Here is a 72,089-nt window from a genome sequence, read left to right on the forward strand (position 1 = left end):
TAGTCATGAGAACAAGTCCAACACGCAGCAATCATGGGGACCTCCCAACACGTAGCAGTCATGGGGACCTCTTAACACACAGCAGTCATGGGGACCTCCCAACACACAGCAGTCATGGGGACCTCTTAATACGCAGCAGTCATGGGAACCTCCCAACACGCAGCAGTCATGGGGACCTCCTAATACGCAGCTCCCAACACGCAACAGTCATGGGGACCTCCTAAACCCATAGCAGTTATGGGGACCTCCTGAACCTGTAGCAGTCATGGGGACTTTCCCACTTTCTCAAACCGTGTAGTAGTGCTGAGGACTTACCTAAACGTCTAAGATCACTTATGTTGAATCTACTCAATCAAGTTTTTTTCTCACCAAACATAATAGTCACTCATTCATTTAGTTTATATATTTGTAGACTTCACTTTCACCCTTAAAATTCTAAATACTCTTAAGAGATTTTATGTCATTCTTCTAATTAATCACAAAATATCAAATATATCCTTTCTTACTTTCTTGTTCCTCTTTCTTAAAAAATATTTTTATATATTTGTATATAACTAACATCATACAAAATAATAAATATTGTATCTACTTAAGGAGTAACAAATGTATATAATCCGCCTATATATAATAACTGTTTATATATCTTTTAGGCAGCGGCAGATCTTGACCAATATTTTTTGGAAGTCAAAATAATATACTCAAAATTTATATATTTAATTATTATCACTAATACAATAAAAAGGAATACATAATTTAGTATAATAATTATAAAAGAAATCACACATATTTAAGTGAGTGTCTTTTCTTCCTTGAGATTTTTAAACTCATCAATAATCAGAACTTCAATTTTTTGCTATTTCTTTCTCAATATAAAATAACCATATGTCAAATTGAATAACCAATCATTGGTATCATGATTCAAAATATGTGAATAAGTTGAATCTATTTCGTTTTCATTTTCATAACTAGCTTATATTTTATCATTTGGAATAAATGGTTGTATTTTCTTAACTAAATGTCAAAATCTAATAACTCTTATGGGATTTCAAAATCTAGTAAGTACTTAAACTAAATTTCAAAATTAAGTAGATGGTGAGAGAAGTGTGGATGAATTAAATATAAAGAAAGAGAATATTTATTATTTACCTTAGTCAAAAAATCAAAGATCACTTAGGAGATTTAAAAAAAAAAAAGTTGGCGTGCAGAAGAAAAGTTAGAGGTCCAGAAAGAAACTCCATTTCCCAAAACAGGTGAATTTGTGTCCAATATGATAACAACTTGCATTGGAAATAGCAGTTTGGTGGCCATGATGAATATTTTTGCCTCCAGCACCTCATAATTACTAAATGCTTCTCATAACAATAGAAGAAAACTAAAATATTTTCATTCACTCTGTCACATTCACGAGAGAGGGAGAACGATGTAGAAAAAGAAGAGAGAAAGAATATAATAAAAATTTCGTTTGAAAAGATATTTTCAAGACGTATTTCATGTGTTTTGAATTTTTTTTAATTAAAAAAATTCATTCTAAAATATTTATTATGAAAAATATTATATATGTTTAGAAAAGTTTGTTCTGGAAGTTTTACTCCAAAAAAAATTATTCTGAAATGCATTTCATGTTTTCTAGTAATCATATTTTAAAAATCTTATTCCGAAAATTCTATTTCAAAAATTATATTTCAGAAATTACATTCCAAAAATTACTTATTCTGAAAATTTTCCATAACAGACAATCCAAAAGTCACTTTTACTATAAGCAAAATGGTCACTTTAAAAACTGGGGGTGTGTGACGAAATTATGAAAGTGCAGGAAGTAAAAGCGATACAGAATTGGACAAAAAGTGATGTTCTTCGTAAACAGGGAAATTTCTTCTTACATCTCTAAGATTTTTTCTTTCTGTACCTCCAAAAATTTTTTAAAATCCAAAAATACATTTTGACCATTTCAGAAAAGTAACGCGTATCACAACCCCAAATTTACCTCATGATGTCGACTTCTAGAAAGAATGCTTCCGGACCAGCGAAAAATTTAAACTTTTGGATATTAACAAAAATAGGGTTAACATGTTTTTTTTCTCAAGTTTGAGTAAAATTTATAATTAATCATTCCTCAAATTTTTTGACCAATTTAATCATTCATCTATTAAAATACTTAAATTTAATATTTGAATTATTTACATTGTTTGATACATTTTCGCTTTAATATAAACTCAAATATTATCATAAAATGTGTTTAAAATATCAAATAAATTTAACAAAATCTAGTAAGAAGGACTAAATCCACGCATTTCTAAAGATGAATGACAAAATTAATATAAAGTTTCGAAGAGAGACTAATTCCAAAATTCACCGAAACATGAGGAACCAAAAACATATTTAACCCAAAAAAATATATACTGGAAATATATATATTCGTTTTTATTTTTTTAAATTTAAAGTTTAATTTTTTTAATTATATTTATTTTTTACTTTTATTAATTATTTCCCAAATTATGTTAAAATAAATTTAAATTTAAAAATAAAAAATATATATAATAAAGAAAATAAAGAAAAATTATAAAAATTCTAAATTTAAATTCTAAATAAAATTAAAAAAAATTCAAATAAAATAGAAAATAATATACATATTATTATATAAATAAAATAATTATAAATAAATTTATAAATAAATAAAATTATAAAATTCAAATAATAAAAATTCAAATTAATTATATATATATATAATATTTTAAATAAAAAAACGAAATATTTATACACATATTAATTATTTATTTCAAAAATATATAATGAAAAATTGAATAAAATAGAAAATAATAAACTAAAAAGATAATTAAAATTCAGAAAAAAAAACTTTAAATTGAAATAAATAGAATCAGAACTAATTTTTCATTTTTATTTTTTATTTTTATTTTATATATATATATATATATATATATATATATATATATATATATATATATATATATATATATATTATTTTTTTTGGGAAATTGACTTTCGATATATATTTTTGACATTCGGAAATTTAGATTCTTTATCGGATATTGACATTCGGAAGAAGTCTACATCCAAAATTAAATTTAGAGATGCAATTTCTGTAACTTTTCTCAAATCGTCAAAGAATATTTTTAGGTTTTAGAAATTTCTCGGAAGTGCAGAGAATTTGTGGAGATGCAGGAAGAAATTGAGAGAATTTGTTACTATATATTTCAATAATTTGTGATGACAAGAGCAAAGATAATAACACTAACATAATACAAGCAGAAAGAATGCAGCATAGGTTAGGTAGGAATGACCGCGATCAAATTTTGTTTAACATCTAATCTTTCAAGACTGCACCATTGTCAATTTTAATATTAAATATAATTCAGTGGTAAAATAAAAATAATAAACTCAGATAAAATTATATTTTATGATGGACTTATTTGTACGTTTATTTTTTCATATGTTGTAATTTGTAATTGTACAGTTTAAGTTTCTTTAAGTTTTAATTGCAAATTATCTCTTCCATCGCAAGTGTACTATGTTTGACTTTTATCCATCTTTTATTAAATATTTAATAGAGTTTACCAACTTCATATTAAAAAATGACACTAATATATTTGTTGACATGTTTATGATGACGAAACTTAATTACATTTGTAGTTACTCATGTATCACAATCATACGAAATTATAAGTATTATTAAATCATGTTAATATATATGTAAACCATTACTCCAACTGTTATTATCCAATGTCACCTTAATAAATATGTTACAAATATAATAAAATATTAAAAGAGGAATAAAGTGCATAATTTGAATACTTGAAGCATCTAAATTATATAATTAATTAGAAAAAATTCTCATAATTATAATATTTACGAAACCAAAAATGCAGTTAAGTATTTGTAATATATATTTAAAATAAATAATATCACAATAAAAAATATATAGAAAATGTACACTCATCTCTTCTTAAATAAAATTAAATGACAATATTATGGAAAATCATCTATTTTTAATAAATAAAATAATATATTTTCTAATCTTTTCAAATGATAGACATTGTTATAAATTTGAATGCCGACATTTCAAAGTTCATCGATTATTTATATTGTTACATCAAACATCATTAAAATAAAAAAGAAAAGAAAAATAAAGGAACATAAAACATGGAGATCACATTGATATAAAAAATTACACTACATGAAACATAGGCAAATTATATCTATTTTGAAAAAAATTTAAATCAAGACATGCAGGTAAACATTAAACCACTTATTTGTCATCACAATGGTTTATCTCGTGAAAAACTCTAAACTTACGAAAGTGTAAATACTGATGTCATCTCTCTCAAAGACTCCAAGAAGTCATTCACTGATCTAAGGAACCATGACAAACTAAAGTAGAATTACTCTGAAAGTCCTCCCTCAAAGTGTACTCCAATGCATAAATGATCCCATAAATTTAGCACAAATAAAAGGTTGTACTCCTAAAAAAGTTAAACAATTATCGGTATATTCATCATGACTTTCTTTAAAAATACGAACACATGTGACTAAGTCAGGATAACTCTTACTTGTACCATTAGTATTCATCTCAATCCAATTAGTAAATGGAACTTGCCATATAACGTCACTAAATGAAGCCACCCTACCTTCCTACTTTGAATATTGAAAAAATTTTCCACAAAAAAATCAAGGTCAGTATTATTCATATGCACCAGTTCCTTTATTTTGAAAAACAGTAAAATAAAAGTAATTGAAACTTGAAATCTAATATAATTTCTAAATAAAAAGTTACTTTAATCAATTTAAACAAAATGCAACAAATGAGACCTCATAAATTGAACAATAAAATTCGAAGAGGAAAACTACAACTTTTGAAAAATCCCCTTCAATTATTCTCATAACTGCATATTATTAAAACAACAAAAGAACAAATGATAAAAAGATTTAACATTATTTTCACACGAATGACACATAGAGCATAAAACCTCTACACGTTTTTTTATGAACCTCCAAAACAGGCAAACGACCATACAATAACTTCTAAAGAATTGAAGTTTCTAAAGAATTAAAGTTTTAGTTGATGACACACCATCCAACCCAATTAACTTCTCATAATTCATACATTCTATATTAAAAGAATAAAATTCTTTTATAATTTTTTTAAAAAATACACTAATATCATCTAAAATCTAATTAAACACGTCCTTGTCCTCATTTGCCACAAAGAAAATAAAAAACAGCAAAATTCACAAAAAAATCATAAAAATTCTAATAAATATTTAATTGAGCTAACAACATTGTGTGTTTTGCGTCTTCACTAGAACTTCTATCACTTTATTTTATGTTCAAGGCAATGTATTAACTAAAGCTTACAAAAAAAAAAATTAAAAGTTTAAAATATTCAATTTTAAACAAATTGAATAATATAAGTGTAGAAAAGTGGCATTCGTGTTTCTTAAGATCTTGTTAAATGTCATCTTTATTAAAGTTTTTTTCTTTCTTAAATAACGTTCATATATTATGAGATGATTCATGTAACAAAAACTGGGTTCATTCCAAAATAAAAAAATATCAATTAGTGACAATCATAATATCATAAACGAAGTTTGTAATATGCCTAACAAATGAGAGAAAATGATAATAAAAGAATAAAATATGGATATAATAAAATAGCATCTTCTTTTTTAAAAGCGTTATAAGGAAGAGAAACGTGAAAAAAAAAAAAAAGAAGGTTGCGCCTACTTTTTTTTCCAGCCATATTCTCACCAAAATCCTCATTCCTCGATCTTCATCTCTCAATTTTTCCTTCCATGTTTATCCATTTAAGAAATTGATAGAACTACTAAGTAATTAAAGGGTTAATGATTATTTTAAACCGATTGAATTTTGAAATAAAGTAAGTTAAATTTTTATCATGAAGGAATATTTTTTTTTTCATGTAGCCTTATTTCAGTTACATTATGTTTTCTATGTATTTGCAATTTTAGAATCACGCCTTAATATGTTTGGATCCTGTTGCATGTGTAGATAGAGAGAAATTCAAAAAGAAAAAAGCTATATAGAGAGTGACCTGTTTTAAAAACTCACATTGACATGAGTCGAAAAGAACTCGTATGTTACGCTGTTATGAGTTTTGTGTTTATTTATGAACCATTGTGATATAAATGTGAGGTTGAAATTGTTGAAAGGAGTAAATTTGAGAGTATGATATTTTGGTAGAAATTATTTTTTGTTTGTTTAAATTGTTTATGTTTCGTTTAGCTTAGAATGATAAGTTTGATGCTCAGTGGCTATTTTGAAGGAAAATACTACTATTTAATATGTCAAAGTATATTAAAAGAGGATTTCGAGAGTGAGACTATCTTGACTCATTTAGTATCTCATTCACATAGAGTGTGATATCTAGGTGGTGTGAGTCGAAGGATGCTCCACAACTGAAAAACGGTATGATATGAAAAATGATCGTACTTAGGGAGCTAGTGGAGTTTATGAAAAATAGCTTGGTTTGGGAACATTGGTCCTAAGTGATGTAACATTAGTTGGAGCATTTGGTAGCAAGCATGACAAATACAGGGTTTCACGAGTCCATTCAATGCACTAGTCTTCCGGAAGTAGAGTCTAGAATTATTCTTGTTATTTGAGTAGCATTGGACTAATAGGTGTTTAATTCATGGCTAATTTTTTGTTAACTGAGATGTTTGGATAGAGTAGTGTGGTTTGACGTTTGATAGTACATGTTGAATGATTGTGAATCTTTATATTAGACAATAAAGAGAATGTCCACTGAAAGAGTAATTGAGAAGTAGATATAAGAAAAAATGAGGAAGAATTGTTGATTTCATGAATGATGGACCTATACATTTTATATCCATTTTTTATTTATAAATTATCTTTTCATTACTTTTCTTTAAATGTATTAGCTTACCCTAGTATTTTTTTTGTTGGTGTGTTGTTTGTTTACTTTTCTATGCGATGATCGTATGATTATACATCAACAAAAGTAGGTGCAGACATGACTAGTAACTCTTGAGTTGAAACAAGACTTTGAAGACTAAGTAGTCCTAATTAAATAGAAAGCACAATGTATTTAAGGAAGACTTCATCTTTTATCAAACTTTAAACTACTATTATTTTATTTTTATAAAGATCCTAATTGATAAAGTTGGATATTATATATATATATATATATATATATATATATATATGTATGCTAAGTATTCGAATATATTTAAGGATGTTACAAAGTTAATATTTAACGCGATAGATTTATAACAAACTCATTATATTATCAAAAAATAAATATCATACACTAATCTTCAAATAAGTATTTATTAATCACTTATTTTAATGTTTTAGTAAATTAATAATTGTATTATTAGTTGAGATTTTTATTTATACTATTAAAGTCACATATAAATAAATATTAATAAGTTAATAAATTTAATAATACATTCTGATTTTAATTTTTATATTAAAAATGATATTTTCTTAAAAATATAACTTTTATAATTTTTGTGAGATAATTTGTAGTTTGGGGACTATATAACTATAATATTGTAAACGAATAATAGTCAAGTTATTCAATTTTTTTCTAGATTTTTAAAATTTATGTATTGAATAACATTTTTTTATGAATTTATTTAATTTTGGTTGTGATATATGATCTTTTTAAGTAATATAATATAAGTGAAGTTGTGCCTATTAAAAAGTAACTAGCAGGCGTTGTCGCGCCTGTATATTTGCATTTTTTAATTTTTAAAAAATTTAAGTTAAGATCAATAATAAATATATAATTTTTAAAATAGTTGTTAAATATAAAATTAAAAAAAAGATGTAAAAAGAAAATTTAAATAATGATTTAAGACAAAAGAGATTTGTAGAAAAATGATTAAAAGTAAATTATTTATAATTAATTTTTAAATAACTAAGGGTAAAACAGATATTATGAAATGTAGACACAAAAAGAGGAATCCCCTTTATTATTGTTATAGATTATAAGTTAGTGCTGTTTATTTAAAATATAAAAGAATAACAAAATTAAATATCTATTTTAAAATTAAAGTAAAAAATGATTGGTAAAGTCCCATTATTTCTTTATATGCAAAATTATTAAAATACATTGTATTAGTTGGGAAAAAGTCTACAAACCAAAAGGTGCTTGATGAAAAACAAATTAGTTGTTTAATAACAAAGGATGACTGTAGAATGAGAATAAGAAGTTGTGGGGTCAAAGTTTTAATATAAAGGTATGAAGGTTGGAAAAACTTGACAGGAGTTGAAAGGAATAGTCCACTTATATTCTATTTGGTGGAGAAAACTTGAAAAAGGGGTAATCTCATAGTATATTATATTAGTATGTTACTAATTGTTGTATGGTTATAATACTTTAATCTAAAATTTTAGAGTTGATACTACATTATCGACGTCTCTTACTATTATTTGTTCCTTTAAAAAGAATAATATTTGTTTATGCCTTCTTTTTTGGTCATGCACCATTCTTCTATAAGCTTATCACTTAATCTCTCGTTTTGTTATACAGAGCATTATAAAAATTTGCTGTTGTTGAACCTTATTAAATATCCTAATTGGATTATGAGGACATTTTGTTAAAAAAATGTTCTAAAATTATTTTGGACTAAAAAGGTTGTTATGCTTACATGTATCAACATGTTATGTAAGATCATTGATATATAAGTATGTTCGGATTGGTAGGTTTTCTTAAACTAAGTGTATATTGTTTAAACTAGCTAATGTTAGCTTTAATATTAGATAAAGTTATCCTCTCACTTGTTTAATGAGACTCCTAACTAAACGTCAAATCATAAAAGATTGTAATGACGTTAATACGCAAACTTAGTTCGATGTAAATTATATTTAGTCAATTTTAGTGACTGTGGTGTTATTTTTATTTTCTATTATAATAATAATATTTTTTTTTGTTAAAATGTTAAAATGGATAATTTGGTCTGATTCGGCTCGACCTATTACGGGTTGGTTACTCAGTAAGCCAACCCAACTCGACTCACTTATTAGTGAGCCAAAAAAAATCAAATTCGGTCTGGCCCACCATAGATTGGTGGGTTAAACGGATTGACTCATTGACTCACTTAATTAAAACAAATACATTTTTTTTCAGTCAAAACTAAATTATAATTTTGATTAAATCTAAATAAACTTCAATACAATCCAAAAATACATTTCAAAAGATGTTAAACTCCAAATACAAATCAAAATCACAAAATTACAAAGTATCAATGTGTTAGCTAAAAATAAAAACCTAACCTGACCCAACTGCAAAACCCAACTTAATAAAAAAATACCAGTATGAACTTTTATTTACGGATTGGTGAGCCAACCCGGCTCATCACGAGTTCAATCCGGGTGAACCGGGTTCTAAGTGGGTCAGGTCAAAAATCAACCTGTATTAAAATTTGTAAAAAGTTTTCAATCCAATCCAGCTTGAACCCGTGATGGACCGGGTTGATTCGTGAGTTTCAACCCATTTTAACAACTCTAACTTTAATATAAAATATTTAATAATGATCAAAAAGAAAATTTCTTGAATTTCATATGCGTGTTAGAAGTGCTTTTAAGAAATTTTCTAATTAAAAAAAATAAGGAAGCCAAAAAATAAAATAAAAATCTCAAAATTCTTCGTACTTTTTTGTGATTACAAACTCATAGTACAATTAAAGAAATACTTTGTATAAATAACAATTCAAATTTCTTTTAATATATATTTATTAAGTACTCAATAATTATAAATTTTTTGTGGTATTAATAACTAAAAATGAACTTATTTACTTCAAAACACATTCAAAATGAACTTAAAAGTACTTCAAAACATAAGTTATGAACTTAATACATTTTATTTTTGTTAAACGGATTATCTAAGATACTCTTACACTAATCCTTCAGCTTCTCATCCCAGCTCTTGTGCTACTGTCATCCTCACCTCCTAACACTACTCTCGAATATAAAAATATATAATCATCGCATTAGAAAGAAAACAAAAGACACACAAATACAAGGGTAAACTAATGCATAAAAAAAGAGAGCAATAATATAGAAAAAATAGCAATATATCAAACTAATTATGAATAATATTGAAGTATATTTGAATAAAAATAAGCTTTTGAATCATCTTATATTGTTTCTCCATATATTACTACACCCTCACTCAGTGATTATTTTTTTAAGAGACCAACATAAAAACTCACATAATGCATTTAAAAGAATATGCTTAATATTAAAATAGTAATAACTTATAATAAATATTATCAAAACAAATCTTTGCTAGAAATCAATCCTTAACTTAGTCTTTCTTTATTTTCCCATTTATACAACTTCATTACTTAATTCCAATAACTTATTCAATAATGAATTTCATTACATGAATAAAAAAAAATGCAATTAGTTCACATTCATCAATTCAAATATCAGGTATCAGTCCATATGAACAAACATCATTCCAAAGCGAATCAATAACAAAATAAATATAGACTCTGTTTTCATAAGACTAGTGTATTGAATGGACTCATGAGACTTTGCACCTGTCATACTTATCACATCTCATTCTTTTCTACAACTTGTTATCAAATGGAACTCACGTATCCCATCCAGTCATGACAGGGTTAACCTCACTAGCTCCATCAGTATGATCATCTTTCATATCATATTGCCTATCAAGTGAACCCTCCTTCACCTCTCACCACCTAGTTATCTTCCTCTATGTGGTAGAGTCAGGTTAGTCTCATAACAAATCTCCTTCAATACACTTAGACTAACCCTAGATTAGTCCCCAATTGGAAATAACTAATTTAAACTACTATATCACAACCAAAATACCAAAATTTCTCAAACAAAGACAACTCAATCCAATCATCATTACAAATAGAGGTATGAAAGGATCATTATAGGTTACATAAAATCTTAAAATTCTAGAAATTTTTTGAAAAGCCCGCGCTTGTAATTAATTACACTCAACATGTAATCGATTACCAGAGAAGATAACATATGTATCCATGTTCCTAATTAACTCATCAATCAAACAAAATTTAAAAATCACGGATTCTAACCATGTAACCCAAATCAAACAATGCCAAAATAAATTTATAAATTTCTCAATAATAATAGATACCTCAATAAACTTCATATTCCGTAATAATTCATATCTTTATATTCAGATTTTTCTATGTTTCTACTCTCTTTAAGCTTTACCTTTCATATAACAATAGAATCATAAGTGTAATTACCTCACTGCATAAGAGGCACTCCAATAACCAAACCTAAAAGAATCACTTAGTCATGCAATTACAAAAATCACATTCAATTAATAAAGTTTCTACTCATCTAACTCTTCCATGAGTACTTTCATACCAATTTCACAATGGGTAGTTTCACCCCACTTAGAAACTTCATAGTACAAACCCAAAAATTCCTTCCTCTCGCAAATTCTTAACTTGCAAATCACCACTACAGATATTATGCATTAAACTTATACTTCTCTTTAAGAAATTCTCATTTCTTTGCAACAACTTTCAATCAAAACAATCATTCCATCAATTAATTTCTTTCCAAATATAAAACAATAGATTATAAAAGAATGAAACTAGCTTCCCTTACCTGTTAAAGTTGACCTAAGTCTGGCCTCTTCACCTAAATAGCGTCACACGTGAAAATCATTAACTACAAAATCAAAGGCCTGATCAAGGATCAAGGCAAATTTATAAAGATCATAAACATAAAGGATTTATTAAAAACGAAAGAGGTGACGACGTGAAATTGAATATGGACTTGCATGCAAGGGAAAAACGGATTGCTCTTAAAGAATGGGTAGAATTTTCCAACTCACCATGAAAAGAAATCGACAGAGGAAGATTGACTAAAGGTTTTAATAGGGCCGCATAGATTACTCCAATAATGTTGATTCCTCAAAAATTATGGAAGTTGATTCAAAATTTTGGGAGAGAAAGGGGAATTTTTGGGGAAATCTAAGTTTATAGAGAAGAAAAGAGTTTTCTAAAAAAAAATAATAATTCTCACTTTGACATATAAAATGAAGTTATATATCTATGTAAATGGAAAATGTCATTTTATTTTGTTTATCTTTAATGTTATATTCTTAATATATATTTGAAAATTTTTTATCTAATTTTGTTTAAAATGAGTTAAAAATGAAAAATAGCTTTTTTTATAAATTAAAATTAATTTATATATAAGTTAATTTGTCAATTTTTTCTATCTGAAATTTATTTTAATTAATTAATTAACTAATTTTAAGTAAGTTAATTTTGTTATCATTCTAAAAAATTTGCATGCCTTTGTATGTTGTATTTTCTCTTTTCCTCCAACTTCATTGAAACACTTTTCCATTCAATTTGGAGTAAGTGTAATTTTAGTCTCTCTCAAATCTGTGATCTTTTAGTTTATTTTATGAATGTTTGACCGTTGTGTTGGTTTTGTTAGCAAACAAAAATATTCTCTGAACTACTTTGTTCATTGCTTGAAGTTTTAATTTATATGACAATGTTTCACTAAGTATATAGGATTATATATGGTGCTACTTCAGCCTTCTATTCATCATTTGATAAGGAATCATGATTCATGAAGCATAAAAAAAGTGTGAAAATGATTATTGTTGATTACAGGATGGTTTTGCAGTATTAAGATATTTCAAGGATACCCTTTTTTTTTTTTTAATTACCGCAAAGAGAGTATGGATCTTTTGTTAAGCATGAGTATGGTCTAAAATCAAAGTTGAATTTCAATTCTATCTAATTATCAATTATTATGATTAAATTAATGGGATTCGCATATATTTAATTCGAAAAAGGAAACAAAATTTAGAAAAACATATGCAGGATTTGCGCTCTCTCTCGCTCTCAATTAGCCTCACTTAAACATGACTGTCAATTGAAAAAGTAGGAAGAAAATTGAATGGTCGGGACCTACTTTGTCATCTGTTTTTATGTATTGCTTTTAACTTTTATTATATGAAAATAATACAAGTTAAAAAAAAGTATAAATTTATAGACTTAAATACCGATTTGCTTTTCTAATGTTCAATTTATTTTTAATATTTTTTTTATTCAATTTGGTTCTAAGATTTGTCAATTTATTGTTACATTTTCGTCATTTTTTTAACACCGTTAAAATAGTTAATGGATGATAAATATTGACTGTCACGTGCGTGGTTTTTTTTTTTTTTAATTTTATTTTACTTTAAAAAAATGTTTACGTGTCAAACTAATATCATGTCACGTATTAAGGTCAATTTTTTATATTCAATTTGGTCATGATATTTGTTATTTTTGTTCAATTTAGTCATTTTTTTTAAATTGAGCAATTATGTCTCTATCCAGATTGATACTAAATTTAATATTTTTGTATAATTACTGATTTAGTTCTCTATTTTTTTTTTGTTCATTTTGGTCCCCTCATTATTTGCTGGTTCAATTTAGTCCCCAATTATTTAAAAAGGTCAATTTGATAATCTTCGTTAAGTTGAAGTTAATACCGTGTTCATACATGTCACGTGTCAATTTGTGAAATTTTTAATTGTTTTTTAATCTTTTTAAAATATATAAACCGTCACGTGTCGAATCACAATTGTGCCACGTGACAGTAATAGTAATTACTTTCAATTTAGTCATCTATTTAAATTTTTTGATCAATTTAGTCCCCATATTTTTTAAACAATCCAATTTTGTGTTCTCCAATTTAAAACTATATTAGTAAATAAACTTAATTACAACTTATATATACATGCTAAAATATTTTTTTTTTGAATTTATACATTAAATCACTACACCTAAATATTCAAATTATTTTATTGATGTATAAATTTTACAAAATTATTTTAACATATATAGATAAGTTGTGATTAAGCTTAATTACTAAATTGTTCTTAAATAAGAAATGACCAAATTTGAGCGTTTTAAAGAACAAAGAGACTAAATTGAATCAAAAATTCAAATAATATTAAATTGAAACCAACTATTACCATTATCATGTGGCACGACTGTAATCTGTCTGTCACATGACTAGGGATGACAAAAATACCCGTGCCCGCGGATATTCGCGGATAAAATCCGCGATGGATAGTTACTACCCGTAGGTATTTATTACCCACGGGTAGCGGGTATTTTAATACCCGCTTATAAACGGGTTGGGTACGGGTATCATACTATCCGTACCCGCGGATACCCGTTATCCGCAAAAAATTAAAATTAAAATTTAATTTATATTTTATTAAGTTAAATTTAATTAAAATTAGAAGTAACAATATATTTTATTATGTAAAATTTAATTATAATTATAATTATAATTTAATTTAATTTATATTTTATTTTTATAATTTTATATTAAAAATTTTATAAAATACATATTTTTTTTAAATGTTTACAGGTATCGGGTATCCACGGGTACCCGCGGATTTTAAAAATATCCGCGAGTATTTTTTAAGCGGATACCCGACGGGTAAACGGACGAGTAACAGGCGGATTTTTTTTTGCGGGTCGGGTTGCGGGTAGGCACTATCCGTGTCCGACCCGACCCGTTGCCATCCCTACACGTGACAGTGACACGATTATAACCTGCCACGTGACATGACTATAATTTGACATGTGACCGTTTATATATTTTTAGAAAAAATAAATAAAAAAATTTGAAATTTTCATGACTTGACACGTGTCACGTATGGACACTGTGTTAACTTCAACCTAGCGGAGAGAATCAAATTAAAATAATTAGAAGACTAAATTGAACCAATAAATAATAAGGGGCCAAAATAAATTAAACTAAAAAATTAGAGAACTAAATCAATAATTATACCTTAATTTTTATATAAATGTTATACTAATATTCTTATTAAAATTCACAATTTTTTATTAAACATTTTGAATTTAAAGTTAGAATTAGTTTAAAATTAAAATGAAATTTTTGTAAGTAGGAAGTACATTGATTTAAAATTTTAAGCCGTTTAAAACTATAAATAATATAATGATTAGTATAATGTTTATGTGATTTTTGTACTTATACTGGAATTATTTTTTTAATAGTTAGTCCGGATAAATAAATTTTGTTATGGTTAATAAATCAAGAATATCTCATCTTAAATAAAACTTACTCATTTAAATGTTCAAAAAAGAACTTCCAATTAAAATTAATTTAAACTGAAAGAATATAATGATAACTTTTTTACACAAAATTGATAATTTAGTTTTAAAATTATATTATAAAACAAAATAAATAATAATTATATACGGTAAGTTAATACATATATTATTATTATTTATAATAATATAATATATTTACATACATCTATATTTAGAAATAGAATAAATTAAAAAATTAAGTTAGACACATCTCGCACAATAAAACAACATAAAAATAATAAGTGGAAAGAAATATGGGATTAGGGACATCCCACACAGCATAGTAGTATATAAAAAAGAAATACACAATTTATTATTTTTTTTTCTCCTTTTTTTCTTCTTCAAGAATTTTGACAGCTTCCTGAGAGTAACTTCAAAAGTGACTCACTATTCATTTTGGTTTGTGATGTTCACAAGTGCAGAATACTAGTATTTATAGGAGTGGATGTTGTAGTATGTGATAAGCTGTAACTAATTCTCTTGTTTATTTTCACTGCTGCAGATCAGTTTCTTAGTCAAGTCATTCTCTTATACTTCAGCTTTTATCTTATAAGATAAGATTAACTTCCACAGTTATATTCTATAACCCCTTTACATATCTGCACGTCAAAAGAAATTTCCCCCTCCCTTTTTAACTTTCTCTTTCCTATCCCACAGGTATTACATGTTCAAATCTATAAATGAGAGCGTTTTTACAAAAATATGTATTCTAACTAAGAAAAAAAAGGATTTTATATTAATAATGAAAGAAACAAAAGTTTCAATTATTTTGTGAATAAAACAAGACAACGCGATTCCTTCTATAAGATTACTTACTTTTAACATCAATAAAATACTCGCTTTGAATCATATATTCAACTAGCTTCATGGGGATGTAGTAACAGGGTAAAATAAACTAAAGCATCTAAGAAAGAATTACCTTTTACATTAGAAATAATTATAAACAGTCAACTAGACAAAAAAATAAAGATAAATGAAAAAAACAATCAACTTTAATTTAATATCAAGGAAGAAAAAAAAACAATTTATTAAATAAAAGTGTATTAACAAGCTGAACATATTTGAAAAATAAAAATAGTAATAAATTGTATATAATATTTACAATATTTAATTATTTGGTTCTAATAAATTTTAAAAAATATATTAGTTTTTATTATTTTTTTTCACAAATAGCATGATTATATCATTCATACTTTTGATGTTAAAATGAGTTGATGGATCACTTTTTGATGTGTAATATCTGCTAGGAGGTGAACAAATATAGATACTTTTTATACAAATATAAAATACAAATGAGCAAGATAAAACTTAGATAGATGATCTTTCAATTAGACTTGAGAGTATTTCTCTTTAATGATATACTTATAAATAATTTTATAAAATGTCATCTAATTGAAACTTATTCAAATGTGTTTCTAATGAAATGATTTAGTACGCATAATTCAAAGTTTTTTAATACAGTAAAAGTGGGAAAAAAGATAACGATTCTGAGAGTGAAGTTACAGTTAACTATTTTGTTGACTAATTTGTTGTTGATAATTAATAATACAATAGAAACCAATTTGCCAAACAAAAACAGAACACACTGAAGCCAGAATAAGGATCCGCCGTACAGTGTGTCAGGTGGGTCAGCCAAGCACCACCGAACCACACACTAACCCTAACCCTTATTTCCCACATTACCCTTGTTCTATTTCAACGGCGACATCTCATTGGGTGACTCGGTGGACCTCACCATAACTAGCCTGAGCTGAATCTCATTCTATATAAACTAAGTTCATATTTTAAAGCACTTCAATTCAATTTCATGTTTATTTGAGTTATTTCTTCACCCTCAGCATCTCATGCCTAGCAGCGCCTCCCTCTATGAACCTCACAGCATTAAAGAGAGACACAAATTAAGCTACAACCTTAGTTTGTCGGTTTTCCCTTCTCCAGGAAAAGGAAAAAATAAGAAGCGAAAAGTTTCTTTCTGTTTTCTGTGATATCCTATCTTTGTTCCTTGTGGGAATCTAATTCCTCAAAGTGGTGTTAGAAACAAATATATTTTGAGGAGGACCTCGGGTACTCAATTGGCCTGTTGATGAAATGTGCAAGAGGGGTGTGAGGAAAATAGCTAGCTGTGTGATGAATTGAATCGAGATTGAGTTTGGAGTTGAATTGAATTTTGAATTGAGTTTGGTATTGGAGCATGTGATTTGGAATTTGGAGTGGGAAAGAGCAAAGGGATGGCTGGGGATGGGAGTGTCGTCCCTGCAGACCCAGGGGCAATGACAGTTGTAAAGAAGAAGACACAGTCTTCGAGGAGTTGGATTCTGATTGATGCTACTGGACATGGTTCATTGCTCGACGTTGACAAATATGCAATCATGAATCGGGTTCAGATTCATGCGCGTGATCTCAGAATCCTTGATCCTTTGCTCTCTTATCCCTCCACCATTCTCGGTCGTGAGAAGGCTATTGTTCTTAACTTGGAGGTCCACCACATATTTGGTTTTGTTTTTTTGTTTTTCTTGTATTACAATTTCCTCTCTGTTTATTCATTTTTTTTTTTGTTTTTTTGTTCTGATCTTGCCTTCCAGCATATCAAAGCAATTATCACCGCTGAAGAGGTTAGTGAGCTTTTAATTCTCATGTGTCTGCTTTCATCTCTCGAGGGTCTAGATTAGAGAATAAATAAGAACATTATGCAGATTAATTTAGGGAACCAGTTTTGACTTTTTATTCTAGGGTACTGATAATTGAAAACCTTAACTAATTGAGACATGAGGATTTGGGGATGGTAGATGGGCTTCTCTTAGCATTTTATCCTACTCTTGCATTTAATGACCAGACTAATCTAGAATGGATCAAATTTTGGCGACCAACTTTTGTTTTTGTTGTCAAGTTCATTGAATAAAATGGATAGGAATGGGAAGAGATGTCTTCTTTTGCCTTGCTTAACTAGTTACAGGATATTGACCCTCTTGTACAAGAATATACCATATATCACTTTTGTACAAGAATATACCTACAAGAATATCTCTCAGTAAAGAAAATTTTATATTTATGAATTCGTGTATCAAACATTTGGTCCTTTGTCCAATACATAACTGTTTCTTGCAATTGAGATGACATTGGTTCCACATCCTGAATTCCCAATTGTATCTAAATTATGGTATAGGTATTGCTGAGAGATCCAACAGATGAAAATGTGATCCCGGTTGTCGAGGAACTGCAGAGGCGGTTGCCTCGATTAAGTGCCGGTCTTCAACAGCAAGGAGATGGTAAAGAGTATCTTGGAGGCCAAAATGACGCTGAAGCAGCGGAAGAAGATGGTATGTTATATCAATGATGAACCATAAGTAATGAATAAACTTAATGATTGCATCTCTTATTCTTATAAATATCTTTATTTATTTGCATCATCTATTGTCCTCGATATCTGAGTGATCTAAATTATGCAACGTAGAGTCACCCTTTGAATTTCGGGCACTGGAGGTTGCTTTAGAAGCCATTTGTAGTTTTCTTGCTGCACGTACAACAGAATTGGAGATGGCAGCTTATCCTGCATTAGATGAACTTACCTCCAAGGTACATATATTATTGAATTCTTTATCTTCATGTTATGGTTTTGATCTGGGATCCTTGGTCCATACCCTTTCTATACGTATAAAATTTTCTTCCTCTCAATATATCATAATTTCCTTTTGTTATATTTGTCATCTCCAAGGTGTTCATTCTAATTATGCCTGCTTTATTAAAGAAGTATTTTGTTGTCTGGCTTGAAGCGTGGATGGCTATAGTTCCCTTTCTTTCCTTTATTTCATAACTTTTTTTATTTAATGAACTTTAGATTAATGTAATCTGTAGATTAGCAGTCGTAATTTGGACAGAGTTCGTAAACTGAAGAGTGCAATGACAAGGCTGACTGCTAGAGTTCAAAAGGTAAGCCAAGTTTTCATATGAAAAAGGCCTGTTTTCTTTTATGAAAATATATTCTGTAGCCTCTTCCCCTCATTGCTGCTGATATTTTGCATTCTTTTAAGTAAATATTGTATTTTTCTTAAATATAATTAGTTTAATGTGACTGTAAACTGGCTTTATCAGTTTTAAGTAGAAAACAGCACATCCCTTTTCTTCTTCCATCCCCAGTTTTTGTTATTTGGTACAGGTCAGAGACGAGCTTGAACAATTGCTGGATGATGATGATGATATGGCTGACCTATACCTGTCAAGAAAAGGTGGTTCATCATCACCAGTCAGTGGTTCAGGTGCTGCAAATTGGTTTGCTGCCTCCCCCACCATAGGATCAAAGATATCTAGAGCCAGTAGAGCAAGTCTAGCAACAGTTCGTTTAGATGAAAATGATGTGGAAGAGCTGGAAATGTTACTAGAGGTTATGTTACTTGTTTCAAAAATAGTTGGAAGAAGTTCCATTATGTTAATGAGGAAAAATTGCTATTGATGGTGTTTATTCAATTTTCAGGCTTATTTTAGTGAAATTGATCACACATTGAACAAGTTAACCACGGTAAGTGTCACCATTGTGTATGTGTAAACATGTGCAATAGGAGCAGTAAATCTTAATTTTTTTATATGACAGCGGATATAAAGTAATTTTGGAAGATTGTTTCTTTGTACATACGGAGAAAAGTTTGTTTCTCATTGATCTATTTAGTATTCCGATCATTAGATCGTGAACCCAAGGCCTGACCTATTGGGTAGAGATTTTTGGTTCTGACTACTAAGCATGTTAGAGTTTGACCAAATTGATACTCTTACACTAGGAAATTAAGGTTTAACAAAGGGGTTTTACATTTTTCTCTCTCTTCCTTTTTCTATCTGCTTCCCTGTTTTAAAGTAGAATTTTGTTGTTTATATTCAAAAATCTTGTTTCGGAAGAACTTTGTACAATTTTTTTAAAAACTCTTCACGGTAGCTTTGTGAGATGATATACTATTTGTTCGATCTTCTTGCTGAGAATGAGTGATTGATTTATGATGTTTTTTCTTTTGGACCAAATAGATCATACTTGGATCTTTGCTGTGCCACATTTGCCTCTGTCATTAAATATTATGATGCCTGTGATTCTATCTCTAATTTATGTTGTCTAGTTTGCTGAAAATTTATTTGTTGTGCAACGTGTTAAGAGATTGAAAACAAGTTTACTGTTTTTATTTTTGTTTGGTTTCTGTAAAGTCTGTGCTATTTACTTGTATAGGTTTACTTCAACTCTGAATCTGCTGTTCAATATAGCTTTACTTTAACCTAATTATTTACCTTTTTCTTTTCATTTAAAGCTGCGAGAGTACATTGACGATACTGAAGATTATATTAATATTCAAGTAAGTAGCTAGCAAGTTATTGAAAATATGGTATCTGTTTAATGACATGAAGTTTATGTTAAGTTTTTCCATTTTGCAGCTTGACAATCATCGTAATCAGCTTATTCAGGTGCCTTTCATTTATCAGTATTCTCTTATGTCGTTTTTCTTTTTCATGAGTTTGCTAACTGGTCTTCAATTCTTGTGCAGCTAGAGCTCTTTCTTAGCTCTGGAACTGTGTGTCTATCTTTCTACGCTTTGGTAACTGCTATATTTGGGATGAATATCCCATATACTTGGAACCAAAACCATGGTTACATGTTCAAATGGGTATGCAAATTATTACTGTTTATGAGTGTATGTATATAATATATATGGCATTTGCTAATGTATGCAACTATTTGTTTTTTAGAAGCAAGTTTTAATCAAGATGAAATCAAATGTTTAACTTGCTAATACATTTTTTCTTAAAATACAAGCAGGTATACTTTGATAAATACTTGTGTGGAGTTTATTATAGGATATCAACTTATTTTTAAAAAGTGTATAGATATATATGCAAAATTTTGGACTTTGATGATAATGTGGTATTTCTTCTTGCAGGTAGTTATCACCGCAGGATTATTTTCTGCTTTGACGCTTGTCACGATTACTGCTTATGCTCGCAAAAAGGGATTAATTGGATCTTGAAAATAATTGATAGAAAAGGAGTGCCGAATGAACTTTGACTTATGCATATAATAGTCTAATGAATTATGTTGTACAACATTTTATTAGATATAGTTCAACTTGTGGTTCAGTATCAACAACCCGTTAAAGGATCTGGTCCTAAGTTGATGTGAAAATTGAGGGGTTTTGGATCAACTACAGTCCCTAGTTCTCTGGATTCCGTCATTGTTATAATAGACTGTAAATACATTCTGCAGATTCAAAGTTGATTCTTCCTTTTCAATAATTTTTAGGTGTTCATAATTAAGTTGAATATATACATTATCTTATGTGGGTCTGTCTACTACTATAGTGTGAACAAGATATGTCATCAAATGTTTTGTGAATTCCAATGTCTAGGTTCAACACAGAAAGCAGGTCAAAAGAATAAATTGTAATGCTAATACTTTCTCGTGCTTTTTCTATAATGTCAATTAATTAGAAAATATCTTAAACGTAGTTATTAAGATAATTATTATACAAAGTAGCATAATTTTATTCATAGCTTTACATATAATGGTTTATGATTATATAAGTATGTAATTTAATTTTTTTAAATGACTGTTATCTCATAAACTTAACATGATTGCTGGTATTAGCATAATTTAGTTATTTTATTTCATAAATGTAAATGATAATATACCTAGACCTACTTGAAAAAAAAAAAAAAAGTAGACGTGAAAGACAATCTATTTTAAAAAACCTATTTAATTCGTTAATGTTTAAGGAATACATCTTTTGGAATTAAATGATTCATTCTACCAAACTTAAAATTATTAGTTTTTCATAATTTTGTAGCCTTCACCAAACGAGTTTATTTAATGTAAGTTTTTATTAAGTTGTTTAACTCATACAAAAATATTTATATTTTACTTAGTACTCTGAACTTCAGATTACTTAAAACGCGTAACACTTTTTTATGGTATATACAATCTTATTGTAAAAAACAATATATATATATATAGAGTGTATATTATTGAATATATATAAAATGTTAAAGATGTGTTATATATATATATATATATATATATATATATATATATATATATATATATATATAAAACTAATTTTAGAAGTCACAAAATAAATGAGTCTAAAACATGGATCTATGCTAACATATATATATATATATATACAATAATATATATATATTATTGTATATATATATATATATATATATATATATATATATATATATATATATATATATATATATATATACACAAAACTAACTTTAGAAGTCACAAAATAAATGAGTCTAAAACATGGATCTATGCTAACATTTCTTCAAACTCGTAATGCTACGGCTAAAGACATTGAAAGTTTGTCAAATAAAAAAATGAAAACGTAAAACGAAGTGTGGCTTGGTAAATATATTTGCAATCTGTAGAGCTAAAGGAACAAACGGTAAATATATAGTGTCAAGTTGAAGATAATGACAAATAAAATGATAATATATTTTAATATGCTTGGTTCGCTCACTAAAAATAGAGTTGAAAGCAATATGAATAACAACAAAATATTTCAAATGACATATGATATTTCAGATAGACACTCATATCTATAAGTAACCAACGCAGCAAAATAATTTCACAGGTAATCAAAGTCATGATGCAATACTCAACTTTTGTAGAAGATCAAGGTATAACATTTTGTTTCTTACTCTTCCATGATATAAGTGAATCACCAAGAAAGATGCACCACCCACATCCAGTAGTAGGTTTTTTATCATTAGGATCATCATTCCAATCTACATCACAATAGGTACGCAAGTCTAAAGACGATGTAGAAGAAAACAAGAGACTGAAATTGAGTGTACCGAAGATACCTGAGAATATAAAGAACAGCCCAATGAACTATTGTGGGAATTGAAACAAATTGACTAAAAACATGAACAACATGTGCAATGTTTGGATGAGTCACGGTAAGATAAACCAGACTCCCAATAGTAGTTCGATATAAAGTAGAATTAGTCAAAAGAACACCATACGATGAGGAATATTGTACACTTGCTTCAAGAGGAGTATCAACAATCTTGTTGTCAGTAAGCCAAGCACACTCAAATAGGTCAACAACATACTTGGACTGAGACAGAAAATAACCTTTGGAAGAAGAAGCAAATTAATACCCAAAAAGTAACGCAATACACTCAAGTCTTTAAAAACAATGGGATAATGCAATTTTTAAAGATGTAATTCCACCAAAACCATCACCAGTAATAATCATATCATCAACATATAAGGATAACAAAATACGTCCTGCATTGGTTTTTCTGACAAATAATGTAGAATCACGATGACTAGCAACAAAACCAAGACAGATAATTACTGTAGAAAACTTCTGAAACCAACCACGAGGTGTTTGTTTAAGACCATATAGGGCTTTTTAAAGTTTGCGAACTTCACCAGATTTGTGAGAGACACCTAGTAGTAGAATCATGTAGACTTCCTCATGTAGATCTCCATTCAAAAAGACATTCTTCACATCCATTTGAAAAATGTTCCATTGAAAAATAGAAGCGACAACTATAAAGGTACGAACAGTAGTCATCTTTGTCACAAGAGCAAATATTTCGTCATAATTCATGTTATACTCTTGGGTATATCCTTTAGCAACAAGTCTAGTTTTATACCTTTCAACTAAGCCATCTGATTTTGTATAGCCAACAAGATCCAATAGGATGTTTTCCTGGTGGTAATGGAACTAGATCCCATGTATGAATATGATGTAGGACAGTAAGTTCCTTAACCATTGCTTTCTGCCAAAGTGGATCACAAAAACCTCTCTATAGGATGAAGGTTCATGAAGACAATGAATAGAGGCAACAAAAGCAACAAATGAACCAGAATAAGAGGAATAAACAAAAATTGATAATTGAGTAGACTTACGATTACGACTAGGTCAAACATGTGACAGAGGAACCACAACCTCAAGAGATGATTGAGCAGACATAGTAAGGAAATCAAAAGGTACAACCTCTGGTACGATGTCTATAATTGGTGCTAAGATAGGTTCTGGAGTTGGTATGGAAGTAGGTGTAGTGTCATCAATATCAAAAGGATCAATTTTAATGACTCAGGTGTAGTCAAATAATGTGAGCTAGGTGGAACAGAAAAGAATAAAATATGTTCTAAAAACACAACATGACTTGAGACATACAATTTTTTAGTAATTGGATCAAAACAACAATATCTCTTTTGACTAAGATCGTATCCCAAAAAGTCACACAAAGTAAACTTAGTTAATAATTTAATACGTTCAACATGTGGTTTTAAAACAAAATAGATACATCCAAAAACATAACAAATAGAGTCATCAGGTACATGACCATACAATTTTTCAAATGGAGACTAATTAGAATTATGTGAAGTTGGGATCCGATTCACAACATGAGTTGTTGTAAGAATAGTTTCTCCCAAAAGACACTTGGAACATTAGTAGATAAAAAGAATGATCTTGCAGTCTCAATAAGATGACAATGTTTTCTTTCAACAACCCTATTTTGTTGATGAGTGTCAATGTAGGAGGTTTGATGTATAGATCTATTAGAGGCAAGTAAAGTGGTAAAATTATTAGAAGTGTACTCACCCCCAAGTCACAATTAAATATTTTTATGGTAACAGAGTGTTGGGTATTTACAACGACATTAACATTTCTAAAAATCGTGAGATAATTATATTGATGTTTCATTAGATAGATCTAAGTAAAACAAGTAAAATTATCAATAAAAGAGACATAATATCTAAAATCATCAATAAAAGAGACATTATAAATATCATTTAATTTATAAAATTGATGAGAGATATCGAATAAAATACTTTCACTATAAATAATAAAAGATTTGAAAAATCGATAGGAATGTTAGTGATCAGTTTTCAACCCTAAGTTAAAATACAATATTAATATAGTAATGACGTTTGTAATTTACATACAGAGATTAAAATAAAGAAAAATATTTTATTTCTATTAATATATTATAAATGATATTAGATTAAATTATGTTTTTTATCTCCATTTTCATAAGAAAATATTAATTTGGACTCTTTTTTTATTTGTCTCAATTTGGTCTTTATTTTGAAATTTTTGATGCAATCAGATTTTTTCCATTAGTATTGTACTGACACGTTAAAGAAGTGTCACATGACAGTTTCGTAGTTTTTTTAAATTTTTTTATTTAAAAAATAAATAAATAAATTGACATGTGTAAAGTTGATGTTGTGCCACATGGTAATGACAGTGACAGTGCCACGTGTCACTGTCACCCCATGTGTCATTTTCTCATCTTAATTTGGTTCCTATATTTTAGTTTTGTCTAAATTTAGCTCTAATTTTTTTTAAATTGAACAATTTTGTTCTTTTCCAAATTAAGACAAATATATATATATATATATATATATATATATATATTATATTATACTCATATTTTTATTATAATTGAATTTTTTATTCAAATTGATATTTTTATTATATATTTTTAACAAAATTGAGTTTATTTAAATTTATATTTTACATTCGAATTTTTTTAATTGTTTTAGAAATTTAAATTTATTTTTTAAAATTATTTAAAATTAATTTAATATTTTACATTTGAATTGATATCTTGTTATTTTTAAACCAACTCAAACATTTGTATAAAAATTATTGCATTTTACACATTTTTAAAATATACAATTATATAAAATATAAATTCAAATAAAAAATAATATTAAAGTATGATGTAATAAAATATCATAACAAATAAAGTTCAATGTAAAATATAAGTTTTAAAAGACTTCAAAAAGTTGATAAATTATTTGAGATGCAATTAATAAACAAGTTTAACATATTTGTTAGTTGGAATTAATTTTTTTTTTAATTAACATTACTTACTATAAGTAACTTTAAAACAATTTTAAATAAAGTTCAATGTAAAATATAAATTTAAATAAACTTAATTTTGTTAAAATTATTTAATAAAAATATCAAATTTAATTAAAAAATATACCATTTATATAAAAATTAAATTTAGTTTCAATTTGGAGAGAGACAAACTTGCTCATATTTATTAAAAAATGAGATTAAATTGAAACAAAATAAAAATATAAGAAACAAATTGAGACCGAGGAGATGACACCTAGGGTGACAATGACATGTGGCACTGCCACCGCAACATCACACTGTCACTACCACGTGACATAATGTTAACTTGACACGTGACAAATTTTTAACTTTTTTAAAAAATTAAAAATTCAATAAAATCACAAACTGACACATGACACTTCTCTAACGTTGTTCGTACAATACTAACGGAAAAGACAACTTGATTACATTAAATTTTTCAAAATAGGGACCAAATTAATATTTTTCTATGAAAATAGAGATCAGAGGAATAATTTAACCATAATATTATATATATATATATATATATATTATGAAATAAACATTAAATACAAAAAAAATTGTTAAATATATAATAGTGTCATTATTAAATACATAATAGTGTCATTATTAAATATTAATACATATAATTAATGTAGAAGAATATAATAATAAAAGAACTTCTACAGTCAAATAATAGAAAATTAGAAAAAACTTATAAAATACAGTGGTTTAGTTTTTGTTACATCAAGTCAAAATATTATATCAAAATAATATTTATACAAATAATAAATTTGATCTCAATTTAGATATTGATAATATTGTTCAATTCTAAAACAAAATTCAGATTAAATTTAATAAAAAGTAAATTTAAGAATTGAATCAAGTGAACAAAAAAACTCAAATAAAAACAAAAATACTACAAACTGATACACATTACATATTTATACAAATCTAAGAAAAATGACCTAATTTAAAAATTGAGACTTAATTAAAGAAAAAAAAAAGGACCACGTTGAATAAGATAAAAAAAAATAGAAACCAAAAGAGTATTTTAATCTTTATTTTAAACATTAATAAAATATCATGTATTTTAAATGAATTATATTATGACATTATAAAATATTAATTTACATTAATATATATAATTAATTTGTTTGTTTTTATAATAAATTTTTGGAATATTGTATTTAAATGTATATGACATGAGAATTTAAATAAGCAGTTGAATCATTTATTAAATGCATAGTAAAAATATTATATGAAAATTTTCTAGTAAGGACGGATGGAGAAGAATACGAAGACAAAGATGATAAGTATTGAGAGAAGAAACATATGATTAGTAATAGTAATAGGAATAATACCCTAAAGATTTAATTAGTCTAATTAATGTAAAGATGAAATTTAAGTTTAAGAAGTTGAACATTAAATACTATAAATATAAACAGTCTGTAGTTATAGTTTCAATCAATTTTTATCTGTCATCAGAATATGTTATAATACATTTGTTAATTAACTGTAGTTAAGATATTATGAGAAAAACTAATAATGATCAATTTAATGAGTTTTGGTTTTGGTGACATTTAATAAAGCTTCATGCATGTGATGTATAGTAACATAGAATTGAAAGAAAAAAAGTAGTCACAGTTATCATTATTTCATTATGAATGTTATGGTAAAAAAATAAAAGGGAGATTGAAAGTCATTTAATTAATAATTAACACTATAGATTATTTAAATTTGAGTGAAAAATAACATCATTTCAATCAGAAATATAGAATCTATCCGGTAAAATAGTTAATAACTCATTTCATTAATTTATAAATTTAATTAAACAAAAATATTTATAATTACTTTAGAGGTAATTTGTTTTAGAAAATTTCAATTTATAAATTACAAATTATAATTAGATTTTAGCTTATGAATATTTTTTGTCTTATATTTTAATATGTGCATGTATTATTATCTATTTACATATAAATACTTATGATAATGTTACATAAAAGTTAACATGGGACTATTTTATTATAGGTTGAATAAATTTTTAATCTTTTATACATTTACATATATAAAATTAATATTATAAATTAAAGTAATAAATGTAATTTAAATTTTAAAAAAACACATAATAACTAAATTTGGTTGATAATCATTATTAGATCAACTTATTTAAATAAAATAACTATATAAATAAAAAAATATACAACTTTTAAAAAATAAATAATAACTTTAATAAATTTACTTATTAAAAAATCTGGAATTATAATTATATAGAAATATTTTTATTTTAAAAATACAACTTTTCTTTAAGTAAAATTTATATAATTATACTTTCATATTTATTAACTAATTTATTATCTCATTTAGTAAACACTCATTATTAAATAAGTTACTTATTTATTGTCTTAGAAATACCTGGAAATTAGTTAATACTTTTTGAAGTATAAAATTCAAGCTGTGAGTGACCAAACAGATGAAGAAAAGGACGTCTAAGGGAGTCTTTGTCGTAATATTTCAATTAAAAAATAACTTTAATCAAAAATACCACGTGGAGTTATAGTTGAATTTTACACGTGGAGTTATGATCTTATAATATGAGTTTTACACGTAGAGTTATGGTCTTATAATATGAATTTTACACGTGAAGTTATAGTCTTATAATATGAACTTTGCACGTGCAGTTACAGTCTTATAATATAATTTTTACGCGTGTAACTGCTCTATTTATCTTATTATCGAGCTATATTTAGAAAGAAGAATCAACCTTGAAATTCGAGGAATTGATGCTAAATAATCATAAATTATAAATTACTGCATGTAAAGTTTGAAGTTTCTTGACCGAATAATTATCCATTATTCTTCTTTGTAATGGGTGTGAACAATTTACGGGTGATTCGATCCACGTTTTAAAATAAAAGTTCACACATCATAAATGGTTTAAAAAAAAATTGACAAGAAAATAACATGCATAAAACTAAAAAAAAAGTACAAAAGTAATAATATTTTCTTTGCGTATATTATATTATTTTATATTCATATCTAGAATATATTATCTTTATATTTATATTCAGAATATATTATCTTTAAATTTATCTTCTTTGTGTTTTTTATAATTCATTTCTTTGAATTTATAATCTTACATTTTTTATATCTTTTTTTATAATATATATATATATTATATAAAGTAGGTGAGAGTCTAATAATGCTTAGTGATTAGTGGTTTATTTAAGGCATATTTACACATTCAAACTATTATGTTCACTTCATAAAATAAATTTTTCAATCTAATTGAATTTTGAATTTTGGATCATAGGCATTCTCTCATTCTCAGTTCTGTTGATAATCTTGCAAGGTGTGTTGGTTTGAATAAAACAAAGGTTTGTGATGTGTCCTTCTTCTGTAATTAGTTTTATGCCTAAAAGTACATTTAGGAATTCATTTTTTGGTTCTCTCTAATTGAATCTTTTACTGTGCATTACATTTTTTCTCTCTGTTTCAATTATTGGGCTATGATCAATATATAACTAAAATCTTTGCAAACATGTTGTCTAATTTATAATAAGTTTGTGATATGCCACACAGTCATTATTACTAGAAAAATAACAATTAGATGCTTAAAAAGAACACACCTAATTGATAACTTTTTATAATAATAAAATAATATATATTAAAATTATAAATTAATATATATATATATATATATAATTAAATATTATTATTTTGATTGTAATATAGATTTTTTTTAAGTCATCTAAACATATCAGTACTCCATTTTAATACCTAAAGAAAGAGGTATTAGGAACTTTGCTTCTTGTACAACATTTTTCTGCAATTGATTTTTTCACTCACATTTTCTCCTTTTCTTTATTTTGTTATTTTGAAAAATGGTGGTTATAGGAGTAATTAGAGTCCGTGTATAGTTAATTTTTATTCATAAATGGTGTTTACACTTTGTCTGGTAGTTAAGAGGGAAGGAAAAGGGAATGTCAGGATAAACATTAAGGATTCATATTATTTTTGTTTTTCACACAAAATATCTTTATCATCATTTTTTTTTTACAAAGTATTCTCTCTTTATCAATTATTGTAAAATTTACCTCTTCCAGTATTTTTCACAAAATAATTTATGTAGTGTGCATCATATTCTCTCTAGTGTTCTTTTCTTTTATAATAAATGCATAACAGTTAGTCCAATAGGCAGTCAAAATAGTTGATTTAATATATATTTATAATAGAGTAGTAAAAAGCTTAAAATGTATTAATAATAATTAAGATTAATGAGGCACATTAATATATAGGGATTAATTATAGTTTGAAAGGAGTTTAGGTTAATATAAATAAGTAGCTTAATTATATTAATTCTTATTCAAAATAAAAATCTTAAATGTGTTATAGATTAGATAGGAATATAATCAAAAATATAAGAGTTGCCCTATAGAAGCATGTGTAAGAGGGAGATGATTGGTCTCTGATCCTATTTATACTGTATCATATGTGCCTCAAAACAGATCCCTCAATAACACAACCCTTCTGTCACACTAACATCATTCTCTCTATTCTCTTTCTCGAGCACACACATTCCCTCTCTCTCTCTCTCTCTTTCTCTCATACACATCAAACCATATATCACCACCGATTAGAAATCTTCAGCCATCAAGAAATAAATCCAACCACCATCACCATTGAACAAATCGAGCAAGACAACCTACGATACTCCAAGGATCTCACTTTTTTGTTTTCCTCCACGTATGTCAATCATCTCATAGTCGTCCCTTCTTCTTCGGATCATGCACAATTCTTGAAACCCTTTATTTATTTTTTCTCTAGAACTGGAATCTATTTTCCTTAATTTTGTCGCCGGTTTCTCGTTGAGAATGATGTAAAACTGGCGTGTTTTCATTTTTTGCTTCTTTCAGTGACATGCACCATGCTGGTTACGTGATAACGGAGGTGTTCGTCGTGTTTTCTTTGTTGTGTATGTTTGTTTACGAGTGTGTCATTCTCAGAGGCGATAGATATAAAGACAATAGCAATGGCGAAGGAACTCATGAAGGTCAACTTGAAGAAGCTCTCAGAAGCGGTGACATGTTATTTGTGCAAGAGATGGCTGAGAAACGCAGCCACTATAACAGAATGCTGTCATAGCTGTAAGTGTTTCCTTTTCTCTTCTACCTGTTTCTCTGTGCTCTTATGCTTTTTCAATTTATTTTTTTTTATGCTGGTGAACTAATTTCTTGTGTTTTTGTTTGTATTTTTTTTCCCTTTTATGTTTTTGGGAGATCTAATGTCTCATCTCTCTGATTTATGGTCAGCTTTTATAAAGTGACTTTATTGAAAAGGACAGAAAAACTCAAAATTCGTATAAACACTGAGTGTAAATTTTTTAGTCGTATCTAAATCAAAAATTTTGATTTTCGGCTAGGTTTTTATGTGATGTTTATCTATTGTGTCTTTAAAATAGATCGATGGTCGGTCATGGATCTTGAAATTTTAAAATATATTAAAAAGATTTTTAAAGTATTAAAAGATTTTATTTTTAATTTTATAATAGAGAACACTTCCAAAAAAACTCCATAGATAATCTGACCGGTGTCAACGCATGCATCAAGGATAGAGTTCTGGCAAAATGGCATACTGTATATTTTACATCATATTCTTATGCAGATGATTCAAAAAAATATATTTTTATAAAAATTACTGAGTTAAAATGTATAGACTTAACTATTTCTAAGTTTACATGTAAAGGAACAAGGTATGACTAATTTTTAGCGGTGAAATTAGCAAATATATATCTCTCTAAATAGTCAGCAAATTCACATTGTATCTGGTAATCTGAAAAATGATTCTTCTTTGAGAAATTTAGAAGGGTCCGCTAGAAACTATGCTCTAATATCTATCATAAAAACCTCCACTCATTGTTTTTTCTTTTCCATAAACATTTCTGTTTCCAAATCTGTATGCAAGTTGCAAGTCTAATTCTTGAGTTTTTCAACAGTTTGCAGGGAATGTATAGAAAAGAAGTTAATAGATGAGAAATTAAATCATTGTCCGGTTTGCAATACAGACTTGGGTTGTTCTCCACTCGACAAATTAAGGTAGTCACAATGAACATGGTACTTCCATATAGTGCTGGCAGATTGTTCTAATATTCTCTCTGTTTCAGTTGCTGGTGTCACATCATTCAATCATGGGTTGTAATTTGAATCATCACTATATGATTGTATTGTTAAAACAAATTTATTTTCCATGAAATTACTTGATCTTCAGTGTGGAACCAACCATACAGGGATCTACCAAAAAGTAAGGTTGTTTGTAACTAGTGAATGAGATATCTGATTGTTTGAATCAATGCATGCACTGAGAAAGAAAATTGATGTGATCAATTTTGCTTCTTCTTTTTCCCTGCTCTTATTTCTATTTGATGGTTGAAAATCTTGTTGTTTTCTTTTTCTCCTAGTCCTCGGAGTTTTCCTGCATTTTGCCTGACTTCTATGCTGTTTTGGGATGAACAGGTCAGATACTCGTAAGCAAGATTTGAGGGACAAAATTTTCCCACCTCAAGATTATAATGATGAGGAACCTGCCGATAAATTGGTAGAAAAAATAAAGAAGAATTTAGTTTTGTCATCACAACCCAATAGAGAAATATCCAAATCTGGTTTTAGAAAAGAAGCAGATCTTTCATCTCCCAAACCTGATAAAGTGGAAGATGCAAAGGAAGATGAAAAGCAGGGTGAGGCTGAATTTGGGGAAGAAGGTGCTACAATTGGATCCGCTAGAAGAGCGAAAGCTGCGGCAAGAATAAAATTTATCTGCCCTGCACAACCTTCAGGAAAAGAAAAGACAGAGGGTGATCAGCCTCGAGTTGAAACTTCCAGCGGAACTCTCAAAATCAGAATTCCGGTAAAGGTTACACATTTTTTCTTATCATGTAATCTTTATCAGGTTCTTCTTTCTTAATCCTCAGTGTGTCTCTCCTTTTAGGGAAGCTAATGTTATTTTGACCTTTTGTCTCTTAACTTCACATTTATGTTTTAGCACATGACTATTTCCTGTGATATGCAGAATCCTTCAAAACCAAACACTGAGTTAAGGAAAGAAAAGGCTGAAATGTTTGAGCCAGTAAAAAGCAAGGTGGGAGCTGGAAGAAAACGCAAGTCCCGTAATAATTCCACCATGCAAGAAAATGGTGCGACTTCAGTACCTGTGCACTCTAATGACGATGACCCTCAGGTTGGTATGGTCGAAATCGACAACCGTAGTCACAAAACTGATGGTAAGAAAAACGAGTCAATTCCTTCGAGCTCTGAATCAATGAAACCTATTGCGAGCATCCAAGAAAGAAGGCCAAAACTCTCGGAGGACTTGAACTTTCCAGCAGCAGCTGAAACTGATTCCGACAGTGAAAGCAGCAGAGAGTTTGGTCCAATCTGGTTCTGCTTACTTGCTTCGGAAGAGAAGTGAGATTACGTTTCATGGCCTATTTAACATTCATAATCATATTAATTCTTGAATATCTAACCTTTGAATTTTCTTATACAGTAACGGACTTGAACCACTGCCACAACTATCTTCGTGTTACCTACGGGTCCAGTGAGTTCTATATTCCTATTTTCTGTTGAGTTTTTTTGTTGGCTGGTTTTTTAGTGCTTGAATGAGCTTGCCATGCCATGCTTGGAATAATGGCTTATCTGGCTGCTGTTGAATTGGTAAAAAGCTGTTTCTGTATATTCACTTTTATATGCTATAAACTATATTTTCACTGTCCTCCTCTGGCATCCCTTTATCCATATAAGTTCTTGTGTGATTCTGTATATGTGCCATATGATATCACTCTCATTCCTTATCCATCTACATTGTCAATTTTGGTTTCTCAGACATTTTTGTGATTATATTTATCTTTCTTATCAAGCACAAACTGGTATGGTATAACTGGTAACTTCCACAAATAAATCTTTAAATCATTACAGGGATGGCAATGTGACCGTTTCCTATATAAAGAAGTATCTGGTGAAGAAGCTCGGTCTTGCAAGTGAAAATGAGGTAAATTTGTTGTCTCTTTTTGTTGAAGCTTACACCTTAGTGAAACAATGTATAGCTATTTTTCAGAAGCTAATTGGTTTTTCTGGTTTACACTTTCAGGTGGAGATCTCATTATATGGGCAACCTGTTTTATCTTCATGGAAACTGAACAGCTTAGTAGACATGTGGTTGCGAGCAATGCCAAAGAATGAGATTGTGACAACTTTTGGAAGTTCAGCCAAGGATTTTATTATGGCTCTTTCGTATGGTCGAAAGGCTTAACACCTCAAACTACCCTCCTTGGTCTTAGAGAATGTTTATTATTTTTATGTCTATTAGAAGCACCTAGCTTTTTTTATTGAACATTTGCGGTATATACATTATACCCTTGAGTTTACTATAGATTTTGTTGTTTATTGGAATTAGATTTTCTTTTTATGCTATGATCCTTTTTATATGTTTCACTTATTTTTCATTTCTCCTGTGTTTGTTATTGCTTCTTTGGCTATCCACAAGAAAATATGAACCTTTTCAAAGTATATCCTATTCTTTTAGCGTGTTGATAGAAGTAAAGAGAGATGGATAAAAAGATAATGGAAGGAAAAAAATGAGTACATGTGATAAGAAGAAAAAGTAGAGAAAAAGTTAAGGGGAAAATAAATGCACGACAATAATAATAATATATAATAATAATAATAATAATAATAATAAACAATAATTTTTAGAAAATATGCATTACGGATCTCGCAGGCATTCAATGATGGTGCGAATGTGATTGTGCTTTTAGCAGTAGATTTACAAAATATATCGCAAGTTATGTTATAGAAAAAAAAATACAAGTATAAATAATGATATGATGGGAAAAATAATAAATGTTTATCAAATGTTGTGTTTATATCATTAAATGTTGTATTTATATTATTAAATGTTGTATTTATTTTATTACCACTTACCGATATTGTTAGTTTGGCAACCAATAATTTTTTCATGAAAAATGATTTATTCAAACTCCTCGGGATACATACAAATCCCCTCAGAGGGAAAGACACAGGAAAAAAAAAAAAAGGGAAAGTGATGGATAGTTAGATTAATTGATCATGAGAGATGGATATAAAAGAATAATATAGAAGTCAGGGTGTGCAAGAAAAACAGATTATTTAGGGGGTGAAAAGATTAAACAATGGTTCAGAGTTAACAAGAGGAGTAAAATCGTAGTAGTGTGTAGATTTAAGAGTGAAGTTTAAAATGAAAAAAATTATGTCTTCCATTATCATAACAGTTCAACCAACTCAAACGTGAAAGATATCAACTAATTTAATACCTGTTGGCGAGTAAAAACATATGTTAAATAACTGACTACTCAAAAAAGTATTTTAAGTTCAATTTAGTTTGTATTATTATATTCTTAGCAGTAACCATTTAAATTTCTGAAACAAATTCACGTTCATCTTTATTTCTCAGATCTAACTTACAACCTTTTCCAGGACACACTAGAATTCCAAAAGAGGAATATCAATAACATTTAGGAGTAAGAAAGCAGAGAACTTAAAAGGGAATCAATATTGAGACAAAATTGCTTTTATAACTTTCTATTCTTCATTCTCGCAAGTGAAGAACAGATATTAGGCACGTGACACTGGCGTCTTGTTACTTTTGGATAATAATTGTAAACAATAGTTGCATTCATTTATTCTGTTGCTTAAAAGGGAGATATAAAAGAATGTTTGCAACAATACACTTTTGGAGTACTTTTCATACCCAAAAAATATGACATAGGCTAGATGCAAGGTCTATACTGATGCTACTATTCCAAATAGAGATATGCTGATGCTACTATTCCAAATAGAGATATGCTGCATGCAAAAAATCAGAGAATTCAAGCGTTTGAGAAATTTTAATTAATTAAATTCCAAACTTACCGAATAAAAACAAAATGGAAGACATACAATTTTTGTTCTCTCCTGAAAAAGAGCAGAACCTAAAATTCATCAAAGAGAATTTGAATGTTCATCCTCTTTGAAATTTTTATTTACTTTGCAGGCTACTCGATAAAAGTAGAAATTTCGTGAACTTGTCCCATGACAAAAGTTCGTCCGAGAATTGCAAGTAAAAACAGAGGAATACTTCTGTAGAATAAGAAAATTTGCAGAACTGTACAAAAGAAAGTTAAGTAGCAAGTGCACAACAAAAAGTTTACACCAAAGATCTAGCGCATGATATATCTAGTTTGCAGAATTGATTTTGCAAGCAATTAATTCACAGGACAACTCTTCTGAGAACATCATCATACTATGGTTGATAAAGAAACAAGTTCACAATAAGGGTGCAATAAACTATAGCAAATGCTGTCAACAAATGCTATACACAAGCTTGGTGAAATATATCCCACACTCAACAGTAATACCAGTTTATAGGACATTTGGATTCCCATTTATACATTCATGGAGATTACAAATTGTGGCGAAATACAGTTCCATTGTTGATAGCTAGTTCTAACACAATGAAGGAGACTTTTATAATGCAAAAGAAAATCCATACAAACCCTAGGTTCCACCCAAAAAACCTGCAAATCATTCAGGCACAATTATGCAAGTGAAATTGAAGATTACCAACACTTCGATGCAGAAGTTAGGTATTGCTGTACTGTGTTTCAATAAAAATTGGCGGGTTTTAAAAGAAAAACTAGACTAGTAGCAGAAACAGTTACAAGAACTACACTTAAATTGTCCTCAGATGATGCATTATTTGTGCTTGCTTTCAGTTCAACCTAGCACATGACAGGGCAAAGTCGTATAGAAACCCTATGATAACGAGGATAAATCCCCAGCAGCACACCAATTACGGGGATCTTTCATCCAATGACAAGGCAAATTTGATACAATGAATGTAGCATACATGAATAATGGGTGATTGTTAGTGAATTGTACATCAGAATTGAGAAATGGAAAAGGAGAAATCAAACAGGTACATAGGCACCAGAGGCGGGAGTGTCACCAAGCATATGGCCGTAGGGGGAATCTTGATCGTCCCCGATAAGGCCGTCCGTGCTCCGGAGCACCCCGTGCAGGAAAACCACCAGGGCCTCAATTAGGACGGCAAGAAGAAGGTTGAGCCAGGCGGCGGTAGCGAGGAGTGCGACAACGGTGAGAAACGCGAGTGGGAGGATTGCGAGGGGGAAGTCATCGCGGGAGAAGTAGATGAAGTACCAGGCGGCGGAGAGGAGGAGGAAGAGGAGGAGAGGGAGTGGGTTGGGGAAGAGGGTGAGGAGGAAGATGAGGAAGAGGAGGACGGCGTAGTTGAAGAGGAAGTAGGTCACGTTGTGGGCGAGGCGTGTGGTGGCTTCGGAGACGGAGGACGGGAGGGTGAGGGCGAAGAGGTCAAGAAATACGCGCCATGGGCGGCGCGTGGAGGCAACGTTTTGAGTTGCTTCCTTTATGTTGGCGAGTGTTTCCGCAGAGAGCAACATTGTTGTGTGCAGCAGATTGATGGAATTTGGAAGGAAGAAGAAAAGTTGCGGTGTGTTTGGGGGATTTGGATTTTGAATTAGAATCAAGAGAGACCAGTGAGTAGTGAATGAGTCGTCGATGGAACCAACCAAGACGAAGTTTCTTTACCAAGACAAAGTTTCTTTCTCACTCCCTTCTCTTACAATTGGGCCCTCTTGGCCCAACTAACTATCACAACCACCTCCAGAAGTAATTGCTTCTTCCACCTCATTTTTCTCCTTGCACCTTTTCCGTTATAGTTTAATAATATTTTCTTTTAAGAAATACTAACACTGTCCAGAAATATTTTCATAAATATATTAAAAATGATGAAAATAAATAAATAAATAAAATGCATTTGAAAGTATTTGGTTGGATCCCTGAAGGGATAGCAAAAGTACATGGAGAGAAGCGCAGAAGAAAATGACGCCCTGGCACAAGTTATCAGAAATCTGCTCTGGAGCAGGAGGCGGTTAAAAAGGACATGCTCCACCGCTTCACGTGTTCATGCCCATCTCAGACACAAAACTACCCAATAAATAATTAACAACCCATATTTGGAAAATTTTCAAAATTTATGGTTTCAAGACTAGTATTCCAAAATATATAATTATTTTGAAAACATTATTTTATAATAATCAAATTTAATAAATATTTCAAAAGAAATAACAATTAATTTTAATTCTGAAAATAAATTTTTATTTTAAAATTTATGCTTCAAAATTTTTTAAATATTTTTTATATCTTTTTGACATACCCACTTTATTATATTCGCATTTTATTTTATTTTTTAAAGACTTAGATAATATGTCATAAGTTTTAATAATTATTTAGGGGTGTATTATCAAATCCAAGAAAATTTGTTAACGTACATTTGCATTTTGCAATCACGAAACTTAATTAGTTATGTAATCTCATTAACAAATAAGAAAAGTGAAGCACTCCACGGCTCTTTATTTTTCAAACAAAAGCATTAGAGATATAAGGCCATTTTATTAGTAATTATTTCTTGAAAAAGTTTTTTTTTTTATTAAAATAAATAGGTCTTCATTTTGACATGTTTAACTAGTTTGTTATTTCAAGTTTTTTTGAAAGGGAAATTTTATTGACTTGGATGATTTTTTTTCTTAAAAACGTCCTTACGTTGCAGATATTGAGGAATGCTATTAGCATATCATTAGCTACATAAAAATGTGATTAAATTCTTTAGTTGCATTCCGTGAACAAATTCTAGAGATTGCAATCTGTAAAAGGTGTCTACATCAATTTTGTCATGTAAAGTTGGACAAAGACCCACACATTAATTAAAAATGTTTTCCAATGTCTTCTCTGTATAAAGTTGAAATGTTGACTTATACGCTTTCAATAATTAACTCATCAAGATTTACCATCTATACAAGCCTTTTTATTAATCAGATTTTTATTATAAATAAATATAAACACTTAACTGTCATGATGACACGTGTCTCATCCTTATATCACTCTTGCATGGTTAGAGGGTTAGACCAGTTAAAATGAATTATAATTGTCAACTTTATATAAATATTTGGAATAAATACAACTTTGTATAAATGTACAAAATACAAATTTTAAAAAAATATATATCAAAGTCACATTTATTAACTTAATGTCATTTTTATTTGACTTTTAGTATTTTCTGTTAATGTAGTTTTTGTGAATATATGAATCTTTAATATGTCTTAACTTTATTTATATAAATAAAGTTATAATTTAGTTTTTTTTAGGATTGAAAAAAAAATTGTAATTTTTTAATTAAGTGAGTCACCTTGTTTAACCCACTAATTTGTGTTGGATTGAACCGGGTTCGATTTTTTTAAATTTATTAACAAGTGAGTTAGGTTAAATTGATTCACTAAATAACCAATTTGTGCTATTTCGGGTTAGGTGACTTGTTTTGACAAGTGTACGTGTGGTGGCAAAGTGAATGAAACTTAATGATAAACAAGTAAATTTTTAAATAATTCATAATTTTTTTATTGAAGTAAGTCATAATTTTACTTTTTATATTCTCTCTTATATTAGTAAATTGAGACTTAATGGTACAAAAAAACTTAAATTAGTCACAAATAATTTAATGTCTAATTGAAAGATTACATCACTCTGTACCTCACAAACCACCTTTTATCTTATCTCTACCACCATTACTGAAATAAACTCACATAATTTGGTCTAACTCTTGTATCTTTATCATTTAAGTAGACTTTAAATCTATTTTAACTTCACAAAACTAACTTGTAATATAAGATTTGTACTCACTTATATATTATGAAATTGTTTTATCTCTAATCGATATAACATTTTCAACATTTTTTCTTACACTAAAGTATATACATTTTATACATGAAATTATATACTAATAAATTGTCTGATAACAGTTTGAATAACAGGTGAAACAATCAATCCAATTTTTACTATAATAAACTCTAAACCATAACTTTAATATTAAATTAAAAATGAATTTTAAATTTAAATCAATCTCAAAAAACCAACTAATATAATAAAATTTACAATCACGAATTATATGTATAATACATGAGATTGTCTTATCCATCTGATGCGGACTTTCAATATCCATCTTACCATACTCAGAATCTAATTTCCCCAAAATATGTTACTCTTCGACGACTCCATACATTCATGCTCCAAAATCAAAACAAATAGCTGTCAAGCACAAAAAATAGTCTTCCATTTTTGATTTTTTTTTTTGTCTTCATGTTAGACAAAAGAAAACTTGAATTGTATTTTACCTGTACAATGCCCCAAAATTGAATAATGGGAAAACAGGAGAGACAAAAAGTAATAGATACCAGGACTTTGAATTTATAGCAGTGTTTCTTGAAAATATATAGTATAAAAACAAAGATATATAACTATAAATCATTAAAGCATGTATTTAGGCTTTTTTGTATTTCTGGGTTTTTTTATCATCAATATGTAAAATAGGGTTGTTGAATTTTTTTTTCTAAAAATGGGTTAAGTCGTCCTGCAACATTAAAGGTGAAGTCGTCCTCACTCCAATCAATTTCATTTTTTTTTAAAGTGATGTCGTTAGGACAGAAGCCAATTTTTGCATACTTAAAAATAAAGTCGTTATTCTATATAACGACTTCAGCTTTATTTATTTTTTTCTTTTAACATAACAGTTTTATTAAAGTATGGATTTTTATGTTATTTAACCAACCGTACAATTGGACCAAACCACTCATTCATCAATTACTTTCAGGTTTTATTATAGAAACTTGAACCCAACACAAGTAACTAAAATCGGTTTGCATAATGTTATAAAAAAAAACATAAAGACGATTTCACTGTGCACATGTTTAAAAACCAAACTGATAATTCATGATGACATCTCTTTTCTCAAAAAAAAAAAAACAACGGTTAGGGAGAGGACGACTTCACCTTTAATGTCGTCCTCCCATGAAGATTTGATTCTATTTTGCAAAAAAAAAATTGAAGGACCTTTTTTATAAATTTAAATTAAAATGAATCCCGAATTAAAAAAAAAAAACCATGTATTTACAAGTATTTGAATTTCATCCCACTGTAGCTTATATCTAAAATGTATACAAAACTAAAGTAAACATGTTACACGTAAACTTAAATGCATAATAATTTTGTTTATAAACTTATTTAGATATAAACCTATGCATCTTGATCTAACTAAGGATCAAATTTAGTATTTGTGTATTAAAAATTAAATCATCCTATATCTCATACAACAGTTTCGGTGTGGTGATGTGAACTTATTACCAGAGGCATCCAAATCCCAATATCATCATAGGAAAGAAGTTGTGGAGATGTCTGAGTCTGCGATTGCATCAACTCAGTTGCCACCTTTGACAGTGACACGCGTTATTTACTAACAGATCTGTGTGCTCAACTTTCTGAAACTCATCCAAAAGTGAAGAAAAGTCAAACATGAAAAACCTATATAAGTAGGTACCAATCCCTCTCCCTAATATTCACATAACTAAAACGTTTCCCTTTTATCTCTATCTTCACGTCTCTTCTATACATCCTTGCTTGCCTTGTTCCGATGGCAGCCTCTGCTAAACTCTTATTTTTGTCCTTTCTTACGTTGTTCATCTCCTCCTCCATAGCTCGAACCTCTTACAGACCAAAAGCACTTGTTCTTCCTGTCACCAAAGATGATTCGGCCTCTGTTCCTCAGTATGTCACCCGAATCGAACAAAGAACCCCACTTGTGCCGGTGAAGCTAACCGTTGATCTTGGTGGTGGTTACTTTTGGGTCAACTGTGAAAAGGGCTATGTCTCATCCACATCTAAACCTGTCCGCTGTGGCTCCGCTCAGTGCTCACTGTTCGGGTCGCACAGTTGCAGTGGGGAGAAAATTTGCGGTCGCTCTCCTAGCAACACCGTAACTGGGGTCTCCACATCCGGTGACATTCATGCTGATGTTGTTGCTACCAATTCCACTGATGGAAACAACCCTGTGAGGGTGGTTTCTGTGCCCAAGTTTCTCTTTATATGTGGATCAAATGTTGTCCAAAGAGGCCTTGCTAATGGTGTTACAGGCATGGCTGGTCTCGGCAGGACTAAAGTTTCCTTTCCTTCTCAATTTGCCTCAGTTTTCAGCTTCCCCAGAAAATTTGCCATTTGCTTGAGTTCCTCCACCATGACAGATGGTGTTATGTTTTTCGGTGATGGCCCTTATAATTTTGGTTATTTGAACGAGGATCTCTCCAAGGTTCTCACTTTCACCCCTCTGATCACAAACCCTGTTAGCACTGCTCCTAGCTCTTTCATGGGGGAACCGTCGGCTGAATACTTCATTGGGGTGAAATCTATAAGAATTTCTGAGAAAGATGTCCCCTTGAACAAGACCCTTTTGTCTATAGATAGAAATGGCGTTGGTGGGACTAAGATTAGCACCGTTAATCCATACACTGTGATGGAGACCTCAATTTACAAAGCTGTGTCTGAGGCCTTTGTGAAAGCAGTTGGAGTCGCTACTGTTGCACCGGTGGCTCCATTTGGGACTTGCTTTGCGAGCCAAGACATTGGGTCAACGAGAATGGGCCCGGCTGTGCCTACCATAAATCTGGTGTTGCAGAACGAGAAAGTGGTGTGGAGCATCATCGGTGCAAACTCAATGGTGCGGGTAGATGATGTAATTTGCTTGGGCTTTGTGGATGCTGGATCAGGCCCAAGTACAGCCCAAGTTGGATTTGTGGTGGGTGGTTCTCACCCAATGACTTCAATAACCATTGGAGCACATCAGTTGGAGAACAACTTCCTACAATTTGATTTAGCAACCTCAAGGCTTGGCTTCAGCTCGCTCTTCTTGGAACATACCAACTGTGCCAACTTTAACTTTACCTCTTCTACTTAGAAATTTGTATTGTAGTAGGTTAAGATCAATGTGTGTTTAGACGAGGTGATGAATAATAAGTGAGGTTATCTTGCCTCCAAACTTAATTGCCTTAAAGAGCACGTTGTTTCATCATTTTCATCTCTACTACATCATTACCGTTGTTATAAAATGTAAGGTTTCACAATCAGTGATCATTACTTAGCTTATATGGGTGATTGTTTCAATCAAATAGCTAACTGTTGGATACAAGTTACATGGTGTCGGTTTGTGATTTGAAGTGAGAAAAATCTCACATTGGAACAACTAGAGAAAAAAAATTGTTGTTTAATAACCTTAACTGTGCAATAAACATGAACTAGCTTTTGGATTAAGTCGAGTCCAATCCCAGTTATATATAACACGCTTCATTCATGTCAACACTCCTCCAATCTAAAATCTCATAACTAGCATTCACAAGATTTTCAGCATCAAGTGTTTTTTATTGAAAGGCACGAGATCATTTTTCTTGCTCTAGATTTGTGTTATCACAAGGAAACTACTGAACCATTAAAAAAGGGAAATATATCAATAGTGTGTCAACTGACAAAACTTTTAATTGCGCATGATTGAATTAAATTCTAACAAGATTAAGAAAGGTTTTACTAGTTTTCCGGTTATGGTTTTATCACATTTCGGAAAATATTGTGTAATTGCGAAAAACAAAAAGGCTTGAGTAACACGAATAAAATTAAAGTAATGTTTTGTGTAGAGTATTTGTTGATATAGCTAGTAACTACGAGATTGTCAGAATGCTTTTGGACCGGCCAATCGCACAAGTTCATAATATACAATGTTCACTGTTGTTTTAATCCGTGTTCTTCTTGTTGGATTTCATAACCTATTACACAACTCATTCATAGCATATGCTAAACAAACTGCAGGTCTCAGATATGCCACAATTTTCTTCCCGTGAGTCCTGCAGCTGCTACTGGATTTATCAACAAGAACAACATTAATTTCACATAGCTCCTGCATTGAAACTCTCATTTATTAGTAGCACGCAAAAAGCCAACAAAGTTGCAAAGAGAACATCATTGTAAATCGGTTTAATTTCTTTTCTCCGTTGGAAATGTAAGAATATACTTACCATCTTTGCTAGAACTCTGCTCCATGTCAATCTGTTCTTGCCATGGCCACTTTAGATTTGAGGATGAGGAACACTGCTGTGGAACTGAAAATGAATATGAGCTTGTACTGGTACACTGCTTCTTGCATGATGAAGAATCAGCTGTGGAGCAAATTTCTTGATCAATGCCTGACATCCCAGTATCTTTGTTATGATTTTGAGAGTTATCCTGGTTTTGCCCCTCCTCTACCACACAATTTGGCCTCTTACGAGTAGGAGGGTGGTCTTTCTTGGAATCCGGTAGTGCTGGCACCTTCTGATCATTAGCAGAAACAGTAGCACACGGAGCCTTTTCCAGAAAGACAACTTTTGGAGTGTCCAAGTTTTCAACACTGTTAGTGTTGTCTACAACAACTTCATCCCTTGGTTCGGTGCCAGCAGCTTTTGCTGCTGCCTCAGATTCCCACATCTTAAATATAGCTTCAGTGAGTCTTTCTCTGGCCAAATCTACATCAATCATTGGCTTTGGGTAATTTTGACCCAACTCAACTCCTGATGCTCTAAGCACAGTAAGTGGTGCATCCCAGGGATGATGGATCCACTCAGTTGGCATTCTTGCCAACTCAGGTAGCCATTGCCTCACATAGTCACCTTCTGGATCAAACTTGGCCCCTAGAATCTGTCACCAAAATTACAGATATGAGACTTCTTACTTTTAATTTTATTATTTTCTAACCTCTAAATGGGTACAATTTACTCCTTCTAGATGAAATGAAGTCAAAAGGGAGACTAATAGTTCTTCTTTCATTTTCCTCAAGGGGAAAAAGTAATAACAGATCAGTTGAATATGCATCTTAGCATAAGATAACTTTCTAACTATTAGGATTCCTAACCTACAAAATATTTAATAGGAAATGGAACCTAGAAAGTCATGAATGTTCAATGAGACTAAAAAGAAGAAAAAATCAAATGGACTTATCCTTAAGCTAATATTATTAAGTCATTCAAATGTTAAAAAAAATAAAATTAGATAAGGTATATGAGAGAGCAGTGTTACTATTTAGTGGATGTAATCAAACTTCTTAGATATCAAAAAATGGCGCATGAGGCAAGGAAACAAAAGAGCTTCGCTACAGTAAAAAACATGCTATTCCAGTTACTGATGATGTAGGTTATGTTAATTAAGTAACCTTGAAAGTGCATAAAAATTAAATTGTGGAGTATAAAATATCCCATCAGATTGATACCTCAGGATTGTCCAAGCGCTCAAGCTCATGACCATCTGGTAAACCACCTGAGATATACTGCCAACCCAAGATATCACTTTCAAGGTCTGCATCCAAAAGTGTGTCCCAGAAATACTTCATCCCCCATTTCCATGGTAGAAGCAACATTTTGACAGCAAAACTTGAAACTATTACTCTTATTCTGTTGTGTATCCATCCTGTTGCCCAAAGTTCTCTCATTCCTGCATCCACCAAAGGATAGCCAGTCCTCCCTTGTCTCCAAGTCTTAAAGTTATCAGGATCAGGATCCCAAGGAAAAAACTTTAAGTGCCCCAGAAGCGCTCTCTCGTGAGTGAAGGGAAAGTTGAAACAAAGATAACGTGAGTACTCTCTGAGTCCAATGGCCCTGAGAAAAAGATTTACACTTTCTTCACCAACACTGTTGCCTTCATTTGTCCATAGTATTTGCTTCATACGTGTCACTTGAAAAACCTTCCTCACGCTCAATTCTCCAAAGTGAAGATATGGGGACAAGAGTGAGGTGGAGTCTCCACCTACCTTCAGCCTTTTCTTGGAGTAGTGAAGTAGATGCTGCTCCACAAATTCTGTTAAGGCCTTGTCGGCATTTCTCCAACCCGGCGACCATGCCCGTCCCAGTAACGCATTGCTTGGCTTTTCTAATTCGTTTTCAAGGTCCAGTTCCTCCACTGAACAACCCTCAACTTTTCCTGTGGTTGGTATGATGACAGAAGTTTATCAGATTGCAGCTAGTTTCTATAAGCATTGTCTTAACCTCTAGCAGTAACTTGATACCAATAATCATACTATCCAGAAAAGATCAAATCAAAGTAACATGAATTATGCGTATAGTCACATCATACCTTCAGCTGGAGTTAATTGCCACGGAGGAACAAGTGAAACAATATCCATTTGCTTGTGCAAGCATTTCTTCCAAAAAGCATCAAAGGTAGTGAAAGCACGTCCACTCTCAGTATATACTTCCCATGGCTCATACAACAGATCCCCATTGTAGCTTTGCACAGAGATGCCTTGTTCCACTAGTTTTTCTTTGATGTTGTGGTCACGGACAAGTGAAACTGGATCTGATAAAACATTCAGGGTAGAAATATCGATCAGCTAGTTATTTTGTTCATTATTTAGTAATCGTGTTCGTGCCAGTTAATTCTCAGGTCTCAACTAGTTAAGCTGCTATCTAAAAGACTAAATAATTAATATGAAAAACGAAAGAAAAATAGTAGTGCTAGATTAGAATGCTTGAAACAAGTAAAGCATAGAGTGCATGCATTGGTGTATCAACAGTCAACAAACAAAAATACAGATTTATTGCTAATTCTTCATGTTACCTGCTATATAATGACTTTTAATGTGTTATGACAAATAAGAATCAGTGTATATTTTTTTAAATTCTCCATATTGACAATCATGCGCCATTTTTCAGTAGCAGGTTATCAAACTGAAACACAACCAAAATAATAAGGGTGAGAAAACGCCTAAGTATCCTACCTTGAAGCTTATCCCTAAAGCTCCTCTAAAATATCAATAGAAAAAGCCTCCACTTGCTTCTTCAATTTTTGGAGATCCAAAACATTAAATGATACCAAACATATGATACGATGGCATGCACTTCAAAAATGACTAAAACATTTAAAATAGAAGGCTAAATCGACACCATCTACATTCTGACAGCAGCACTTACCATATAGATGGTTAAACACTACTTTTGTTGCTTGAATGGCCTTTATGCAGTCCAAAAGAGCTGTGACAGTACTATGGGTTTTGATGAACACAAGCCTGGTTCCAAGAGACTTCAGTGAGCGATCCAGGTGAGCAAGAGATTGCTTCAGCCACCACCTTGACACTCTTCCTGGATAAAATTGACCTTCCTCTTTAGGGCACCATATATAAACAGGGAGTACAGAGCCCTCCCTGGCAGCAGCAACTAATGCAGGATTGTCCTCAATTCTAAGGTCCCTCCTAAACCAAACAATAGTCCTGTTGTTACCCATATTGTACACTTCCAATTTTTCATGGCACAGCCAAAACTTTCAACCTCACACCATGTCAGAGTAACTTATCCACAAGTTACTCGTACCCAATTAAAGAATTACGAAGTTCGCCTCAACACTTGACGGTTCTCCTAATCAAGATCCCTGGCAAAAGAAGATATGTGAAAATTTAAGACAAGACAAGATATCAGATACAAAGGTTGGATCTGGATTTTTGCAAAAAACATAAAGATATCTATTAGCAGCATGAGATGAGAACCTCAAAATCACAGCCAAAGTGGACCAAGAAACAAGTAGCTTATCAGGATGTCCAACTTGGATGCCACTTTGCTTTGTGTTAGGTATCCAACCTAAATCCTACTCAGAGAACCCATCCCCACATGTCTCACTCACCAATTTAAAGACCAATTTAAAAATAACAAAAAGAAAAGAGGAAAATTTCCGATCGAGAAACAAAAGTGACTGAAGAATAATAAAGCTTGCAAAAGCATAAAAATCCACAAACCACCGAGTTGGAATATTCAAAACATTATATAAGAAAATAATCCTTCAATACAGAGATGAATAACTGGAAAGTTCTTCCAATTCATCCTCAAACACACCTTAAACTCGGACTATATGAGGAGGATTTCAAATACCCTTCAGCAGCTAGATATTTAATATTCATAACCCAATCATCAAAGTTTACCTGCACTAAATCAAATCAAATAAAGATCCGGCCTAAGTTACAGCTTAGCTAGAAATGAATAATAGAGGCCATTAAAGGAGGCAACAGTGATTGAATCATGGAAGTGTGTTGGGAGGGTTGGGAGGATCTGATTAGTGTGTGATCACGTGTGGAAGATCACAAGGTTTGTGCATTGATGAAAGTGGGAGACAGACACGTATGATTTAACAGAGACGAAAGGATAAGAACATTGAACATGTCACTAGGGTCTACCAGCAGCTTCCACAACTTCATCAAAATGGACCAAATTTTTACCACAACATCATAAAAATATCGTCAATAAATCCAAAACCTGGTGGGCGTAACAACAAAAGTTGTGCGTCGTGATTTGTAAAAGATAATCATGACATGGACTTCTGTTCAATATCAATGCAATGAAACCCAAATTATTTTTTCTTTGTTAAAGACATGTATGATTTACTTTGATCAGTGATGATGACACCGTTAATAAGAACTGTAACAAGATTTTTTTTTTTCTTGGGTACGAGGATACGTTAACTAGCTGCTGAGTGGAACACTAGGCAAGGAATTTTGTTGAGATGCTTGTAAATTTCGAAATCAATTTTAAGATCACAAAGTTAAAGTAATCTCTCTTATATTAAATTGACATGTGTTAGCGTCAGTACCAAAATGAAGAATTTCTCACTCAAATAACATGTTTGGATTTAAAATTTATCTTGATAATATTATATTAAATATTTATACAAATAATAAAGTTTTCTTTTAGCCGAATTCTACTTTAAAAAATCGTATTATTTGTGTAAATATTTAACATGATATATTATTTGAATAATTTTTTAATCCACATATGTTATTTACGTCAAAAAATCTCAAAATAAATGTACAAATAAGTTATAATATTATAAATCATTTTACAAACATGACAAATTGCAAGTAATAATCTATTTTAAACATTTGATAAGAAAAAAAATAATGATCAATCAGTAAGCTATAACAAAGTAATTTTTTTTTTCTCAAATGACATTTGATAAAAAAAAAATGTTTCACCCTTTACCTAAAATTAATTTTCTAAAAGTAAGATTCTTAAGAAAAGATTCTACAAAAGTTTTGTGCAAATATTTAATCGTTATTCAACTTTATTCGGAATAATGAGCTCCCTTTTATCATTATAAACATTAAATTTGGTAACTTTATAATCAAATTCTACAGAAAAAGTTTTATTCCCACCTATAAAGGTGAGAACTCATTCATAAATAAACATTCCTATGCTACTTTCCCAAATATGCTAAATGATGATGATGATACCTTAAACTATAAGCCCTGCATCTTATTATGATAGTATTTTTATCTCATTAGCTAATTTTATTATTGATTTAAAAAGATATCAATTGAGAATAAAATAATTATAAAACAAGTTTAATAGTTAATTCTTTGTGTCAACAAATAACAAATAAATAATTCTGTATTTTAAAAAAAAAAAGTTAAAGTTAAAAATAATATTTTTAAATAAGGATTTTGACTACCTTTGCACAGATTATTGTTGGATTAAACAATACATTGATTACTATTATTTATCATGTAAAAAAACATAATTAAAGAATACAAATATTGGTATCAGGACCTAAAGATGTTGAATTTAATGAAAAGTGATAAAGAATGAAATTTCAGGACAACAAAGCAATACTTTTAAAAAGTTTGACAAAAGAAATGGATATAGAATAAAGTAAATGGAATATATAGTTTTAGTTATCAATAGAATAATTTAAAATAAAACAAAAAGGAGTAAGATTCAATAAATATAACATTATAAATAAATTCACAATATCTTGGTATTGTTTGATGTTGCCTTCATTAAGTGGAGAATTTTTGCGTTAAGTACCAAACACATTTTTGTATATAGGTAATGTCTAATTTTTATAAATATGGTATAGGTGATACTCAACTTTTTAAATCATGTAAGAAGACATGAATATATATATATATATATATATATATATATATATATCATATAAATATTGACTTTATTGATTATATTTATATTTATTTTGGTACAAATGTAATTTAGAACTAAGTCGTTTTAATTTTTGGTTTGGACTAATTTGTTATGATGTATTAAGTTCTAGTCGACTCGTCTTGACTTTCAACAAGAGCCAACTCGTCTTAACTTTTAGTTCAAGCCAACTCAACTCAACTGTAGCTCTGATAGCTTGACTTGAATATGGGAATGGGTCGACTTAGCTTGACTATAGGTCAAGCTAACTCGGGTCGACCTTTTGCCTCGATTTATCAATCTTGACCTTTAGTCACAACCAACCTATCCCAACCGTCGAGCCCAAGTTGGTCAGTCTTTACCTTTGGCCCGAAACGACAGGTCTCGACCTTATGCCTAAGTTGAGCCATCTCAACTTTCTTCGCTTGTCAGTCTATCTCGACCTTCGTCTCAGGACAACCTAACTTGAGCTTTAGCTTAGGTTAATTTGTCTCAACCTTCGATCTCAACCAATATGTCTTGACCTTCGATTTAGGTCGACTCATCTCCACCAGAGTCAATCCATCTCGACCTTTAACTAGGGTTGACCCATCTCAACCTTTAGATTAGGCCTGTTCATCTTAATCTTCAACCTAAACCCACTTGTCTCAATCTTCGGCCTAGACCCTCTTGTCTCGACCTTCGGCTTAGGTTAACTCATCTCGACCTTCAACCTAGTGGTCTCATCTCAACCTTCGATCTGGCTGACTCATCTTGACCTTTGTCTTAGCCCGACTTGGCTATAACTTTGGGTTAGACTGACTTTATTTGACCTTCAGTTCGAACCAACTCAACTCAAACTTTGGTCTGAGTAGACTTAGGTCGACCTTCAAGTCGGGACAATCAATTTGACATTTGATCGAGGTTGAAGATGTTGTATTTAAGAGTTAATTAAAGTTTTTCTAATGGGAGCAATGAAAATTTGTTTTTAGATCTCAATTTGAGATTTCTTGTTAAACATATATAAAAAGTAGGGATGACAACAGGTCGGGTCGGACACAGATAGTACCTACTCGCAACCCGACCCACGACAAAAGAAATCCACATGCTACCCGTCCCGCTACCCGCACGGGTATCTGTTTAAAAAATATTTGCGGGTATATTAAAACCCGCGAGTACCTGTAAATACCCGCAAATATTAAAAAAAAAGTATCAATATTTTAAAATATTACAAAAAAATGTAAAATAAAATATAAATTATATTAAATATAAAGTAAATATAAATATAAATTTAATTTTGATTAAGTTTAACTTAATAAAACATAAATTTAATTTTAATTTTAACTTTTTACGGGTAATGGGTATTCGCGAATACAGATAGTATGATACTCGCACCTGACCCGTTCATAAGCGGATATTAAAATACCCGCTACTTACTATCAGCGGGTACAAACTATTGTTAAGACTTTGGCAAGTGTACCAAGTCGTGCAAGTAGTAACCGGTAAGACCGGGATATCGTTTCCCAAGAGACTCGTGTATACTAATTAATTGCGTAATTAGTGACTAATTTAAACTAATGAATAAATCCATATTTTGAGTTTTAATGTATGAAATTAAACTTTGCATAAATAATTAAAATTGAACTTTGAAAGTTAAAGGCACTTAGTGAGTGGAAAAGATTAGAAATGATATGACTTGATATTGCCGGGGTTAGAATTCACCAACTATGCTCTCATGCAACTACAATTTAACATCCTCTTCATTAATATGCTAATGCCAACCCACAAAATTACTCAAACCCTAATTCCTTAAAAGATTGAGCCTAAATTTCCTTATTAAAAGTCAATTCCTTGAACTCTTAATAAGCAAATTTGCTTTATGCACAAGGGCTTAAGACAACCAATGAGTCAAGCCCCATTCCTAGGTACAAGCTCCATTGAGTTTTCTTATTTCAAATCTAGGTTTCAAAAGATATTTCCACACCCAATGAACCAAAAATCATGCAAGAGATGACTAAATCAATGCAAGCTTTAAGTGAAGAAATAAGAAGACTAGCAATTAATGAAAGAGTCATATATATAATCAAAACATTTGCATTTACACAAGAGTTTCGTGGTTACATCTAACCCCAACAAAAATGGGTTTAGCTCTCCATTGCCATGGAGAGCTCAAGCTTAAAAATGGAAGAGATGGAAGAGAAAGAGATACAAAGAGGAAGATGGAGCTGTTCCCACAAACCCTAGCACTCCTCCAAGCTCTCCAAATGTGTTCTTTGTGCCTCCAAAATGTCAAAGATCAGTTTCCCTCGCGAAAACAGAAGAAAAAGGGCAAACTTGACACATCAGCGAAAACCGTCGCCTGGCGGAAGCCTCTCACCGCCAGGCGCAAGCCACCAAACAGTGCTGAAATTTTGCGTGTACCGCCCGGCGGTCTCCAAATGCCGCCCGGCGGTGAGATGTTGAAAAGGCCATTTTCGCTTGGCTGGCGCCTGGCGCCTAACACTGGAAGAAAGTGTCGCCTGGCAGTGTCTTTGTGGCGCCAGGCGATTACTGTTTCTTCCAAATTTAGTGTCTTTTTGCCTTCTTCTTGCTACTCATGATCACTCACTTGTTTGGATTTTTGGAACAAAGCTTCCCTACTACAAAAAAGGTCACAAAAATGGGGATTAGTGGTATATTTAGATCAATGTAACCAAAATGTATTTATTTACAAAAAGTAAGATAAATTTGAGGATTAAGTAGGTTAAAAGCTTTGGAAGAGATGATTTTGCTAATGAAATATTGCTTGGATAATGGTAAAAATTAACATTATCAACTCCCCCAAACTTAAAACCTTGCTTGTCCTCAAGCAAAAAGGTAACTTGGCCTAGATGAACAACACAATTGCAATGATCTGGCAAATCAAGAAAACATATGTCAATTGTGCCTGCTCTTATTTGAAAGATTGTGTAGCACATGTGTTTCATTAGCAAGGCAAACTAAAGCTATGGTGTTCACAAAATAAAAATATCACAAGTGCATGCAAGAGTTTATAAGGGATCAACAATCATGGCAAAATGTTTCCTTGATCAATGGGAACCACTTCTCACAAGAATAAGTGTTTCACTCAAGCCCACTAGTGTATGGATATAAACAACATTCTCTCTACCATCACAATGTCACACAATTTAACTTTGCTTTTTGTTCAAAATGTCTAAGACTTTCACAAGCATGCTATCATCACAAGGTCTTTTATGGCTTGTATCGTGGCTAGGGTAAGAAGGAAATTTGGTTTTTCAGGATAACAAAAGTACCTTGAGCTAAGAGAGCAACTAATCAAATCATGAAAGTATTTTTCTCCCTTCTCTATTGAACCAATGAAACCAATTCCCAACTTGCTTGCACCAATTTTCTTTTCTTTTCTTTTCTTTTTTTTTTCAATTGAATTGAACCAAAAACTTTACAAATTTTCCCATGCTCCCTTGTATTAGCAATAATTCCCCCAAACTTGAACCATACTCATGACTAACAATCATTTGCTCTCTCAAGCTCAAAGTAAGGTAGTCAATATCTTCACTATGCTCAAGGTTCAAGGAATGGCACATATTATCTTTAAGGCTCAAAGAAGACTCAAAGGATTTGCACAAGAAATCAACTTAAAAGGATTGGCTCAATTATGTAACAAGAAAAAGAAAGATGGCCTTGATCACCTGTAGCATGCAAGTAAATGAATAGCAATTGAACTCAAGCAAAGTCAATTATGAGTCCACAGTGATAGCATTCACACAAATCAACTCTGGGGTACAACCTCTCACAGGGTATTTGGGTTCCACAATTCTCAACATATGCCAAAATCATTGATCACAATTAAACTCAAGCATCACTATATCAAAATGAGAACAACCACAAGTTCAGGCTCACAAGCCAATTCAACATCATTTCATAACAAGCACAAAAGATGATCATGAAAAGTAGTAATTCAATGCAAAAGATTAGTTCACCACAACCAAGTTACGAAGTTCTACACTATGCTAAAAAGTTCAATACTATCAAAAGAAAGTTAAGACTGAAAACTAAAAGCATAAAATAAATCAGGACTATCAACAAAACAAGTCCTGCAAAATGTGAATCACTCTCTCCAAGTGCTCAGGCGTCATCCTCGCCCTCTTCGTCTAGATCCTCATCCTCATTCTCTGCAGCAGCTAAGGCTCCACCTCCCCCAGTAGTAGTGGCCTGGGCCCCAGGCCAAGCAACAGTGGCAGCAAATTCCTTAGCTGATGGGGTGTGCAACTCAGGAATAGTTAGGGAGATGCCCCTAAGCATGTCAGCATTGGCCATCCCCATCCGGTATAAGGCCTGCATCTGGGGTTCCAGGAGCTGAAGGTGATCGAGCTTGGCCTCCAAAGCCTGCAACCGCATGTCAATGGTGGGAGTTGCCTCGGGCTCGGGCTCTGGCTCAGCCTCTGGCTGTGGCTGATGGTGCCTCCTGGGTCTGGGAGCAACTGAGCAGAACCTCTGAAAATATGAAAAGTCTAAGTCCTGCGTTGCTTTCTCCATCGGGGGTACAGAAATGTCCACCCCTGCCAGGCTGCAAAGATGGGTGATGAGAGAGGGATGGCCAAGAGCGGCCTTGCCAGCGGCGTTAGCACACCGGTGGATCTCATTGGCAATGAATTGCCCTACATCCATCACCCGACCTGTCAGGATGGTGTATAGAATGGTGGCGCGTCCCTCCGTAAGATCAGACACATGGGAGCACGGGGAGATGTTGGCGTGCACAAATGCTGACCAAAAGCGGGCCAAGGGGTGAAGGGAACCTCTCTGAATCGTGCCCCTGTGAAATCCTTCACCCGCCAAGCAGAGTGCTTGGATTAGCTCTCCAGGCGCCACGCCCTAATCATCCAACACTGAAAACTGGCACTCCACATCGTCAGCCAGTTGGGTGCCCAAAAACTCATTGATCGTGTCAGCATCAAAAGGCACCCTTTTCCCCCGCACATAACTGAGAAAAGTGGGGGCTGCTGAGGTGGTAACCTTGGCGTTAGCATAGAATTCCTTCACCAAGGTTACACTAAAAGTGCTAGGATAGCTACCCAGCCTTTCCCAGCCACGCCTGATCAACTCCAGCTGAAATTCGTTGACCTCCCAGGGCTTAAGAATCACTTTCCTCTCTGCCACCAACTTTCGTTGCATGACCACTTGGAAGCGGTCCTCATTATCCTTTGTGAGGAAGTAATGAGAGTAAATTCTCTCCTTTCGCTTTTGCCCTTTCGAAGGATTGCCCACGGTGGTCTTCATTCTTTTGGGATTTGAGGAGGATGTCATCTGCAAAATAAACATTGGTACAAAGAGGCAATTTAGAGTTAGCATTGAAGTGAGAGATTCAATCAAAAAGAGAGTTAATTGCATCTAAAGACTAAACTAGAACAACAAAATGTCAAGTCATTCATATGCAAAAACCCTTGTAGCATTGGTGCCTCACAACCCAAGCTACAATCACAAGAAAAGCAAAGAAAGAGGCAAAAACAGGGGCCACCGCCTGGCCCCTCCAAAACTGCCGCTAGGCGCCAGCTTGAACCAGGGAGCTCTGCAAGGCGCCACCGCCTGGCGGTAAAACAGGCCAAAATGGCCACCGCCAGACGGTACATAACAGGGCAGCCATGGACTGCAGTGAATGAGCACAGAACAGCAGAAAAACCAACTACATTGGCAGCCCATAAAGCAAACACAAGTTTGTAACCACAAATAACAACAGAAACAATGATCATCAAGGCAAAGCAAAACCCTAAACTAATGAATCAAGAATTTTTAAACAAAAACAAGCATCAACTAGTCTAGAAACGATGAGAAAAACAACACAAGGAAGTTACTTGAGTGGATTGCACGAGTGAATGTTGCAAGAGGTTAGATTAGAGAGTCCGTGAGAGTGGGTTTGAGCGTGGAAGGGGTTGGAGCAGCGTTTCGCCTGGCGAGAGTGAACTGTGAGTGAGTGGCACGAGAATGGGAGTTGGAATCAGGTTTGAATTTGAGAGAGATTGGGAAATAGAGTTAGGGATTTGAAGATTAGGGATTTGGTAGAAGTGAGAGCAAGGAATGAGAGTGAGACGCCAGGCGGGAGTAAGGATTAGGGTTTGAAGAGATGGGAGAAATGGGCCAGCCAGAAACAGATTTAAAAATGGCCCAACTAGTGCTGCGCAGCACGTCCGCCTGGTGGTAGGTCATTAGCCGCCAGGCGGTATACCAGAAAATTGCCACTGGACCTCTTTTTCTGGTATGGCGCCAGGCGGGCGCTAGGGAGCCGCCAGGCGGCTGGCTCCTGGAATGCTTCCAGTGGCTTATTTGACAGATGGCGCCTGGCGGGAGGGAATGCACCGCCAGGCGGTTAAGCTGCAGTGGTGGAATTTTGTGTTTTTGGCTTATGTATGGGTTGGTTTTGACTCTACTGTACTCCACCCAACCTTTCACTCTTGCAAGCATCTTTTTCAAGCTTTTCCAACTTTAAAACAAGCATTCACACTCAAGCAAAAACATTTAATTCACAAAACACATGCAAAACTTAACTTAAGATATGAATTTACTACACAAGCTATGCTGCTACTATTCTCACAAACCCAATTTTACACTACCACATTCTATGATGCACAAAGGCTAAACTCAATTCAAAATGCTACAACTAGCACATGCTAACACCATCCTAAAACTAAACATGCTTAACAACATTCTAGGCTATGCTTCCACAAATTCACAAATGCATGCAACAAAATTAGCACAAAGTTCAAACATCAATTCAAACACAACAATCTATGCTAACACACTTCACACATGCATAAAAACACAAAGCTATCTTAAAAACGAAATTTAAAAGCTAGAATGAGTTTAGAGCACTGGGTTGCCTCCCAGGAAGCGCTTGTTTAACGTCACGAGCCTGACGGATAAGGCGCTTAAGCTTGGTTGTTGCTTTTGGTGTGCTCCTTCCCAACCTCACACCTATACAACTTCAATTGATCACTAGTCACCAATTTAGTCCTTCTAGAATAAGGAGCTTCAATTTCAATTCTTCCATCAACTTTGATGTCTCTAATAACCCACAGCCTTGCCCAATTTGACTTGAATCTTCTAGGAGAAATCTTCAAATGTTCCTTTCTCATCACAATTGGTTGGCCAGGTCTAAGTCCATTAGTCCCCATCAAAGAGTGGTGGTGAACTAGAGCATCATCTTTCTCTTCCCTCTCTTCATTCACTTTTGCAGAGAAACAATTTGAGCACTTTCCAAGCAACTTAGAAGCTTGCCACGGTCTACTAGTCACAGATAAGACTTCATTGATGGCCTTAAGACTAGTTTCTTCATCAGTTGATTCTTGCACAGCTTCAAAAACGTTGAAATTCACTTCCTCATCTTGGTCCTTCAATTTCAGCGTTCCCTCATCCACATTGATGACAACCTTGGCTGTCTTCATGAATGGCCTCCCAAGAATGAGTGGTACCCCTTCATCTTTCTCCATTTCCATCACCACAAAATCAACCGGGAACTTGAGCTTATCTATCTGCACCACCACATCTTCCACCACGCCATAAGGGTATTTGATTGAGTTATCTGCTAGTTGCAAGGTCATCCTTGTTGGCTTGGCTTCGAGACCACCAATCTTTCTAAGCATAGATAGGGGCATCAAATTAATGCTAGCCCCTAAGTCAACAAGAGTTTTTCCCATATCTTGATTTCCAATGGTGCAGGGGATGGTGAAGCTACCCGGATCCTTGAATTTTGGAGGAAGATTTTTCTGAATTATGGCACTACAATTCCCTTGCACTTCAATAGTTTCCTCTTCTATGTACTTCTTCTTTTTGCCAAGGAATTCCTTCATGAACTTTGCATAAGAGGGTATTTGTTGCAGTGCTTCAGAAAAGGGAATCTTGATCTCAAGCTGCTTGAATATGTCTTTGAACCGAGCTAACTGTCTCTCTTTCTCTTTTCTTGAAGGATTTTGAGGATAGGGAAGGGGTTTCACAACAACTTTCTCTTTTTTCTTTTTCTCTTTTTCATTTTCCTCTCTTTTATTAACTTCCTCCTCTGCTACAATTTCTTCATCAACTTCTTCCTCTTGAATCGCTTCTTCATTCTTTTTCTTTTCTCTAGCCTCCACCTTTTCTTTAGAACCTAGCCCAACCTCCTTTCCACTTCGAGTGAAGATGGCCTTACATTGCTCTTTGGGGTTGGCTTCGGTGTTGGCGGAAAAAGAACTTCCTCGTTGATCAGCCAATTGCTTGGCTAATTGCCCCACTTGCACCTCCAAGTTTTTTATTGATGCATTAGTGTTCTTTTGATTTTGAATTGACATTTGCAAGAACTGTTGCATCATGTCCTCAAGCTTTGAGGTTCTGTCAGTTAAAGAGGGATGTTGGTAAGTTTGTTGATGTGGGGGCCTATTGGAAGGTCCTGCTTGGCCCATGTTTTGGTGAGGTTTCCATCCTTGATTATAGTTCCCTGATCGGCCTTGATTGCCCATATAACTAACTTCCTCTTGAGATGTGTTTGGCATAGCACATTGCCCATTGGTATGGTTTCCTCCACATAACTCACAACTTTGCACTTGTTGGAGTTGAGCTACAGAGGCATTTTGAAGCTCTTGAGGAAGTTGTGACAATTTCTTCATCAGGGTCTCCAGCTGCTGAGTCATAATCTTGTTTTGAGCCAATAGAGCATCTTGAGATTGAAGCTCTAGAATACCCTTCTTTTGAGAATGGGCTCTCTCAGTATAGGCTTCATTATCATTAGCTGCCATATTCTCTATTAACTCATAAGCTTCCTCTGGCGTCTTCCACTTGATACTCCCACCGGCAGAGGCATCCAACATAAGCTTTGACTGGGATTTAAGTCCTGCCAAGAAAAGAGTGAGCTGTGTAGGTTGATCAAACCCATGAATGGGAGTCTTCCTCAACAGTCCCTTGAATCTATCCCATGCTTGGCCCAATGACTCATCCATATCTTGTTGAAATGCCGAGATTTCCTGCTTTCCCTTGTTAACCTTGGACTGGGGAAAATATTTGCTCAAGAACTTTGCAACCACATCATCCCAGTTAGTGAGGCTATTTTCAGGAAAGGAATTCAACCAAGCTTTTGCAGGTCCTGCTAGTGAGAACGGGAAGAGACTCAGGCGTATGGCTTCATCAGGAACTTGATGGATCTTCACAGTATTGCATATCTCCAAGAATGTGGCCAGATGAGTGTAGGGATTCTCATGAGACAGGCCATTGAACTGATTACTCTGCACCAGATGAATAAGAGCTGGCTTCATCTCCATGTTGGTGGCATTGACAGTTGGCCTAGCAATACTGTTGAAGTTAACATGGCCTGTGAACGCTGCATAATCTTCCAAAGTGCGTCTTTCACGACCTCTACCATCACCATGAGGATTGTCTGCCATTTCTTCTTCTGGCAAAGGATCAGGATTCTGAGAAGTAGATGAAAGAGTGTCTGAAGCAGAAGAGTGATGGACAACTTGTTGTGCTTGAGCTTGTCTTCTCCTTGTGGCACTATTGCTTCTACGGGCAGTTTTCTCTATCTCGGGATCAACAAGGAGTGGTTCTGAAGATGCAGTCCTCCTTATACGGATCCTACCCTGCATAAACTATAGAGCAACAACAGAAGCAAGCTCGAACTACAAGTTAGGCCAAAATTAATGTGTGTAAAAAAAAGTAAACAAAAACAGTAAATATGCACAAAAGAATTTAAGTCTAAATAAGTCAGAAATCACACAATAGTTTAGTATTAGACACGGGTCCCCGGAACCGGCACCAAAAACTTGTTAAGACTTTGGCAAGTGTACCAAGTCGCGCAAGTAGTAACCGGTAAGACCGGGATATCGTTTCCCAAGAGACTCGTGTATACTAATTAATTGCGTAATTAGTGACTAATTTAAACTAATGAATAAATCCATATTTTGAGTTTTAATGTATGAAATTAAACTTTGCATAAATAATTAAAATTGAACTTTGAAAGTTAAAGGCACTTAGTGAGTGGAAAAGATTAGAAATGATATGACTTGATATTGCCGGGGTTAGAATTCACCAACTATGCTCTCATGCAACTACAATTTAACATCCTCTTCATTAATATGCTAATGCCAACCCACAAAATTACTCAAACCCTAATTCCTTAAAAGATTGAGCCTAAATTTCCTTATTAAAAGTCAATTCCTTGAACTCTTAATAAGCAAATTTGCTTTATGCACAAGGGCTTAAGACAACCAATGAGTCAAGCCCCATTCCTAGGTACAAGCTCCATTGAGTTTTCTTATTTCAAATCTAGGTTTCAAAAGATATTTCCACACCCAATGAACCAAAAATCATGCAAGAGATGACTAAATCAATGCAAGCTTTAAGTGAAGAAATAAGAAGACTAGCAATTAATGAAAGAGTCATATATATAATCAAAACATTTGCATTTACACAAGAGTTTCGTGGTTACATCTAACCCCAACAAAAATGGGTTTAGCTCTCCATTGCCATGGAGAGCTCAAGCTTAAAAATGGAAGAGATGGAAGAGAAAGAGATACAAAGAGGAAGATGGAGCTGTTCCCACAAGCCCTAGCACTCCTCCAAGCTCTCCAAATGTGTTCTTTGTGCCTCCAAAATGCCAAAGATCAGTTTCCCTCGCGAAAACAGAAGAAAAAGGGCAAACTTGACACATCAGCGAAAACCGCCGCCTGGCGGAAGCCTCTCACCGCCAGGCGCAAGCCACCAAACAGTGCTGAAATTTTGCGTGTACCGCCCGGCGGTCTCCAAATGCCGCCCGGCGGTGAGATGCTGAAAAGGCCATTTTCGCCTGGCTGGCGCCTGGCGCCTAACACTGGAAGAAAGTGTCGCCTGGCAGTGTCTTTGTGGCGCCAGGCGATTACTGTTTCTTCCAAATTTAGTGTCTTTTTGCCTTCTTCTTGCTACTCATGATCACTCACTTGTTTGGATTTTTGGAACAAAGCTTCCCTACTACAAAAAAGGTCACAAAAATGGGGATTAGTGGTATATTTAGATCAATGTAACCAAAATGTATTTATTTACAAAAAGTAAGATAAATTTGAGGATTAAGTAGGTTAAAAGCTTTGGAAGAGATGATTTTGCTAATGAAATATTGCTTGGATAATGGTAAAAATTAACATTATCAACTATCCATCACGAATTTTATTTGCGGATACCCACGGGTACGAATATTTTTTTAAAAGTAACAAATTTTCTTTAAGGTCTCAAATATAGAGCTTATATAAAGAAAAATAAAATATATAAGATCTAATATTTATATAACACAACACAACTCAAATATATATATATATATATATATATATATAATTACCTAATAAAGTATAAGTATTTTAATAATTTAAACAGGAACGAGATGAGAGCATATATGAATATTGGGATAGAGACGGGACGAATATGTATATATTCATCTTTATCCCATATTTAATTTAAAAATTTGAATATTACTTATACTCATACCCAAGGACGACTCAAGAGTTTGGGAGGTCTTAAACAAACTTTAAAAATGAGGTCTTTTATTTAAAATTTATTTTTATAGCGTTTTTTTATACAAAATTATTTATTAAATTATCATAATTAATTTTATTTAACATTTATTCTTCAATAGATAATAAGGCTAATTCATTTAATCCACATTGTTGACACTGAAATTATTAACATTATTCTATAAGTTATATATGTATCTGTGAAAAAATATATATTCTTTTTATATAATTAAGAATATCAATTGATTTATCATTTTCGAAATCTATATTTCTCTTAAGATATTTAATTATGAAAATAAATAAAATCCATCACTATCCAACCAATTATCATGTTTTAAAGATTTTTCTAGGTTTAAGCATTTTCTTTAAAAAATGTATAATCTAGTGACTTTAATTTTTTAACACTACATACAAAACAAAAAATATTTTCATATATTTTAAATTATTCAAATTTACTCTAAAGTGTGGTAATTTCTTTATCTAGAATACATAACCAATTCTAAATAATTCTTGAAGAGAGTATATGATTTCATTCTCAATGTTTTCATTAAATTTTTTCTTTTTACGTCTATTATATTTTTCACAAAACTTAGGTTCTTTTCAACTCTGGCTATAAGTCTTTTTTTTCCTAAACTTGAATATCTTTCTATAGAAAATCATCCTAACTTTGAATTATGTTCCAATTAATCTATTATCTACCAGAAGACTAACCCTTAATCTAATTAATAATCTTGTAGAAAAGCTTCTTCGTAAACAAAATTAAAATTTACTAAATAAAGGTTTTAATTCATTAATTATCATTTTTGATAGCAAGAAAAATTAATATACACTAATAATAATTTAATTAAATTTATTCTCAAACACAAACTTATAATTAATATAGTAAAATTATATTAGTAATAAAAAAATTTTTTGAGGTCTTTTTTTATCTCAAAAATGTAATTTAATAGAGATATATTAGTACAAAAACATTTGTTTCGAGACTTTTTTTTATTAAAAGTAATTTTATAACTAATTAATTAATAAAAAATATCAGTAGTAAATTTTTTTTTAAACTTTCTTTTAATAGAAACCTAAAACGAGTGTAACTTTATTTGTTTTATCCTTAAAATGACCATATTCAGTCAATAATCAAAATAAAGATGAATTTGGACAATAATTTTGAATTGGATTGATTTGCCATCCTAGTTGAATAATTTCTATTCTTGTAAATATATTTTTCAAATCACTCTTAAGTCTGAACCAACATCCAACCATAAATTGAAAATAAATAGCATGTTTGGTATTACAAGCCCATCAAAATGAAAAGAAAACCCAAAAACCTTTCCTGCATTTATTACAGCATTACTGTTAAATAACCCTCATCACAGGACCCATGCTTCCATTCAACACAATTACTAACAGAAAAAGAAATTTAGTACTTTGCATAATAGAAATAGAAAACAGTAGCAGTTTATGCCCTCACTTTTAGGATAAGACATACATAACCAAAAAAAAAAAAAAAAACAGAGAAAGGTGACAGGACCAAAGCAATAATTGTGTGGAGCCATAGCAGTTGCATATCATTGCCTGCCAATCTGCCTTGGCCAGTTCATCATCCTCCCTTCCTATAAACTAATTCATCATGTCAATCCCATCCCACACCACATTTCTGATCTGGAATCTCGAGAATGAAATTAAACTAGACATAAAATTAATATGTAATTATATTTAAGTGATAACTTTTTTTTTTTTTGTATTAAACTTTAGACAGACTATTCAATATTTTTTTTCTTTTTACTCTTGAATACATCGTTGAAAGGATTCTTGTCTAATAAAGTAAACCGACACCACATAAATTTTATTAAAAGTCGAGATTGATTTAAGAAAAAATATATTTTGCGAGTCTAACCAAAAAAGTATAGACATACTAAAAGTGTGTTTGTTTTAATCTAATTTTAATAAAAATTAGAAAATGTAAATATGCCCAAATAATAAAAAAGTCGTAGGTAAGAATTAGATCCAATTTTACTAAAAATTAAATATATGGAGAAAATACACAATAATTTTACACTGTTACTCGATCAAATTAGTTTGCTTATTAACTATCTTAAAATTAATATCAAAATTAATTTAAATTTACTAAGAATGCAAGTTTTTACTGCACCAATGCGCATCCATAAAACTCGTTAGTTTTTACTGCACCTTGAGTTCAGAAAGCAAGTGGCAAATATTCCAATCCTGGAACTGAAGCAACAAAACTAAATCCCTGCGTGGATTAAAAAGTAACAAAGTAGATTCACCAACTTCCACTTGAAATTCATAGAATATAAGTTCATTTTTCAATAGCCATTAATATATTAATCTGCACCTATGAAGCATCATGGCAATAAGGAAATGTTGAAATTTCTCTGCAGTGGAGTTTCTTAGGCAGGAACCCCTAATCAGCTTTCACAGGTGCAGGTTATTCACTTGATAAATGATAAGTCAGCAGTTTAAGTGAAATATATCGAAACAGACATAGAACATGGTAGAACTAAAGGGTATCAATCAACATCATTCCCTCAAGGTCTCATACATCCTAACTAGATCACCTAAAAACACGACCATCTTGTGTAGCTGCTCAGTTTGCACGCTCTCTGAGGACTTCAAGATCCATCTCTGTTGGGTCTGTTGCCTGAATCTCGTAATGGATGCCCTGTAGTTCCCTTCTGAACCTGTCCTTCGATGTTGCATAAAGCATCTTAGAGCGAATGCGGGATACTGAAGGAGACCTGTAAAATAATCTCTTCGTAAACCGTAAAGTAGAAGAATACAAGCAATAAAAGATGTGCCAAAATGTTTAAGAGAAACTTCCTCTGATTTAGTCCAACAGCAATAAATAGAAGGTAAATTTTATCTGCAAGTGTCAAGATAAGCTAGTTGAAAGTAACTGTGAGTCTATCTTGCAATCATAGTCAATCTATAAAATAAACGCAACACCTAAAAGTATTATCAACACAAAATTAAAGAAATAACTGAGCAGATACAGACACTTAACCCGAGTTCACGAAGTGAAAGGTAATAAAAAACTATCACATACGTTTAGTAAGGACGACGGAACATAATTAACTACTGGAAACATTGGGAAAAATGACTAAGCACAAAAAAGAAGTCCCAGAGCTGAAGCAACATACTAATGGATAACAAGTCTAGCAGTTGAGGAAAAATAAACTCAGTCCCCAGTTCAACGAGGTATTAATTAAAGTTCAATTTTGCTTGAAAAAATAAACAATAAACAATTCCATTACATCTTACCCCTATTCCATTTGAAAATATGATATGTATCCCAATAATAAGTTTTCTTCGACAGGCCGATAATGTTAATTTTTACCATTAATTTAATTATCTTTTATTAACAAAATCAAACTCTTCTCTAGTTTTTAATCTACTTAGTCTTCAATTTTATCTTATTTTTATAAATAATTACATTTTGGGTTATACTAATCTAATTATATCACTTATCTCCATTATTTTGTGTCTAATTTAGTAATAGGAAGCTTTTGTCCCAAACCAAAACATGTTTGCATCCTATAGAAGCAAGAAAAACAAAAAAATGCGAAACTTAGAAGAAATGCTGGTGCCATAGAAGCCAAAGTCAACACCACAAAGTCAAAGAGCACCAGATGTCAACTGCGCTAGGCATCATAATTCGCGTCGGGCGCCACCAAGTCAGAGATCAATGCACAGAATTGCGTTGGGCGCCAATGCTCCAGGAACAAGTCGTGTTGGGCACCATCTTCACAGAGAGCCCTCTTCTTTGTTCTGTGCAATAGCGCCCAGCGGAGGAATCCATGTGCCGATGTCAGTTTTGCTGACCTGGCAAATTTTGCCCTATTTCTTCTTGTTTGCTCAAGGGAAAACGGATCTTTTGGAGGATTGGACGCGAAAACACTCGTTTGGAGAGCTTGGAGGACTGCTAGGGCTTGTGAGAACATCTACTTCTTCCTTCTTGTATCTCCATCTTCTTCCATTTCTCATTTTGTATTCTTAGGCTCTCCATGACAATGGAGAGCTAAACCCATTTTGTTGGAGGTAGATGTAACCATTAAACTCTCATGTATCTTGCTATGTTTTGATATATATATATATATATATATATATATATATATATATATATATATATATATATGCCTTTTATATTGAATGTTAGTATTTTTGTTTTTGTGTTTCATGCTTACTTTGGTTTGATCACCCATAACTTGATACTTGGTTCATTAGGTGTTGAAAAATATCTTTTGTAACTTAGAACTGAAACAAGATCCTTAGTGCAGCTTGTCTCATTAGTTGTCTTAAACCCTAGTTGCTAAAGCAAGTTTGTTTATTAGGGGTTCAGGGGATTGACTCTTAATAAAGAAACCTAGGCTCATTCTTCTAAGGGATTAGGGTTTAAATAAACTCGTGGGTTGACATTAGCATTATAATGGAGAGGACTTAAGTGTCTAAATGCATGAGTGAGGTCGGTGAAATCTAACCCCAACATCACCAATCCATATCATTTCTAGTCTTTTCCATCTTCTAAGCGTTCTTAACTTCCAAAGTGTTATACTTGTTCATGCATAAACTTTACTTTCTTGCACGTAACACAAACTATGAAATTATTCTTTAGTCTAGATTAGTTATTAGTTGTACAATTACTTAGTATTTACATGAGTCTCTTGGAAAACGATATTCGGTCTTTCTGATTACTACTTGCACAACTTGAAACACTTGCAAAGGAGTTAACACTGGCACATGCCAAACATCATGTGGATCCCAAATCAAAGAGATTACAAGTTCTTCCACAGTAAAAATAACATGAAAAAAAAACAACCTCTCATGCCAACTAATGACCAGACATATTCCATTTATACTTATTCCTTTTTTTCTATATCATAAACAAGGAGAAACTTTATAGCTTTACCAATGTCTAAACTCCATCCTGTGACTTCAAGAAAAGAAAAATATTCCAAATTTTGTAATTCTAAAAAGTAGAGTCTGTAGTAAAAGGGTTCAGTCATTCAAACTTGTTCAATATTATTTGTATACTTTTCTAGCAACATTTACTATTGGCAAAGATCTAGGTCAAAGAGCTTAGATGGGACAGCTATAAGCTACGTAATAAATTGTTGAGCATTTTATTATAAAATGAAATATACAGAAACCTTTTTCATGTTTCTACACTAGAGATTGCAAAAAGATATTGGACTTTGACATATATGCATAAAAATTGAGGTCTAAGAACTTGTCAAAATACTTGTTCAGTCTCTGCCACTAGTATGTTTAGAGTGGGCCATGACAAGAAGAATGAAAATAGGCATTCATAATAATAGAATATTGGTTACATCGAGGGGGTACTGGATGTTTCCAAGCGTAGTGTTACGTAGAATTGAATGTGTCAGGTGTACCACCTTTATGGTTTTTTATGGTTGGAAATAGGAGCATTTTCCACTCACATCTCTCAGTAAAGAGAAGGTTAAGGAGTGGAGAGAAGGTTAAATTTTGTATGATAGGCGGTTACGCTCATGATTCCTCAAAGACCCTTTTATTATTGGAGGGGAGGCATAGACAATCATTGTGCTCTGTGTCTCGTCAGGTGTGATCTTTACTTTACAATTGGGTTGGATTTTCCGTAGTTATGCCCTCATCGTGGTCAAGTTCATTATCTTCAGCATGGAAGTATGTTGGAGGAAAGAAAGTATGCTTGGCATATTTTCTAATATGCTGTTAATATGCGTGTTGTAACAATAAGACTTTTTTCCAAATTTTGACCAAGGATATGATGGGGTTGATAGATCTCATAATGCTCAATGTCATTTCCAAGAAGAACAAAAGGGGTTTCTTTTTTGTTTTCTGATTGGTACACGGAACCTTTTACTTCTATCAGACAATGTGGCTGGTTTTGGACCAGCCTTTGATTGATATGGTCTGGTTCTTTTGGAGGGTTAAGCAACCCTTGTACTCATTTCAATAAAACTTCATTGGCGCATCACGGAAAAAAAATACAATCATAGTAAACAATTGGAATCATATGTAGATATACTAGAGAATTACATCATTATAGAGAATTTAAATTGTATAATTTGCTTTCACTATACCCATAGATACCTCTTTAGATCAGCAAAGTGGCCATGATACCCTAGATGTCTTAGGATTTAATTATTTATCTGTATTTCAAGATTTGAGGCAAGGCAAGCTACATAGATGCAACAGTAAAATGCAATACCCACATGCATAAAGCAGTGTAAACAGAAACCAACGTGGGAATATTAGAATGAGTTAATATGATATGCAACTTCTAAAGTAGTATATGAAATCAAGAGACTCACCATGCCACGAAAAAGATTTTGCTCTTCTGGCAGTTCTCAGATGTCACAAAATCAAAGTCATAGACAGCATATCGGCAATCACTTTCAGGCAAGGATGCAGTGAAATCATCATAGCTCTCAGCAGGGCCTCCGGTTTTCTCCACCACAACTTCTTGCTTTTTCTCATCAATTTTAAAAACCACATAGCGATGAACTTTCTTCCTCTGTAATTCTAGGAACGTGTTTACGCTATGCTCAGCAACACCCATTCCAGAAGAGGCATTTCCCTATAAGCAACACATTGATTACTTCTAAATTATAGCCTCTTTCAAATTCAATGATCAAACCATATTACCAAAATTGAAAATGATAAGGGCAATGATGATGCTCTTACAGTAAAATGAATCTTAGCATCCAGGAAAAAAAAGGATATTTCCTTTACACGCATAGAAACAAAATACAATAACCCAACAGGAGAACCAATCATGTACTCCTAACACATGTAATTCCCTTGAGCTCCGTCACAAGATTCATATGCAGTATGAGTGCAAAAATTAAATAATATTTCAAAAGTAACAAAATGCGCTTACTTATTTTGCATCCAATCCCTGGATCAATTAAAAATTCTGATACAAGCAACCCTAAAGTTAATTGCAACTCAAAGCAACTTCATGCATGGGAAAGGAACAAAATATTCAATAAACTTTCAATTGTTAGTATATGATCTAGCCTGATTTCTTGACCCCTTCCTTTTGTAAGATAGTATGTATCATCACAGTGAACCAATTGAAATTTAAGCCAATGGATAGATCAAAAACCTTCCCATTTCAATTTCTGAGTCATCCTCGTAGCGAACCCAACATAGCACTAAAAATATAACACATACCAGGCCCAACTCAAATGCATCAACGATAAGTTTCAAAATACTAGAATATAGACCCAAACTAAAAAACGACACAAAGATCAATGTCGATTTGATATCAAGTGAGTGTAACAAACTAAAAAACACGCGATTAAACAAAGATGTAGCATTAAATTTGTAGCATCCGTAAAATTGGACCTAGACAGCGCAAAAATAAATAACAGTTCAACAAGATCAAGTGATAACAGCGCAGGCAAAATAAGGAAAATAAAGAAGAAAATAAAAGTGTTAGTTAAGAGAGAGAGAGAGAGGCGAAAAGATGAAAGGAAGCTTACCCCTCCCCCTCCTACTCTGAAAGCCATGGGTACAGTGAGATGAAAGATGGGTTTTGCGGAGAGAGAGAAAGGTGAGAGAAATTGTGTGGAGAGAAGAGAAAAATAGTGAAGAAAGTTATGAAACGCAACAAAGGTATTTATTCTCTTCACTGAAAAAAGGTAAAGTAAAACCAAAGCAAAGGGAAAACTCCACAAAAGAGAAATGCCAATTCTTTAACAAAGTTCCAAAAGCCCTCTTCAGTTTATAATTTCCAAAGCTCCTTTTAACAATTTAGTCTAAAGTTTGAATAATGAAATGATGTCATATAAAATAAATATTTAAATATGATTTTATTTCTTTAATCTAATACAATTATTTGATTAGTTTTTTTTAAAAAAATTATAGAAATTAGTCTTAATAAATAATATTTTTTCTAGGATGTTACTATTATTTTTTTATCTCAAATATGTTAAGAGATATTGTTAGAATTAATTACTATAACGAAAGTATTTTTAGAAATATTTTTTTAGTTTTTTCAATAAAGATATATACATTATACATTGACGTGTGAAAGGATGTTAAAAGTTTCACATTGACCAGAAATAAGGTCAACTTATAATATATAAATAGGTGTAAACCTCATCTTATGATATAGTTTTGTGGAATTGAGTTTGACTTAAAATTTACTTCTTAATATGATATCTAGAGCCTAAAGGTTTTTTTAGAAAAATTTTGTCGCCTTTGTCACTGTACTTGTCGTCGTTCGGAGCAACAGTTTTAACTGGAGACCACACAATTTTGCTCGTCTCAGCCAGGCAACCCCAATGTCGTATACTGTTATATTTTTTATTCCAATCTCATGTCAGTTGAGAGACATCGAGTTTTCGTCCCCACTGACAATGTCGATGTTTCGATTTCAAGTTTGTCAAGACATGGTTAAGGTCAATCACCGTATTGTTGACTTTGAAGATCGAAGTTTTATCATAGTTTTATTCTTAAAAGACGTCATGGAAACATAAATAAAGAATGGTTATTAGGTGTATTATAACATTTATTATATTTACTTGTTTAAAAGTATAAGTTAATTATAATTATTATTTTTTAACTACAACTGGGGTTAAGATTAAATATTATCTTTTTTTAACAACCAAGTGGATTCGATTTTGTTTCAAGTATTGTAAAATCTTAATCCAAAAAAATTCAGATACAAAACTGAATGTATCAAAATTTTGGTTGAGACACATGTTCAACAAGCATACAAGATCATGAATTAAGATTGTTACATGAGCTTTATTTTTTTTAAGAAATTTATCATTGGTAAAATATTGGCCTAACTCTTTTCATTTAGGTGATCCTGTGCGATGAAATTACGTACCCACTCTATCAACTAATTAGTCTATCATATTTCTATAAATTGATTTTTAAAATAGACTAATTGCACATTTGCAATTTAATCTACCAAATTAATAACAACTTTAGTCTTTTAAAACGTTTTTTTATTTAAGTATTCCTTCTATCCAACTACCACGCTAAACTAAATGAAAACGTTTATTGTTTTCTTCTAGTCGACGCAAATAAACTTGAACGGTTCTTACCAAAAATCCTTTTTTTTTGCTTGACTAAAATTTATTATTTATTAGTAATTTTATTTTCTGGATTTTACTTTATACAATTTTAAGTCCTTAGCTTTTAAGATTCGTAGTTTTCTTTCTAAATATCCATAATTTCTTATCATTTTAGACATTACACAGTAAAAATGGAAAATAAAAAAACTCATCATTCTATGAGAGTTTTTTAATGTATTTTTAAAAATTGAAAATTGAACAACGTTAAGGATAATTAAAAAGTAAAAGACTAAAATTGCTTTAAAATTACAGGTTCGACTAAAATTGTGGGAAAAAATAAAAAATTTAAATATAGATTTTGTAAAATATAAGGATAAAAAACATTGATAGATCGTTTCGAGTTAAAATAAATTCAAAAGGGACAAAATTACAATTAAGTCTAATTTTTTATAATTTTCAATTGAGTTAACAAACTAAAAAATTCTTATTTTATATTATAAAAGAAAAAATTGAAAAAAAGGCTTTGTCGCCTAAAATTAAGCTTATTTTTTGTAAATATACTTTAAATTAAATAAATTAGTGAACATAAAAAAAACAACAACAATATAATGTCTATAATCAATAATTAAAAAAAATATATCACATTTACATAAGAGAATTCCAATAATTTGTCACACAGGATAAGGCCCATTTTTATTTTTATGTTTATAGGCTCAACATTGGATTTGGATTTGTAAGGATCCATAGTCATCCACTTGTTCCTAAGATCCTTTCCAGCTGTCCACTCACTTCCTATTTTGTCTCCTGAAACCAAAATAATTCATTCATCTCCCCATTTTTAAAACAGGAGCTCTATTAGGGTTTGAGTTACTCCCTCATCCAAGTTCACTGAACGCTCCTCCTCCATGTAAGTTGAGCTCAAACTTTCTCCTTTCTCTTTTTCCAGCTCTTTTGCTCTGATTCTGTCATGGATTCTTCCTAGAACCTCACCTTCGTTCTGGTATTCATGTTTTTCAGCCCTCTAGTTTGTTCCTGGAGCTGTGGTACTCCTTCTGTTAAGTGGTTATCCTTCTTATGTTTAGTTCCACTCAAAGATAAGGGAAGCTAGGGTTTAAAACTTTTTATATATATTGCATGTTTTCTAGTTTCTGATTCGTGTTTCTGATGCCTATTTGATGTTCATGTTGTATGAGAATGAATTGGGTGTGATTTTGCTTGAGTTCTTGGATTTGCATGTTTGAACAGGTGAAAAACCTCTTAATCTCGCCCAAGTGAGCAACTCTCGCCTAAGCGAGAGTACCAAGAGCTCACCCCAGGTTTTTGCTCGAGTTATCCCTCAGGCGATGAGCTCCAATTTTGAGCGAGAGTAATCTCGCCTAAGCGATGAGTTGAAACCTTGTAGTGCTCACTGTTTGAGCTCTCGCCCAAGCAAGGAGGGCTCGCTTGATCGAGAGAATCTCTTTCACCTGAGCGAGAGAATATTTTTCACCTGAGCGAGGACCTTTAGCTTGAGCGAGACTTGTGCAGGGAAACTATAATTTGTTGAAATTGTTCCGTGATGGATTTATTTACTTTTCAAGCTCGAAGTATATGACCATGCATGTTTTATGCGATTTAATGACACTAAGATTTTGTACTGT

General features: G+C 31.7%; 6 protein-coding genes across 9 annotated transcripts; 3 read left to right on the forward strand and 3 right to left on the reverse strand.

Moving 5' to 3' along the window:
- The first annotated feature begins 16,956 nt into the window (after positions 1–16,956).
- LOC114192249 (magnesium transporter MRS2-2-like) lies at positions 16,957–21,416 on the forward strand. The gene is made up of 11 exons (XM_028081907.1): positions 16,957–17,632; positions 17,738–17,767; positions 18,319–18,472; positions 18,607–18,728; positions 19,008–19,082; positions 19,309–19,533; positions 19,624–19,668; positions 20,438–20,482; positions 20,562–20,591; positions 20,672–20,791; positions 21,065–21,416. Exons 1-11 carry the CDS (start codon positions 17,384–17,386, stop codon positions 21,149–21,151), a joined length of 1,182 nt encoding a protein of 393 aa, XP_027937708.1. The 5' UTR covers positions 16,957–17,383; the 3' UTR covers positions 21,152–21,416.
- Positions 21,417–30,546: 9,130 nt separating this feature from the next.
- Positions 30,547–34,491, forward strand: LOC114190928 (E3 ubiquitin protein ligase DRIP1-like). Of its 2 annotated transcripts, none has more exons than XM_028080006.1 (8): positions 30,547–30,772; positions 30,943–31,173; positions 32,022–32,121; positions 32,539–32,935; positions 33,092–33,486; positions 33,569–33,619; positions 33,997–34,069; positions 34,169–34,491. In XM_028080006.1, exons 2-8 carry the CDS (start codon positions 31,059–31,061, stop codon positions 34,328–34,330), a joined length of 1,293 nt encoding a protein of 430 aa, XP_027935807.1. In that variant the 5' UTR covers positions 30,547–30,772; positions 30,943–31,058; the 3' UTR covers positions 34,331–34,491. The 2 variants fall into 2 exon arrangements, with proteins under 2 accessions (XP_027935807.1, XP_027935806.1); XM_028080005.1 differs by having other exon boundaries at positions 32,539–32,929.
- Positions 34,492–36,653: 2,162 nt separating this feature from the next.
- Positions 36,654–37,692, reverse strand: LOC114190345 (PRA1 family protein D-like). Its single transcript, XM_028079188.1, has one exon. It carries the CDS (start codon positions 37,512–37,514, stop codon positions 37,005–37,007), a length of 510 nt encoding a protein of 169 aa, XP_027934989.1. The 5' UTR covers positions 37,515–37,692; the 3' UTR covers positions 36,654–37,004.
- Positions 37,693–41,503: 3,811 nt separating this feature from the next.
- On the forward strand, positions 41,504–43,098 carry LOC114191581 (basic 7S globulin-like). The gene has a single exon (XM_028080832.1). It carries the CDS (start codon positions 41,594–41,596, stop codon positions 42,908–42,910), a length of 1,317 nt encoding a protein of 438 aa, XP_027936633.1. The 5' UTR covers positions 41,504–41,593; the 3' UTR covers positions 42,911–43,098.
- A 502-nt stretch (positions 43,099–43,600) lies between these two features.
- On the reverse strand, positions 43,601–48,293 carry LOC114191579 (cryptochrome-1-like). 3 transcript variants are annotated; one of them, XM_028080829.1, is made up of 6 exons: positions 47,853–48,293; positions 46,941–47,394; positions 46,105–46,326; positions 45,245–45,951; positions 44,019–44,676; positions 43,601–43,900 (listed from the first exon to the last, which is right to left on the reverse strand). In XM_028080829.1, the coding sequence occupies exons 2-6, from the start codon at positions 47,248–47,250 to the stop codon at positions 43,890–43,892; spliced, it is 1,908 nt and encodes a 635-aa protein (XP_027936630.1). In that variant the 5' UTR covers positions 47,251–47,394; positions 47,853–48,293; the 3' UTR covers positions 43,601–43,889. The 3 variants fall into 3 exon arrangements, with proteins under 3 accessions (XP_027936630.1, XP_027936631.1, XP_027936632.1); XM_028080830.1 differs by having other exon boundaries at positions 47,939–48,292; XM_028080831.1 differs by lacking the exon at positions 47,853–48,293 and adding an exon at positions 47,510–47,839.
- A 15,366-nt stretch (positions 48,294–63,659) lies between these two features.
- On the reverse strand, positions 63,660–69,124 carry LOC114191936 (actin-depolymerizing factor-like). Its single transcript, XM_028081390.1, has 3 exons — positions 68,905–69,124; positions 67,729–67,994; positions 63,660–64,155 (listed from the first exon to the last, which is right to left on the reverse strand). Exons 1-3 carry the CDS (start codon positions 68,929–68,931, stop codon positions 64,005–64,007), a joined length of 444 nt encoding a protein of 147 aa, XP_027937191.1. The 5' UTR covers positions 68,932–69,124; the 3' UTR covers positions 63,660–64,004.
- Between the last annotated feature and the right edge of the window lie 2,965 nt (positions 69,125–72,089).

The sequence above is a fragment of the Vigna unguiculata genome, chromosome 7 (assembly GCF_004118075.2).
Source record: "Vigna unguiculata cultivar IT97K-499-35 chromosome 7, ASM411807v1, whole genome shotgun sequence".
NCBI lineage: Eukaryota > Viridiplantae > Streptophyta > Magnoliopsida > Fabales > Fabaceae > Vigna > Vigna unguiculata.

Bases quoted from the DNA above. Each gene is read 5' to 3' on its own strand.
- LOC114192249 (XM_028081907.1), top strand. From the start codon at position 17,384: ATGGCTGGGGATGGGAGTGTCGTCCCTGCAGACCCAGGGGCAATGACA. The intron at 18,473-18,606 runs GTATGTTATATC...TATGCAACGTAG, and splicing joins TGAAGCAGCGGAAGAAGATG to AGTCACCCTTTGAATTTCGG. The intron at 19,534-19,623 runs GTTATGTTACTT...TTCAATTTTCAG, and splicing joins AGCTGGAAATGTTACTAGAG to GCTTATTTTAGTGAAATTGA.
- LOC114190928 (XM_028080006.1), top strand. From the start codon at position 31,059: ATGGCGAAGGAACTCATGAAGGTCAACTTGAAGAAGCTCTCAGAAGCG. The intron at 31,174-32,021 runs GTAAGTGTTTCC...GTTTTTCAACAG, and splicing joins AACAGAATGCTGTCATAGCT to TTTGCAGGGAATGTATAGAA. The intron at 34,070-34,168 runs GTAAATTTGTTG...TTACACTTTCAG, and splicing joins GTCTTGCAAGTGAAAATGAG to GTGGAGATCTCATTATATGG.
- LOC114190345 (XM_028079188.1), bottom strand. From the start codon at position 37,514: ATGTTGCTCTCTGCGGAAACACTCGCCAACATAAAGGAAGCAACTCAA.
- LOC114191581 (XM_028080832.1), top strand. From the start codon at position 41,594: ATGGCAGCCTCTGCTAAACTCTTATTTTTGTCCTTTCTTACGTTGTTC.
- LOC114191579 (XM_028080829.1), bottom strand. From the start codon at position 47,250: ATGGGTAACAACAGGACTATTGTTTGGTTTAGGAGGGACCTTAGAATT. The intron at 46,327-46,940 runs GTAAGTGCTGCT...ATGTTTTATCAG, and splicing joins AGTGTTTAACCATCTATATG to ATCCAGTTTCACTTGTCCGT. The intron at 45,952-46,104 runs GTATGATGTGAC...TACCAACCACAG, and splicing joins GCAATTAACTCCAGCTGAAG to GAAAAGTTGAGGGTTGTTCA.
- LOC114191936 (XM_028081390.1), bottom strand. From the start codon at position 68,931: ATGGCTTTCAGAGTAGGAGGGGGAGGG. The intron at 67,995-68,904 runs GTAAGCTTCCTT...TGTTGCTTATAG, and splicing joins TCAGAGTAGGAGGGGGAGGG to GGAAATGCCTCTTCTGGAAT. The intron at 64,156-67,728 runs GTGAGTCTCTTG...ATTATTTTACAG, and splicing joins AAAATCTTTTTCGTGGCATG to GTCTCCTTCAGTATCCCGCA.